This window comes from Taudactylus pleione, unplaced genomic scaffold (genome assembly GCF_031769625.1).
Source record: "Taudactylus pleione unplaced genomic scaffold, aTauple2 ptg000289l, whole genome shotgun sequence".
NCBI lineage: Eukaryota > Metazoa > Chordata > Amphibia > Anura > Myobatrachidae > Taudactylus > Taudactylus pleione.
In genome coordinates this window covers 6,007,260-6,078,128 of record NW_028284691.1, presented here as the reverse complement: position 1 = coordinate 6,078,128, position 70,869 = coordinate 6,007,260, and the positions used below count along the sequence as shown (strand labels likewise).

Here is a 70,869-nt window from a genome sequence, read left to right as displayed (position 1 = left end):
CCGGTCTGGCCGTCCACATGGATGCTATTGAAAATGTGTTTCGCAAAAAATGGCCACCACCTAAAAAAAGACACTTGTGCACATTAAGAACTATAATGTTACAAAAGGTCCCGCTGGTCCTCTAGTGTATACTGGCCATGTTCTGCCAGCAGGCACTACAGGACCAGCGGGATCTCTAGTAACAGGCACCATATGACATGCCCCCCCTGCCTGCTGTGTGTGAACTGTGAAGAACTAGAAGTGCCGAAGAGGAGCAGCAGCGATAATACAAGAGCAGAAGGAGACCCAATGCTACAGCTGCATCTCCAGGACCCTGAAGTGGAGAGAAGAGGGTGCACTACCAAACATCAGGTAAGTGAGTGCACTTTATTTTTCTTATAAATCTATTGCTATTTACCCTACTAACAGACAGCTTAATATGTGCAGGGAGTGCTAGTCTCCTGCAATTACAATATATACTCACTGTATCTACCCCTCAGTATCCCAGACCTCACCCTCCCTGTAACTCCCAGTCAGTGTCCCACCACTCACCTACTCTGTTACCCCCAATCAGTGTCCCAGCCCCCACCCTCCCTGTAACCCTCCTCAGTGCCCAGCGCCCACCCTCCCTATAAGCCCCCTCAGTGTACCTTCCCTCACCCTCCCTGTAACCCCAAATTAGTGTCCCAACCTCACCCCGCTGTAACCCCTAATCAGTCTCCCTGCCCTCACCCTCCCTGTGACCCCCAGTGTCCAAACCCCCACCCTCCCTGTGACCCCCTAATCAGTGTCCCTTCCCTCACCCTCCCTGTAACCCCCCTCAGTGTCCCTTCCCTCACCCTCCCTGTAACCCCAAATCAGTGTCCCTGCCCTTACCCTCCCTGTGACACCCCTCAGTGGCCCTCACTTTGCATGGATCTGGCTTTTACCCACACTCTATTCCCGTGTTATCATATATTAAGTGTAAATTTTATAGATATTTTTAATTGATATAAATATGTGATGTGTATTGTTTAGAGTGTTTTTTTATTTCTATGCTCTTGTAATGGGTATTTATGAGTATCAAGGATGTGATATATTTGGCATAGAGGGCTTTTAGGACTCATAATTTTTGGACTCATGCGTAATAGAGAACCATCTTACTGTTTTACATTTACTATTATACATTGCCATTAGTGACTTATCTAAGACGTTGTTTGTATATTGGAGTATTTGACCACATATGTAGTTTAAAGCCATTATCGGGGTGCTTGACGTATTGTAATGTTGCTAGGGTAATAGTTTGCTAGTCCCACTAACGGTTTTGTTGGGCCCCACCTACAGTTGATTTTTCTTGTCTACATGACACTTTCAGGAACTTTTTCAGGGGCCACTTTAATTTCCCAATCCACCTCTGCCTGGGGTGTTAATTGGTGCCCCATTTATCAATTATCGCAACTGCAGTGCGATCTGGGAATTACATTACTGCCCATGATCGCATTGCAAGATGCAAACCTATCACTGGAATGCATCATTCGGCACTCGCAGGGTCAGGGAGCCGGTCCCTTTGATGTGCTGGACAGCTGTCGGGGCTACTGCGCATGCACATGCACGGCCGCCATTGCAATGTGTAGGTTACAGCAATTAACACCATCTTCAGGTGGCCCCCAGGCCCTCGGCTATTCACCTCAACCAGGAGTCAGAAAGAATGACCTAATAATAGGGATAAAGCAGATCATACGTGACTAGACCAACTTACATCCAATCATCCAACTAGGGAAAATTTAGAAGCACAGAGAGGCCATTTCAGTGGTGTTCCTAGGATGTAACATGGGCATTACTGTGTGGGGCATAATACGGCTTAAAGGGTAATACTGTTTGGGGCATAGTATGGTGTAAGGGGCATTACTGTGTGGTGTAATGTGAATGAGGGGAGCTACTGTGTTGTGTACTGTGATGAAGGGGCACCACTGTGTGGCATAATTTGAATTGGTGGTACTATTTTGTGGTCATTCCCCTTCCCAGTGAGCTCATACCGTTGTTTTTTTTTCCGGTGCTCGTCTATGTAGTAACAGCTCTGCTTTGGTATACACAGATGTTTTCTTTTCTGTTTTCTCCACCCCCTGCCCTAAAAGAACCTACAGTGATCCCTATCTAATCCTCTACAACTGCTAAGGTAGTGCTTGGTCAATTGGGAAAATGCCTTACATTTTCTTTGGGCGTGATCTACTGTACACCAATGTAGCACCAGCTTTACCTAACCGAACCAACCAAATATCAAATGTCTGACTATGGCACATGTTTAAATCCCTTGCCAGATGTGCTCTGTTGTGTGTGTTTTAATACAGAGAATAATGTACACTTTTATGTTGTTCTAATATTAATTATATGTGTAAGAACAAAGATTAGGCAGTGGGAGGAGTCAGGAATAGTAAAGGGAGGAGTCTGTGCCAGGAACCAGATGCTGACACTGAGGTGGGCCTGTGTGCTTTAAAATGCCAGGGCCTATTTTTAGTTCCAGTCCGGCCCTGCTTCAGGGTACCATTAGGTCCAGTCACTCACTAGAGGATCAACAGAAAATTCCAGCACTACTCACAGTATATTACCCACAAATCCTTTTGCAGCTGTCAAGGCTTTGCTAAACCTTAAACAATTAGGGGCCTATTTATTAAATAATACTTGTGACATACTGTATACCTTGAATACACCCATTTTCTGACAGTACCAGGATATATTAAGCATACCTCTATTTCCGACAGCAGCCGCAGCCCTCACCCATAAGTTTTGTAAAGATGGCATTAGCCCTGTAGTCTATGGGCTACATTTCTCAAAACTTACAATGGCCACCACACATGCATGATCAGTAGACCGCACATACACAGTAGCGTGCAGGGGTCCCAAAATGGTAGTGAAGTGACTGCTAATGTGATCACTTAACTACCAACACATTACAGGGATGGGCTGCTTTTGGAGCCTCTGTCCCTGGATGCAGTGGTGGCTCCAGAGGTGGGGCTGCAGCACAGTTCAAAATTCAAATAGGGAAGACACACCAACTGCCACTCCAAACGCTGAAAAAACATCACCGGCCGGGACTCATTGCAAGTTGGTGTAGCTCCACTTGTATATGTGCCCAAAGATGAAGCATTCATTGGAGAAAAACAAACAAAATTGATAAGTTATGCGCTTCAAAACAGGTGCAGCAATAAACCGGATTGCCACCTAAAAAACATCCAGAAACATACCGTTAGAAAAATAATGCTTTGTGAGGGTATATGATCACACTTTTATGTAGTTACTATTCTCTGTCTCCCTCATGGTGATAGACAATCCACCGAAAACGTATGTAAAGGGTAACAAGAAATCTCAATAGTGAAACTCCATTTCATTCTTAGAAAAGTGGAAGAAGCATTAAAAAAGGACCCGAAGTTTGGGCAGTGTGCCAGATACTTAAATGTAAACAATACACCAACTACTCATGATAGTAACCAGGTACCTCCTGGGAACGGAAGTCCATCATAGATGTTCAGCAGGGCTGTAGCTAGGGTGGTTTGGTCAGTGCCACCGCACAGAGCGCAACAGTGCTGAGGGCAGAACACCGGCCGCCTACTACCAACGTCATTCTATCTTCTAGAATCTGGCACCGGGCAGCCGCTACTGCGTGGCCACGGCTCCCAGCACTAAGGAGTCGGACAGCTGCAACCTCCTTATGACATGATATGTGTATATATATATATATATATATAGACATATATATATATATATATATATGGGGGCACCAATGAACTTTCTCGCACAGGGCACCAAAATGTCTAGTTACGGCTCTGATGTTCAGATCTGGGTCTGCTGTACTCCTCCTGCTGCCTGCCGACACATTTCAGCTCCTTAGAGTCTTTTTCAAGGTGTGATGGGCTTGGTGGCTCAAGGTTTTATTTATCCCTCTCTACTGGTTATCTATTGGTGGACACATTCGGGGTAGTGACCTTCATAATTAGCCATAAAAACAGTCATATAATTTCAATATACACAGATTATCTCTAATAGGTTTTTTTAATAATAAAATAGTACTGCAAAGAATTCATAATCAAACGCCAATAATTGTTAAATCCTGGAAAACATCTTAATTGCATTCCACGGTGGTTGTAATAAGTCCAGCCATTTCAAGTTTATTTAGCCAGAAATACATCATGAGGACTTTACCCTTTTCCTTATTCTTATTTTGACTGATGTTGGTCCAAATCAGCTGGACACATGATATCCGGTGCGTCCTGCTTCTTGAAACGCATCAATATACTTGTTCCTTGATTCGGATTCCGGTTTTTGCGTTCCCCGCTAGGGGATATTACCTTTACAAGTGCCCTCGGTTTAGACAGGTGGTACATAACACATTGATATATACAGTGCTTTCAGTGCATAAACCATAATTTTTTAAACATGTATACTTTATAAATATATATAAAAACTTTGTACTACAATATGGGATAAAAAAATTTTAAAATTCCAAGTATTCTGAAGAGGAGAATGTAACAAGAATCTCATATGTATAAATAGTATTGCAAACAGTAATGCTAAAAAATTATTTAAAATATATATAAAAAATATATAAATATATGAGAGTGATATACACAAATACAAATTTTCACACAATTTTTATTTTTAAAGGAACCACTACAGTTCAAAATCGATATTTAAGCCATTGGGTGCCAGGGTTTCATCTCACACGCGCAGTGCCCCACCGTCGACCCGCTTGCGAGTGCATAGTGCTCGCGAGCGGGTCTGATTCAGGCCCTGAGTGTTTTTTTTATCCCTTTTTAATGTTCCTTAAATGTTCTAACCAGCTATCCTTGAGAGGTCTCGAAGTACGTCCAATATATTGTAACCCACATTGGCATTCTATCATATAAACACAATTCCTGCTGTTACATGTTATAAAATCAGTTATATTAAAATGCTGGCCAGTAGAGATAGAAGAGAATTGTTCTGTTTTACTCATTGTCCTTGGTGATTTCTACACATTAAACATATCCCACACCCGTGGAACCCTTTAGTTTTCATTCTTCCTTCTCTCTTGGGGGAACTCGTGCTTTTAACCAATCTGTTCTCACTTTAGTTATAATCAACCTTTACAAGTGTTCAATGTGGAAACTTCAAAGAGGGAATTTAATTGGGCATGATGTGCCACCAGGCACCACAGATATTGTACACTTATGGTAGTGCCAAATGTTTTCCCTCATACTTTTATGGGGAACGGTACACCGTATTGATATCTTGGAATTGAATTCCACCATTGAGGGTCAGATGTACTATGTCATTTTTCAAACACAGCCTGTGACATGACAGTTAGGAGCTGAGAGGCTGGTAGATTATCACTCTCCAATTTATCACTTTCCAGAGCTTAGTACATCTGGGCTAGAAAGTAATAGCCTTCAATTTTGCCAAAATTGCAGAAAGTCATCAGAAAGCCACCAATGATCCTTGAAAAAGGCCGCTCACGCCGGCCGAAACGCGTTGGAGACAGAACCACCAAGAACCACACACCGGGGACCTTCCGTGAAGACCTACCCTGAGAGACCATCAAGAAAGGATGAGATGGAGAACAGATTTGTTTGGCACATCCACCCTGGAAACTTGCCGCCACTAGCTAGCAGGAGCTAGTAGCTCAACCCCCAGCAGGGAGAGGCAGCACATCGGCCGATGAGTGAATTTACTTGGCACACCAACCACAAGCGGGTCACGGTCCCGCATTGCACACTGCCGGCAAGGTGGTAACCGGCCCCGGCAGTGTGCTGCGGACACACCTAACAACCTACTACGTGGACCTGCCCGGCAATCCGTGTACTGGCCATGGCTGGCTAGTAGTTGGTAAATCACCTACTGCTGCCATCGCTAACCACACGGTCCCGGTCCACTCACTCATGGCTGATAAGGCACCTTATCTGCCATAGAGGCCGTCTGATCAGTACACCTTCATAGCAGTGAAGCGAGCTCCGTACAGATCATGGCCACTGTAGGGCTGTGACCTGTACTATTAGCAGAGCAGGTCAATTACTGGGAGTACCCACACATATGCATAAACCAACCTGACTACAATGGATATGTGATAACCTTATGACAGTTTAAGTGATCACCAACGAGGTAACCTTGGATGCTGCAAGGAAAGACTTCATGGGATTACTCAGATTTAAAACTGTTTTTTGGACCCACCAATCAATTTCATAGTTTTTAACATATTTAGAACATTATAAGCAATTTTTTCTTATTCCCTGTTTTTTTGGGGATTTGGAAGAGTTTGCTGGACTATATTATAATAATTTTTTCCCCTCCCTTCATATATTTTAATTTCTTTTTGATTTCTATTCCTACCCTCACATGTCCACTCCCCTTTCCGTTTGGTGTGACAGTGCTATAATTTGCTGTTTAAATTCTAAATAAATGGACTTCCGGTGGTGGAGCATCGCGATGGCCGCATTTTACCCTTGCCTCCATCTCCCCTGGATCACATCTCTATCCCCAGCTAAAACTGTTTTCTCAGTGCTAGCAGCTGCAGAGTTGCGAAGAGGAAGACCAGCGCTACTCAACAGACTGGTCATCGGGCTGAATGGAAAAATAGTCGGCCTGCAAAATTTGAGGCCTACCAACACACTGGCGGTGTAGTGTGGCGTGGGACGCCAACGCCGCCTACATATTGACTGCCTGCATAGGAGATCCAGCTTTCCCTGCCTACATCAGGCGATAGATCGCATACTGCAGGACAAGTGCTGCTGTGCTCCCTAGAGGAGCTTGTGGAGGCAGATCAAGGTGGACGTTTGCTGCCATATCCTGGGCAGCGTGAGCTGGAGGCTTCACGGTGCTTTTTGAGACCTAGCGGCACACAGGACTCTGCTACCTCACTTACCTCAGCCTGTACCCTGGCCTAAGTGCTGTACCATGGGATAGAGTGCCCCGATCTCCGATGTGTGACTGACCCCTTGGAGTGGTGAAGACTCGGGTGCCGGGTGATGTCAGGGTGAAGGCTCTGAATCTGCTGTCCGCGGCCCGACCTGTTGCACACTGCCTGAGCCGTCTGTTGTCCTTGTGGAGGCGCCGGTGATTGCGGAGCCTGTTGGGGCTATTATTCGTGGAGCAGCATTGTCACCGTTCTGTCGCCAGCTGGGTCACACTTATCCTGGATGGTGGAAGCTTGACACATGCAACCAGCTGGGCAGCCCTTGCGGTGAAGTCATCTGGACTGACACAGCTCCCCTCTCTCTACAAGGAACTACTGCCATCAACACTGCAGCACTGCACTATCTGGGTGACAGTGGGTTTCTCTCCGGGTGACAGCGGGTCTCATACCCTCCTATTCTGGTACCTGCTATAATTGTGCTGCTAATCCTCCCATCCTAATCCCATGTATCGATCTATACAATTTAACCCTACCAATCCCATTTTCAATTTTCCACCTCCTTATGTACTAATATGATATTCATGCAAGTGTTTTGTTTACAATATATATGTGCCTTAATGTAGGTTTATTCTAACCTATAACATTTTTTCGTATCACTGTATACCATTGTTCTCATTGCCACTAGATGCCAATATTCACAATGTAAAATCTGTACAACAGCACCACCTCGAAGCATTTGTTAAACGACACACTATATATTTTTCTGAGTTAATTGTTTTTACCTGGGTCACAGTGAGTGTTCACAAGTTTTACAAGATCTGTTTGCCAGATTAGGGTGTGAATACATCTTGCCTTGTACTACCAATAATCAACACATCACAATTTGCTGCCAATTTTCTCTTTTGCTGTTGCCACCGGGTGAGGGTTCTTTAGCATATCACTGTCCAAAAATTAATAATAAAAAAAAATGAAAGGTAACTCACCTGCAATTCATATTAGATTAGATTTGAAAGTGAACCTACTCTCCCTTTCATCTTAGATCTCTGATCAAGGCATAGGCGATACTATTATATGTTACTTCACACCATGGGCTCTATTTATCAACATTATTTTTACTAAAATAATGTGAAATAGGGTGTTTTCACACCCTTTTCACATTATTTTAGTATCACCTATAGTTATTACAGGGCAATTGGAGTAGAATTCGTAAAATTCTACTCCAACCCCTAAGTATCACTTATTTTTAGTAAAGCAGATCGCATTTCCCATAATTGTAATGGGAAATGTGATCTGACCATAGTTACTAAAAATAAATGTGAAAAAAATATCGGGGGAAGCCCCGTGATAACGCCACCTGGAGGTGGCGTTATCCAGGGTCTCCCCCGGTTACCGGACTCCTGCTCTGCTCTAACGGGGAGAGCAGAGTCGGGAATCGGTCCCTGTAATCAGCTGTGTGGTCTAAACAGACCGCAAGCTGATTACTGTAAAAAAAAAAAGAAATACTTACCTGACTCCAGGGACCGGTGATCGGGCCTCCGGTGATGTCTCCCCTCCGGTCAGCTGGTCTCCCACAGTGCACTGCTGCCCAGTCATCAGCTGATCGGGCCCCAGTGCAGTATGGGAGATCACCTGACCGGAGGAATGGAGAACATCACCGGGGGCCCGGTGCATGCAGGTAAGTGTAAGTAAGGGAGAGGGGGGTCGCGGGGGGTCCGCGATCGCGGGTGCGGGGCTTAGCACCGGGGGGCGGGGCTTAGCACCGGGGGGTAGCAGCGGCAACCGGTCGGCGCATGCGCGGGCACTTAATCACGGTACCGTGATAAGGCTCCGAAGGGGATTAGCAGGGACAGAGCTTTATCGCAAGCTCTGTCCCTGCAAGGGATTTATAGTAAATCCCTGTGATTTTGCCTGAATTCGCAATGCGAATTCACCCGGTAATATCACACTACAATCTGCATTACCAATGCGGATTGTAGTAAATAGAGCCCATAGTGACATCTATCGTTACATATACATAATGTAACAGCTATGTAAATAGTTCACTCAAACGTCTTGACTTGATGTAACCACATTGCCTAGGAGGGGCTTCTGATCACAGGCTTGTCTAAGTACAACTATTTTCATACTCACTTCCTGCATCGTATGGAACAATTTCTAAAACAGGCTACACCGTTACCCCAGAGAATGGCTAACCACACCAAAGGTGGAAATAAATCTCACCAATATAAAACCCCTCTGGTTCACAACATGGAATCATCAAATGACTCCCAACCTCCTTTAACACAATTCAGATGCTTCTCAAGAAGACACGTCGATCTTTCACCAGATGGACAAAAAACTGGATAATATCCAGACATCCATGGATAAAAAACTTGACACCATTCAACTATCAATACAATTCTCAACAGACTAGAGTCTAACACTAAAAGGATAACTGACCTTGAACAATGCACCAGTGATAATGAGGATGCCTTACTTGCCCTACAAAATATTGTAGATTTAAAATCTAAGGCAATTGAAGATTTAACAGATAAACTAGATGATCAGGAAAACCGTAATAGATGCAACAACTTAAGATTTTTAGTTAGCTGAATCCATTAAAGGCTCTGATCTCAATCATCTCCTCAGCGTTGATCTCATTAGTGTACTCCAGGTCCCTACAAATGCAGGTACTGTAGCAATTGAGCGTTTCCATTGTATTGGCCCAGAACGTAACTCAAAAAATTATGCCCCCAGACAGGTGATAGCCAGATTTTAAGATTTCCATGACAAGGAAAATATTTTGAGGGCATACCGCAAAACTAATTCCCTTCAACTCCGCAACTTCACTGTTCTAATCTTTCAGGATTTTTCGGTCGCGATCACTCACAAGAGAAGGGAATTCAGTCCTGTTTGCAAATTTCTCTTTGAAAAAGAAAAATCAAGTTTGCCTTACTATACCCAGCAAAACTAAAGGTTATATTAGATGGTAAATCAACCATCTTTGACTCCCCGCAAGCAGCTAAATCTCATTTTGATATAAACCCACACTCTACTGCTGGGACAAATCAGTCCCCTCCTAACGGTTGACACATAGCCTCCTTCTAAGGTGATATGCTATGTATTTGTACAATACATTGAGTCTAAGGGGTAAATATATCCAAGGTCGATTTGCAGGTCGATTTGAGGAGTGATTTAGCTCTTCTCAAATCGACTCAAATCGAATTGAGTCAAAACCGTTTTTTCACTGCATTTACTATTATTTGATTTGTTTTGCGATTTGCAAAACAAATTCTATTTGAGTCGCTTTTGAACAGTGATTTGCTGTTCGATTTAACATGTTCATGTACAAATCGAACGGCAAATCACACTTCAAAACAAACTGCAAATCCCCGACAGCATAGAACTGCTTCATGCTTTCACTTTCAGCATGAACAGTTCATTCTCACACAGATACATGCAGATATCAGTGAGATGCCTGCATGTATCTGACTGTAAAAAGTAATTAAACAGTTAAAAGTTAAAAAAATTGACGTGAGGTCCCCCCCAAAAAAAACACAACCAGCCCCGGACTGTTCAAACCCAGATCTGGTTGACAAAGTACAGGGAAAAATTTACATAGGGTCTCCCTGTACTCTGTACAACCAGCACAGGGCTATGGGAAACAGGGCTGGTTCTGGAGTACAGGGAATAATTTGCGTAGGGTCTCCCTGTAATTCACAGAACCAGCCCTGGACCCTTTCTAATGGGGTACTGATGCAACAGCCAGGGGAGCCGTATCACTAGGCCCCCCAGCCACAGCATCAGCCCTGACTGCTAGTCAGCCCAGGCCAGGGATCCCTGGGGAGTTGGAGACCACTCCAATAAAGGGGTCTCCCTCTCCAGGGCACCCCTAGCCTAGGCTGATAGCCCAAGGCTATCCCCGCCACTCCTGGGCGGTGGGTGGCAGGTTGATTGTGTTAGTGTAGTGTAAAAATAGAAGAATATAAACATTGTCTTTACAGTAGAACTGCAGGTCCCAGAAAGCCTCCCACACATGCTGGTACTTGGAGAACCACAAGCACCAGCATGCGGGGCATTAAGGGCCCACTGGGACATGTAGTTCAGCTGTAAAGAAATGAGTAAAAAAACACTACACACACCGTGAAATAAAAGTTTTATTACACATATACATACACACACAGACTTACCTGCTGCCAGATGTTCATGGTTTCATATCATCTTACACCATGGGTGTTCCCTTGTCCTGGGTCCGCCGCATCCCCTTACCCTACTCCCCTTCCCTTCCCCTCACACTTTCCTGGCGATTTCTCCAATACCCTACCTCCCCCCCTTAATCTCCTTTTTTCCTGTCTTCCCTTCTTTCTTTTTCTCCTACAACGTTTCCTTATCTTCGAATAAGACACAAATAGTTGACTCTTTATGCTTATTCTTCTCTTTAATGATGAATCTTTGTGTATTTGTTATGTTTATCAATGAAAATTACAAAATGGAAGACACAGATTAATAATTGTTCATGTTGAACGTACTCATGAGGAACTTGCATTGCACCATGGACTTTTCTTTGCTTTTGTCTGATGCTATGAAGACATAAAGTAAAACAAGAGACAATCGAACCCAATTCTACTATTGTATATTGGTATTTTGGAATCATTATGATTATAGTTTCTGTAACTGTAATACTATGCTTAATCCATTTCCATACCCTATGTGATGTTTTGTCTCTCATAAGCCCTCATGATTGTACATTTTTCTTTGTCTCAATAAAAAAATATTGATAATAAAAAAAAAATTCTAAAATATAGTTACCAAGCAAAACTATTTTGCATACTCTTTATTACATTATCCAACACAGGCAAATTATTGATATCCCGGCTGGTGCATGGCCGGGAGTTCGAATCCCAGCAGCGGAAGCCTGACAGCACTGGAAATCCCGATCGTCCTAAGGTAAGTATCTACTAACCTAACCTAACCCCCCTAACCCTCCTTAGGGGTGCCTAACCCTAACCCCCCCTCTAAGTGCCTAACTCTAACCTCCCCCTTCCCCGCTGCCTAAACCTTAAGTCCCCTGGGGGGTGCCTAACCCTAACCTCCCCCCGGGGGTGCATATCCCTAACCCTCCCTCCCCCTAGCCTAACCTTAACCCTCCTGGTGGAGTGCCTAACCCTAAGTCCCCCCCGGGTGCCCTAAACCTAACCCTCTCCCCACGCGACTGTCCGCTCGCGGTGCCCAGCATCCCTTCGATCGGGATGCCTGTCTCCCGGCGTCGGGGAAATGTCAGGCGTCTAGATATAGACACCCGGCATTTCACCCTCGCCGGGATATGACAGTCGCAGCCGGCTTCCCGATTGTATACCATTTTAAACACCTCACAACAAAGCAGGGACACAATTTCTGATGCATAAACCTCTACTTTTAAGGAATATTGTTTAATTAAAATACACATATTAAGACAATTAATTTAACACCTTCAACATTAACTAGACTAATCAAAACAGACACACATTATTTTAAAGTAAAGTATATATTTTGATGATTGAGCACTTACAGGTAACATCATAGGTGTTGTTTTTATAGTATATTGTCTAAGGATAGTGGTATCCTTACCAGTGAGTAGCTCTCATTAATATCACAAATTGCTTTGATGTCAGAGCGCATTGGCCTATTTAGATTTTACTACCAACCAATCATTTTTCAAACACAGCCTGTGACATGGCAGTAAGGAGCTGAGTGGCTGGTAGATTATCACTCTCCAAAGCTTAGTACGTCTGTCCCTGACTCTGGCTAGAAAGTAATAGCCTCCAATTTTGCTAAAATTGCAGAAAATCATCAGAAAGCCACCAATATATGCTACTGCAAGTGCCCGTTTTGATTATTTTCAGTACTGAATAGAATTACTGGATGAGATTTGTACAGAGATCACAAGTTGCCAAAATAATATAAATACACGCAAACAATAGAGTTCCCTCTGGGCGGTGACATTTCTGCAATCACAGCTTTATTGTTTGTACCATTGAGGGAAATGAAAAAAATTACGTTAAAAAAAAGAATGTTCATCCACCCCTCCCGGCTATTAATTTTTCTTAGATTGATCTATAAATAAAAGGGGATACTTTCAGTACATGGGATGCCGGCACTTAGAATACTGGTGCCGATATCCTGACACCTGTCAGAATCCCGGTGCCGGCATCCCGAAGGTAAGTAGCGGGGTTAGGGGGAGGGTTAGGCACTAAGGGGGGAGGGTTAGGTTTAAGGTGCGGGGAGGGGGAGGTTAGGTTTAGGAATACTAGGATACATTCTGCGGAATCTGCCAACGGGCTTGAGAGGTGGAGAATCACGTTATAAGTGCCCATCTGTGGAGAGGCTTGAATACACACGGGTTGATGTCAGATGGAGTGGTTCCTTGGCTCAATCTAATTACCGCAATCAGTAATATTACTGCCGGCCAAAGATTGAGACCTGGTAAAGCATGTGGTCTCTGGACTAAGATATTTTAAATACAAGGGATTACACCTGGGATTGAGTTCTTGGGATAAAAATTTACTATGTATGCATGCTGTTTGAAACTAATTCTCCCTACCACCTAAGCCCAATAAATCCACAGCCCTGCCATTTCCAAGCTTGAAATACTAATCTATCTGTTTGGATCGCTCTTGTTGTAAGCTATCTAAATGCAGCTAGTCATTCCAGCGTACTAATCGTGATTGCGTGAAACATTTTAAGCCCAAGGACACTTTGTCACAAATATATTGAAACAATAGACATATTTTTCTCTACAAAAGGATACTAAATACTTTTTTTTAAACGGATTTATATCTGGGAAATTTGATGTTAGAAGTGTTCTAACTGTATGCCATAATTTTCTACTATGTAGAGTATATTGCTGCTAAATTTAAGCTCTGCTTAACTTGCTGACAACTGTATTACATGATCACTATATTTTAGTATTTTATTGTGCATATTGGATGAATAGTTTACACAGAACCATACAATCATATAATATATTTAGGACATAGTCAGGAGTTATCTTGGTGCAATATATTTGCTTTTTAGATTTTTTTTGTGTTTTTTATGATTGAGAGATATATATATATATATATACTTTTTATACTGTATGTGAATAATTTCTTTTTCTATGTCATTAAACATACCTTATTACTGATTAGCCCCTTACACTTCTTTTCATCCAGGTTTAGGAACTGGGGGGAGGTTAGGTCCAGGCATCGGGGAGGGAGAGGGGGAGTGTTAGGATACCTACCATCAGGTGTCTGTATCCTAACCCTTTCGGGATGCTGGCAGCACATCCATGTATAATACAGTCTTCATAAGACCCTTTTGTAGTGAGCTCTGGAGTAAGAGAATTTCTCTCTCGCTCCGGGGCTTGCGCATGCGCAGTGTGACCGCTGCGCGTGCGCAGGGCCTAAACATCGACACGGTTGTGAGCGCTCAGCGCTTGCAACCAGGTCTGAATGAGGGCCTTAGTGTTTTCCTTGGTGGCCGAAAAGTTACATTTTAGTCTCATCTGACCAGAGCACCTTCCTCCATACATTTGGGAAGTCGCCCACATGCCTTTTGGCAACTCAAATCGTGTCTTCTTATTTTTATCACTAAGTAATGGCTTTTTTCTGGCCACTCTTCCATAAAACCCAGCTCTATGGAGTGTATGGCTTATTGTGGTCACATGCACAGATACACCAGTCTCTGCTGTGGAACTCTGCAGCTCCTTCAGGGTTACCTTTGGTCTCTGTGCTGCCTCTCTGATTAATGTCCTCCTTGCCCGGTCTGTGAGTTTTGGTGGGCAACCCTCTCTTGGCAGGTTTGTTGTGGTACCATGTTCTTTCCATTTGATGATGATGGATTTGATGGTGCTCCGGAGGATCATCAAAGATTTGGATATTTTTTTAAAACCCAAACCAGAATTGTACTTCTCAACAACTTTGTCCCTGACTTGTTTGGAGAGCTCCTTGGTCTTCATGGTGTGATGCCTCATGCATAGTGGTGTTGCAGCCTCTGGAGCCTTTCAGAAAAGGTGTGTTTATACTGACAGATCATGTGACACTTAGATTTCACACAGGTGGACTTCATCTCACTAATTATGTGACTTCTGAAGGTGATTGGTTGCACCAGAACTTTTGAGGGGCTTCATAGCAAAGGGGGTAATTACATATGCACATGCCAATTTTCGGGATTTTATTTATAAAGTTTCTTTTTATATATATATTTTTCTAATTTCACTTCACCAAATTAGACTATTTTGTGTAGATCCATAACATAAAATTCATATTAAAAAAATAAATAAATTACAGGTTGTAATGTAACAAAAAAGGTAAAAAGCCAAGGGGCATGAATACTTTTGCAAGGCACTGTAGGTGACATGCATCATGCAGATGCTTCTATATAGCATCCCCATCTCCACTTGTAAATGTGCCCAGAGATGAAGCATTTAATGGAGCAGATAAGTCATGTCCAAGCAGACAAACCTTTACTCAAATCAATTTGTGACAGCATTCCCCCTTTTATGAGATACCAAAACACATTGTATGAGAGTTTCTGGGAAATTGCTTGTAACAATATTGTGAAAGTGTATTTTGAGTTATTCTGCATGTGCACCCTCTGCAAGATGTCATTCTTCTCAGCTGGTCTTGAACCGTACAGACAGTTGATGTCACAGAATGGGAGGAGCTATTTTAAAACATTCAAATGGACATGTGAGGTGATGGAGAGGCAGGGCCATAACTAGGGTGGTGTAGGGATGGACATCGGTAGCCTGGCACCGAATGGTTGCCAAGCTTTCGACATCAAATCATGCAACCTAGCCATCGCATCAAAAATATTGGATACTATAACCATCGCGATGATTATACTACTGTCAGAAAAGAGGGTGAAGCCTGCAGGAAAGAGTGCAGAGCCTCACGCCAACCCCCATCCACGTCACCTTTGGGGTGTTCCCAGCACTCTCTGAGATGCTGGGCAGCCCCCAGGCTCCCCATACATTGAGAATAGATGCCGAGCTCATGCGCACGGCATCTATTCTCCTGCTGCTCACCTGCTGCTCTGCTATGCGCTGTGAGCTCCCCCTCCATAGCCAACCATTTATTTAACATACACATTTTAAAATACTGTCATACCTGGCCCGGGGACTAAAACCCATCATCTCTCATATGGTAGTCAGACACCTTACAGATGGAGTGTCACAACCGGGTACTAGGAAAACCTCTGATGAGGTTAAGAACTGGGGGGTTTAGGATAGTTGTGGGAAAAGATGGGGATGATAGGCTAAGTCTCCTAATTGCGGCCAAACCCAGGTTTGACTAGACCTGCCCAGAGGCACGGAATCTAACTCACTTGGTGGTTTTCTCCAGTGACCCCTCCAATTGGGATTTGGTTTTACGCTGCACCAAGTGAGCAGGTCGCGGCCCTCTGGACAGGTACCTGGGAGTGACAGAAGACTGATATATATATATATATATATATATATAACACAGGGAACACTAAGAATACAGTAACACAGAGGAATGGCTAGTACTGAAACACTGGGACTGGATACTCTAAGATGTTCCGGAGACATACTGAATGAGCAGGGATGAGATTATACTGCTACAGTAACAAGGTACACGAAGATGCCACTTGGGGGTGCACTGGAGGTGTAGACGGAACTTGTATAGAATACAGGGACAAAGTACACAAGGATGCCACTTGGGGGGCGTACTGGAGGTGAAGACGGAACTTGTACCGAACACAGGGATGAAGTACACAAGGATGCCACTTGGGGGCGTACTGGAGGTGTAGTTGCAGACACTCAGGGTGAACTTGTATTGAAGTTGGAGACTGGATACACAGAGGTACGACTTGAGACACTCAGGATGAACTCGTACTGAAGCACAAGGATAAAGTACACAATGGTGCGTACTTTGTTCACTATGATGTGTATTTAGTACACAGAGGTGCGGCTTGAGACACTCGGAATGAACACGTACTGAAGCACGGGGATGAAGTACACAATGGTGCATACTTTGTACACTATGGTGTGTATTTAGTACACAAAGGTGCGACTCTGGACGCACCAGCAGATGATTTGAAAGTGTACACAGTGGTGTGTATTTTGTACACAAAGGTGAGACTCCGGATGCACCAGCAGAGGACTGGGAAGGATACACAGTGGGGCGACTTGAGACACATAGGATAAACTTGTACAAAACGCGGGGACTGAATGCACAAAGATGTGACTGGAGACACACAGGAAGCCAGGAACTTGTATGGAACACAGGGACTGCATACACAGAGTTGTGATTGAAGACAGATATGAAACCAGGAACACTGAAGAAAGAAATACGGCCTCTGGAACATGAGACGATTGTAACAGGGAAAGACTACGTGCAGTCATACAGCGATGTTGAACAGTAACTTCCTGTTGCAGGAGTCAGACCTAAATACCCCTAGGCAGCTGGTCATTGGATCATGAGATCAGCTGGGAGACTAGCAGGGCTGCCATTGGAGGAGACTGATCAGGTGAGATGAACCAACATGGCTGCGCCCACAGGAGTCAGTACGCAGGCATGGAAGTCCAAACGGACCCCAGGGAAAACCCTCAGCCATAACCCACCACTACCACTGGCGTCTGAACGCCTCAGAGCCTAAAGACACCAGTTCAGCAGTGAGTAATGGCCGATCTCAGACCGGATCCTGACAGTACCCCCCCTTTCAGGGTGGACTCCGAATACCAAAAACATGCACAATAATTCCTTCCAGAAAAAAAAAATTCCAGGAATGCAAGAGGGTTTTCCAAAAAACTAGAAAAAATCATCACCAGAAGCATTTTTCATAAACCTTGAATGATTTCTACAACTTTGAAAAACAATTTCCAAACTCAATATGAGGACTTTGTAGATTTACCAATCTTGAGCTGATATTTAGTATGAAATGATGTTCTCTTTTTCTGGACTGATTATTCCTGTACCATACTGTCTTGAAACGGGAGTAATGTGGTACATCTGAGTTTGATATCTGAAGGTGGTGAAAAAAGCTTTACCAGAAAAGGTAATCGAAGACGGATCCACAGGAGTAAATTCCTTAATTAGGGCTGTACTGAAAGCCATCACATCTTGTAGGATTGGATCTTTGGACTCAATAAGTTAGTTAGCCCACTCCAAAGCTCTTCCTCTGAAGTTCATGATGAGAAATTTTACGAGATTGGTGGAAGTGATACCACAAGATGGATCGGTTCTCATTAGTGTGTCATAATGTTTAAGCAGTGCGGAGTATTGGAGCACTTCTCCATCAAAGACTATAGGCACCAATGCATCTGACAAGTCCTGAGAAACAGAATTTTCCTTGGAGACAATATCACTTGGAGATTCAACTAAACCTGGTTGGAGCTCCTCAGTCAAATCAACAGAAGAACCAGAAAGGAATTCAGGAGAATTGGAGTTGATATTTATTAATTCAAAAAGGCTGTCTTCATCAATAATTTTGGTCCCTAAGCCCTTTGCTTTCTTTCACTTGGACTCTCCTCCGTCACGTCCCATGATCAGGTAATTGATCTTAATACTAATATTCTCAAAGACTTTACCTCCATATCCTTCTATTAATGTGTTCGCCTCAATTTTAGATCTGGACTCTAAAAATCCTGTAAACACAAAAGTTAGACCTTCCAGGCATCTATTTGTACCTAGGGAACTCTGCTTGGCATTGAAAGCTGTAGAATTAAATTTTGTTTTCGGGAGAAAGATCTGACGAAGTACAAAACATTTTCTTGGTTTTTAATTTAGAACTTTTTTCCTGGAAAAAGACACTTGAAGACCTTTCCTGAGATACCACACTCGAAAGCTCCGCCTGAGGTGTGAAACTAGAATCAGAGACCCCTTCGTGGGATACCGAAGCTGGAATCCCCTCTTGGAATGAGATATTTGAGACCCCCACCTGGGGTGTGAGACTTGAAACCCCCTCTTGGGGTGCGAGACTTGAAACCCCCTCCTGGGGTGAGAAACTTGAAACCCTCTCCTGGGGTGAGAGACTTAAAGCCCCCTCTTGGGGTGAGATTTTTGAGAACCCATCCTTTGGGTGAGAAATTAGAAGCCCCCTCTTGAGGGATACAACTTAAAAACCCCTTTTGGTGTAAGAGACTTAAGACCTCCTCCTGTGGTGAGAGACTTGAAACCCCTTCCTGAGGAACAAAATTTGAAACGCTCTTTTGGGGTGTAAAACTTAAAACAGGAACCACCTCATGGGTGAAACACCTATAAACCCCTCATGCAGTATGAAACTTGAAATGTAGGCCCCCTCCTGGGGCGTGAAACTCAAAACAAAGGACCCCTCCTGGGGTGTGAAACTCGAAATGTTTCCTTGGGGAGAGAAACTCAAAACCCTCTCTGGGGTTCGACACTTACAATTTCTCCCTGAGGAATGGAACTAGAATACTCATGCTGGTGTTCAAGACTTGAATTCCCCTCCTGGGGCTTGAAACTTTAAATAATATAAATAGGAACAGGTTGTTCTGAAGACCCTTCTTGAACCATACTAGGAACTAATTTTGGAGTATCGAAAGTTCTCCTAGAAATTTTAGTACAGTGTGCCCTTGTTGTACTAAAAACTCAGTCGAGGCACTGGTTTTTGGTGAGGCAAATTGCTCCTTTGAAGGTGGTAATACACCCACTTCTGGCGTGGTGACCTCAGACTCCCCCCCAGTGGGTAGCGACATAGTTGCTCCACCACAACCTACTAGATCACAAGGGTCCTTAGCATAGGGTTTGTTTAGGTGGAGACCGGATCTATTCTATACTTTTTTAATTGGCCAGAAAATTCTTGCAGTTGCTGACTTATGAGTTGCAGACTGATCTCATGAGCTTTAATTCGAGAAAGTAATTCCTGACAACTTGCTCAATCCTGAACCCGTCATGTTGGGGACTGTTCAAACTGTCACAACCGGGCTCTAGGAAAACCAGGACAGGTATATATATAAAACTAACACAGGGAACACTAAGAATACAGTAACACAGAGGAATGGCTAGTACTGAAACACTGGGACTGGATACTCTAAGATGGAAATTGTACTGAGACAGTAACAAGGTACACGAAGATGCCACTTGGGGGCGCACTGGAGGTGTAGACGTAACTTGTACAGAATACATGGACGAAGTACACAAGGATGCCACTTGGGGGTGTACTGGAGGTGAAGACGGAACTTGTACCGAACACAGGGACGAAATACACAAGGATGCCACTTGGGGGCATACTGGAGGTGTAGCTGGAGACACTCAGGGTGAACTTGTATTGAAGTTGGAGACTGGAGACACAGAGGTACGACTTGAGACACTCGGGATGAACTTGTACTGAAGCACAGGGATGAAGTGCACAATGGTGCATACTCTGGGCCTGATTCAGACCCGCTCGCTAGTGCACAGCTCTCGCAATCGGGTCGATGGTCCCCCACTGCGCATGCGCACGCCGGAGCCGGCATGCGCATGCCCTGGAGCGAGAAAGTCTCTCGCTCCGGGACTCACTACAAAAAGGGCGGCTGTCGATGTTGATCGATAGCTCGCCCTGTTTTGTAGGTGGGGCGGGGGGTGGCTACACAAACGGAGGCGTTCCCAAAGGCGGCCCAACTGACATCACTCGTGATGTTTGTAGGTGGACTTCCTGCTCTATTAGAACAGAATGTCCACTGGGGCTTATGGCCACGAGACCCTACCACAAGGGTCTCGTCGCAAGCCCGATGGTCGCGATGGTCTTGACCATCGCGACCATCACCTGGCCGCTCGCATAAGCTGTGGGTGGTCAAGAGGCCGTCTGTAAAAAAAAAAAAGGGACGCCCTGATTCAGAGAGAGCACTCTCAAAGAGCGTCCGGCTCTGAATCAGGCCCTTTGTACACTATCGTGTGTATTTAGTACACAAAGGTGCGGCTTGAGACATGGGATGAACTCGTACTGAAGCACAAGGATGAAGTACACAATGGTGTGTACTTTGTACACTATGGTGTGTATTTAGAACATACAGGGACGAAGTACACAAGGATGCCACTTGGGGGTGTACTGGAGGTGTAGCTGGAGACACTCAGGGTGAACTTGTATTGAAGTTGGAGACTGGAGACACAGAGGTACGACTTGAGACACTCGGGATGAACTCGTACTGAAGCACAGGGATACACATGGTGCTTACTTTGTACACTATGATGTGTATTTAGTACACAGATGTGCGGCTTGAGACACTCGGGATGAACTTGTACTGAAGCATAGGGATGAAGTACACAATGGTGCGTACTCTGGGCCTGATTCAGACCCGCTCGCGAGCGCACAGCTCTCGCAAGCGGGTCGATGGTCCCCCACTGCGCATGCGCACGCCAGAGCCGGCGTGCGCATGCCCCGGAGCGAGAGAGAAAGTCTCTCACTCCAGGACTCACTACAAAAGGGGCGGCTGTCAATGTTGATCAACAGCTCGCCCCGTTTTGTAGGCGGGGCGGGTGGTGGCTACACAAACGGAGGCGTTCCCAAAGGAACGCCTGCCGTTTGTGGGTGGCCTTACTGACATCACTCGTGATGTCTGTAGGTGGACTTCCTGCTCTATTAGAACAGGAAGCCCACTGGGGCTTGCAGCCACGAGACCCTACCACAAGGGTGTCATCGCAAGCCCGATGGTCGCGATGGTCTTGACCATTATGACCATCACCTGGCCGCTCGCATAAGCTGTGGGTGGTCACCCACAGCTATGCGAGCGGCCAGGAGGCCGTCTTTAAAAAAAAGGGACGCCCTGATTCAGAGTGAGCACTCTCAAAGAGCGTCCAGCTCTGAATCAGGCCCTTTTTACACTATCGTGTGTATTTAGTACACAAAGGTGCGGCTTGAGACACGGGATGAATTCGTACTGAAGCACAGGGATGAATTACACAATGGTGCATACTTTGTACATTATGGTGTGTATTTAGAACACAAAGGTGCGACTCCGGACGCACCAACAGATGACTTGAAAGTGTACACAGCGGTGTGTATTTTGTATACAAAGGTGCAACGGTTGTCACAGAGAAAGACTGCAGTCATACAGCCATGTTAAGCAGCAACTTCCTGTTGCAGGAGTCGGATCTAAATACCCCTAGGCAGCTGGTCATTGAATCATGAGATCAGCTGGGAGACTAGCAGTGCTGCCATTGGAGGAGACTGATCAGGTGAGATGAACCAACATGGCTGCGCCCATGCCTGCTAATACAGTAGTCAGGACGCATGCATGGAAGTCCAGATGGACCCTGGGGAAAACCCTCAGCCATAACCCTCCACTACCACTGACGTCTGAACGCCTCGGAGCCTAAAGACACCAGTTCAGCAGTGAGTAAAGGCCGAACCCAGGCCGGATCCTGACAGCTATCTGCTCCTGCAAAGGAAGCCATCTATCTTTATGAAATATAATATACTTTTGTAACAAATATTCAGCATTGCAGCTGAGCAGATCTATGTAGTGTTTGGCTGCAGGGATTGGATGTGTGGCAGCATACTACATACATCTGCCTACTTCATGTCTATCAATGTGAGAGGTTCTGAGTTCAAATCCTGGGTATGACTGCTAAGAAATGTGTGTTTTAAAATAAAGAATAAAGTAACTGAATGACAAGAAGCTCTCAAGTTATGTGCATGAATGTGGTATAAGAGGATTGGTGTCTAAATCCATTTTCTTGGGGGATTCTTAAGGTATAAGTGCTCTATAAATGTTACCATAATGGGTGCAGGCACACGGGCCCCTGGGTCCAGGGGGGCCCACACTGCACATCCTGCATCCATATTTTTAATACTTACCACTATGCTGCTGGAGTCCCACGTCAGTGGCGGTATCAGCGCTGTCAAAATTGCCTGGAAAATGGGTGCCGCAGTAATTTTCCAGCCGTTTTGCACATATGCAGTAGGGAAAACACTGGGAAAATGGTCGCAGTGCAATTTTCCTGGTGACCTGTGCATGCTTTAGACTCTGGGCGCCAGAGAGAGTAGGGGGCCCCGGACAGAGACTGCACATGGGCCCCCTCCTCTCCTAAAACATCACTAAATGTTACACATTGTTACAAGTCGCGGTCACTACTTGACACTTTCTGACAGTATGCCCAGACAGGACGGGGTTACGCCAGTTCTTCCTGTTGCTAGGAGATCGGCACACCTCAGGAAGTGATGTGTATTCCACAAGTGCAAACCTGATTGGGACTTCAGCATATTTATACTCACTGATCTATTGCACCTGTGCCGACTATAGAGTGTCTGTGAGTTCCCTTGGCCTGGCTGCAGAGTCAGGTTGTTCCTGTTCTCCTGCTCACTAAACTCCCACACGGCTTCCTAGCTGCATCTAGAAGCCCCTGTGCTGCTGTCTGCTCAGCAATCTCCAAACAGCTTGCTATCCACATCTAGCAGCTCCCGTGCTGCCAATGTTCACCATACGGCTTTCTAGCCGCTCCTAGTAGCTCCGTGCTACCACCAATCTCCAAACGGCTTCCTAGCTGCTCCAAGTAGCTCTGTGCCACCCCCAATCTCCAAATGACTTCCTAGCCGCATCTATCAGCTCCCGTGCTGCCAACATTTACCATATGGCTTCCTAGCCGCTCCAAGTAGCTCCGTGCTACCACCAATCTTCATTTGGCTTCTTAGCCGCTTCAAGAAGCTCCCGTGCCGCAACATCGGCACCATCGCTGCAACATCGGCACACTTGCCGCACCATCGGCTCTCAAAGCCATATTCATACCCTACACTGTTTATCTACAGCAATTGCAACAACATCGGCACCATTGCTGCAACGTCGGCACACCTGCCGCACCATCCGCTCGCAAAGCACTATTCATACCCTAGACTGTTTATCTACGGCAATTGCCACAACATCGGCACAATCACTGCAGCATCAGTACACTTGCCGCACCATCGGCTCTCAAAGCCATATTCATACCCTAGACTGTTTATCTACGGCAATTGCCACATCGGCACCATCGCTGCAACATCGACACACTTGCCGCACCATCAGCTCTCCAAGCCATTTGCCAACCCTAGACTGTTTATCTACAGCTATTGCCGCACCATTGGCATAATTGCTGCACCATTGGCATAATTGCCGCACCATCGGCACAGCTGCCACAACATCGGCTCCCAAACCATTGTCCTAAAACTAAACTGTACTCTCACAACATCCAAACCATCAATATCCTTATCATCATCAACTGTGTCAGTCCTAACTGTACATTCTTTACCTATAGAATTCCCCTGTATCTCCATGTGAGCCGCTACTACCTCGAGCATAAGTCCAGGCGGCCGCCTAAGTACCGGTGAACGTATCCTAGTTCTAAGGGAACAACGGGCAGTTGTTATTGGCAGAAGATCTCGCTAGCTGGGTTCTTGTGGTGTCACATGGGGTAGGCATTGGAATTAGTAAAACACTGGTGTATATATGGTATGCAATCAGGAAACTGGCTGCCTTAATACCGACAGCCGGCTTCCCGACTGTCATATCCCGGCGAGGGTTAAATGCCGGGCGTCTAGATGTAGACGGTTGACATTTCTCCGATGCCAGGAGACCGGTGCCCGGCATCCCGATCAAAGGGATGCCGGGCGCCGCGAACATACAGCCGCGGGGGGGAGGGTTAGGTTTAGGGCACCCGGGGGGGCTTAGGGTTAGGCACCCCCCCGGGAGGGTTAGGGGGGGGAGGGTTAGGCACCCCCGGGGGGGACTTAGGGTTAGGCACCCCCCCCGGGGGACTTAGGTTTAGGCAGCGGGAAGGGGGGGTCTAGGGTTAGGCACTTAGAGGGGGGATTAGGGTTAGGCACTTGGGGGGAGGTTAGGGTTAGGCACTCCTAAGGAGGTATTTCATACCGATTCCATATATATATATATGTGTGTTTGTGTGTCATGTGGGAAGAGGCATCATACTGTAGCATGTGCCTCCTCTAGGCCCCAGGGGTCAATGGAACTTTGCGTCCAACAGACCGGGGTGGGGGAGGATAAGGGGGGCCATGTCTGTTGCATGTATACTGGGACCCACAATTTCTGATGGCAGCCCTCAACACAGCCACCGATTCCGAACCCAGGTATTACCAACACGCCTTGAGTACCTTTGCTGGGGAGTTCAGCTGCTGGGCAGTGTATATACATGGACCACCCTGCCGCAAGTAGCACTCTTCCTATAAATTCAGATGGTGATCTACACTGCCGGCTCAAGGCTTGTGCATGGCTGTACTGATGTACAAATCCTGCTGCAGGTGAAGCTTTACAATTGCTCTCCTACATCTAGAACTGGTGAGTTATACTGCACAATTATTGTGGCACCTGGATAACAGTGGTACAATGGGATCGGTACCACTTCATCATCGAACAGGACAAATCAGATTTATCATGCCCCTTCCCCATGAGGCCATGCCCCTTTTTTGGGTGCACGTCTTATGACTCTTTATGAAAAATGGGGGAAGGAGGGGCGCCAATGCTCTTTCTGGCCCAGGGAATGAAAACGTCTACTTCTGGCTCTGAGAATAACTTTAGTGAGAATTTATCTCTAATGCTACTTAGGCTAAGCACTAGTTAGTGGGTCACACCTAATAATTGAGTGGATAGTACTACACCAATTAAAAAAAAATGTGCCTATTAAATCCTGAGAGCTTGGTGGTTCCTGTTCATGTGACTGGTCCAGTGGAAATAAGTCAATATACTCTGGTGGAGATCAATTAGGCAGACAGAGATTTAAGTAGTTTGACGGAAACAAGTTTTGGGCAGTCCGCTCAAGTAAGAGTCAAGTTCAAGCACAGTGCAATAGCTTTGATCTGGTCTGATAGCCAACCAGGGGTATGCTGAGCTGATGGCTGACTGTAAACATTCAGGGGCATATTCATCAAGGTGAATGGGTCCGTTATACATGCAGAAACAGTTATTTCCACTTGTTTTATGAAACAGACCAATTCACAATTAGTGCTCTGATGTGCCTGACATTCATTAATCAAACCCTGCAAACTGAAAGATCCACATACTGAATGCTTTTCGGAACAGTTGTCCCTGAACTGGTACATTGGTGTCCGCTACTGCAACTCGTGGCGAGTTTGATATATAATTTACATAGGGCCATCAGGTGCTAATAATGGGGTCCTCAGAGACAGCTGCATTTTAAAGCATGGGCAAACTGTTGGGTGGGAGACTAGCAATAGCCACGTTGTGTTGCAGAGATATTTTTTTCACCTCCTGAAGCCAGTAAAGGGGTATGGTGACACAATGTCTGGACTTCCCGGGAGAGACCTTGATACCTGCTCACTGATAGCTCGGGAGGTTTGGAGTAGGGAAGGGCGTGTGGAGCTCTTTCTCATTGATGAAGGATAGATATGATGTTATGCAGCAGAACAGTACTGGGAGAGAGGTGCACTGGAAATAGACACTTGGACTGGAACCGGAATGTAGCACTAACTGGGACCGTTTTTGGACCGTACTACAGCAAAAACTGGAGCCGGATTGGGACTGGAACGTAGCACAGGCTGGGGCCGGATTTCGACCAAACTGTAGCATAAACTGGAGCCGGATTGTGACCAGACTGTAGCACAAACTACAGCCAGCTTGGTACATGACTGTAGCACAAACTGGAGCCAGATTGGGACAGGAATGTAGCACAGGCTGGGGCTAGATTAGTACCGTACTGTAGCACAAACTGGAGTCATATTGGGACAGGACTGTAGCACAAACTGGAGTCTGATTGGGACAGTACTGTAGCACAAACTGGAGCTGGATTGGGACCAGACTGTAGCACAAACTGGAGATGGATTGGGACCAGACTGTAGCACAAACTGGAGCCGGATTCGGACCGGACTATAGCACACACTGGAGCCAGATTGGAACCGCAGCAGGAATTGGCAGGTGAACCGCAGACAGCTAGCTAAGAAGCTGGAGCTTTGGAAGTCTAGTAGCGACGAAACTCAGGCACAGAATGCTGTCAGAGAAGGATATTACTACCACGGGTCATGCAGTGATTGGCCAGTGCGGTCAGGTGGACATAACCTGGCTGCCATTGGGGAATAGCGGTCAGCTGACAGGGACCAACGTGGCGGCGCCCAGTATCCTGAGCCCACCCACTTCATTATGAAAGTTAGAGATACCAATGTCTAGAAAGGAATGGAATGAGACATTACAGTGGTGCATAAATAACCCAATACTGGGGAATCAGGGTAGCTTCTACTGAAGACAATTTTGGCTATCTACAACTGCCCTTTGGGAATCCCCAGAAATGAAAGAAATCCAGCAAGTATAGTTTGAAATAAAGCATGTGTCTTAAGGCTTTACATGTTGCCAATGTCTGGGCCTTCCCTTGGTACCTTTGCCATTTTCTCTCACTGATCCCCTTCCTCTTCCTTGGCTTTCTGTTGTTGAAGCCACCAGCATTCACTTGGACAACAGAGGAACAAGTATCAGCCTTAGCAAAGGGCCCCCTTTGTCTATATTTGTTCTTGGCCTGGCATTTTCCAGCTGGAGCTCAACATCTTCTGACGTCTTCTCCATCATCGTATTGGACAGGACCATATTGGTTTGCTGTGGCACCAACATTCACAAAGACACTCAAAAGCTCCAACTGGCTTGTTACCCTGGCCTCTCAATAAAATAGTTGACATTTTCACAGATTCAGGCTTTACAATGATGGTACACAGAGGAACATAACCAACCTGGGCTCAAGTGGTGATGGCTTCATGAACGTGTAATCCAATGACCTTCTCCTGGTGGACTCCACGAATGACTTCACGGTGAGTCCATCTTATTTCTGGGGCCTCCTCTTTGCTGCAACAGGTACTGTGCACACTTAAATCTCTCCCAGAATGCCAGAGAGGAACAACTTTTGGTGGATTCTCCTGAACTTCTGATACAGCGGCTGCCCAACCTCCCCCAAGGGGACAACTTTCTTCTTTAGGTGGGGACATCTTTGGTACTTGTGTATGTAAAGTACACAAGTACCATTTAAAACATTCATTGCGTTCTCTCTGCAATGAGTCCGTAAACTACACAAGTACCAAAAGAATTGTTAAGTTCAAGTGATCAGTATTTTAAAACAGAGACATTTCCAGAGACATCTTTAAAACTCTAGATCAGTCCTGAAAATTAGGGTGGGTGGGTTAGCAATAGTGACTGTTAGCAACTATGCACCCAGAGCAAGTAATTAATTAGATGTGTTACTATTTACCTATCCTTTGACATTGTACAGTGTGGTACTGTATATACTGTAGTGACTGTACTGTATCACCTTCTGGATAGCACGTTGTGCTGAGCGCGTTGTAGAAGTATAGGTGTCGGTGAACGCTGTGTTCACCGACGTATTATAGCCGCGACAGCAGGTGGCGCTGTGCACTGCACTATTATAGCCGCGACAGCAGGTGGCGCTGTGCACTGCACTATTATAGCCGGACAGCAGGTGGCACGGAGCGCTTGCATTATTATAGACAGACAGCAGGTGGCGCTGAGCGCTGCACTATTTACAGCCGGACAGCAGGTGGCGCGGAGCGCTTGCATTATTATAGACAGACAGCAGGTGGCGCATACTTAGTAATCGCGTGACGCTATAGTGGCTTTACGTCATTTCCTGTGCGCCCGGCGTGTGTACAGCAGGGAGAGCAGCGCCCGTTTTGTAGTCGTTGGCTATAGAACGTCAAATTACCGGCCATGGTGAGAGCTGGGCCCCGTTACACTGACACTGTGATGCTCAGTACAAGGAGAAAGTGTCTTACGTTATGTGTGTGATATGAGACGATCGCTAGTACTATCTACTGAAGGGGATCTAGCTTCTTCCCTAGTACTAGTCCCTATCCCCTTTGCATGGCTACTATGCAAGCAGTATGTTCCCAACTGTTGCAGGACCACAAGGCCCAGCGAGGCCCTGTCAATGCTGCTATAACAACTTGGAAACCACAGTTTGCTTATACTTCTATACATGACTTATGACTGTTTGGAGACATGTTATTCTGTGTAATAAATACTTGCTGTGTTTTGTTTCTCAATAACAGGCTCGTAACGCTGAGAAAGCCATGTAAGTATCTGTGTTTATTACAGGTGTTGGTATACCTGTCATGTTACTCAGTGAGTATTGTGCTGCTATTTACAGATAGCACTTGTATGTATTTACTGTATATGTTATGCACCATTGTTGCCAACAGCTAGATTTGTTTCATTCAGCATGTCTGTACAGTGGTACTTGTGGCACACGTTGCTGATCCGTCTATAATATACACATCTCATGTGAATAGTTAATTTACAAATAAGTCTTGCACTGCTTTGCATAGAACTACACCTTAACCTGGACATTGGTTGTCATCTATGTAAATGCATGGCAGTTTGTACAGTACATCTCCCTTTTTTTCAATTGTGCTGGCTTTGGAAAAGTACTGGAAGGGAGATCTGTTTTAGTTAAATTGTGGCTGAATGTTTTACACTCTAGAGATTAAAGCCTTTACTTATTTTTCATGTTAGTGTTCATGAAGTGATTGAATTAATGATGCTTTTATTTTTCTTAAGGACGGCTTTGGCGAGGTTCCGCCAGGCGCAGCTTGAGGAGGGAAAAGTAAAGGTATGTTGTCTCAAACTTATACTGTGACTTAACATCTGTGTGCAGGAGGCCTAATACCAGAAGCTTAGTCCCCAGAGGCTAATAAGCATATTGACAATCAAAAACTATTTCAAGCAAATGGACCTATAAACACAGTCTCTGTAAAGATTGAACTTACATTTTCAGCATTGCATGCAGTGTTCTTGAGCGTTGATGTTTTGTAAGATACAAGAGTTCTGCGGTAATGTACGTTATGTGCATAGCACACTGTCCTGCGAGCTAGCTTTGAGAACATACTTTGAACGCTCTTTTAAAAGCAAGGTTGGCTGCTTATTTACAAGATTTAAAGTACATGTTAAAATGAGTAGCTGTAACAGATATGATTAGTGCAGGTTAGTTTGGCGTCACTGTCATCCCTAAAAATAGGAGATACTTATCCAAAGTTACATGGACAGGACACATCCAATATACTGCAGCTGCTCACACCCTCTGCAGAACCTCCATGGCTTGTGGGATATCTGTAGTTATATAAGAAAAAGCAGCGTTGTAAAGTGCTGACTCTAATTGCTTTGAGACTTTCTGTACTTTCAAATAAAACTGTGCCTGGACTTGCTAAGGCTTTTTATACATGGACTGAAATAGAAACACACTGAAAAGTAGTTTGTGGGATTTGTCATACAGTAAGTTATTCTTTAACCTGTTTTCTTTTCTAACCAGGAGAGAAGACCGTTTCTTGCCTCTGAATGTAATGAATTGCCAAAAGCAGAAAAGTGGAGACGACAGGTAAAAAAAATCCTCTCTATTGCATTGTTTAGAAGATACTTTACAAATTGTGGTAGTTTTACTTTATGAATTATCTATCACTGCAAAGTTTTGTTTGTAAGGCCTTAGAAATCAGTTCCAAGTTGGACTCACAGGGGCTCATGCAAACCTGGACACAAAATGCATTTCTTCTTGGGACCTTGGAATACCACCCACCAACAACAAAGCTTTTCAATCCCAGGATGCTTCAGTCCTTTTCCCCTCCCCCCCCTATACCCCGCCCATAGCCTGAGGGCAACTCAGTTTTGTTGGTGTGCGGCAGGACCTGGGTCACCATTTTTAACAGTAGGGCTTTTTATTTCTAGTGTTTTAAACTGAGCAGCAGCAAAATACTGTCCCTTGGACGTCTGCGGTGCCGTGACACCAAGCCCCGGCTAGGTACTCCCGGTGGGGCTCTTGGGGAGGACTATCTAGCAATCTCCCCGTAATTCAGGGGACAAATAGGGCGGACCCCTGCTTGCGGGGACCCGCATCTTTAAGCAGTCTGTTGATCTGGACACGCCCACCCACGACTCCACTAGACACCAGGGCATTAATATACTGGCGCAGAGGCATATTTAGAGGCCAGGGGACCCGGTGGCTAACGTCAGCACAGGGAGAAGGTGCTCTCCCTGCAGCCCCTCCCCCAGCTCAGGGCTCCATTCCACTGCGGTCTAACAATTCCCTGAGTTGCTCCTCCCTCACCCTCCGCCCCCTCAGACATGCGGCAGTCATTTTCTGCTTCACAGGTCTCCGGGAACGCTGGGTCCAGTCTCCTTGTATACCTCCTCTCCCACGGGTCAGGTTATACAGCGCTATATCCTACCAGCCACTGCGGTCTGTGTAGTGTGATTGTAGTGCCAATTGTGTGGGTTTTTTTTTCTGCGTTTGTATGTGATTTGTGCTAGGGTTGATCTCTACTTTCTATACTGTCAGCTTATACTTTTCCCTTCATTCTAATTTACCCTGATATACTAAGGTATAGGACAGAGGTTCCCATATTCCGCCTTTACAGTCCACGTTTTAGGGATATCCATGCTTGAGCATAGGTGACTTAATTAGTACCTCAAACCATTTGATTTAACCATCTGGACTCAAGCTTGGATATCCCTAAAACATGGACTGTAATGGCAGACTTTGGGAACCTCTGGTATAGGAGGTTCATTGTACCTCACATCTCCTATATATTTGTGAGGGCTGTCACATACTATATAGCGTGGTTGCACGCTAAACTGTGCCATATTACACATACTGCAGGGTGTTCACTGCACTTTATAATTGTGTGGGTTTTATTATTCTTGTGGCTATGTATGGCAGAGGAAAGAATAACAAGCAAGCGGCTGCTGCTCCTACTCTTGTGTCTTGTAAGTCCTGCTCAGTGGGCTTAGCCCCAAAGGACCTCATACAGGATGGTCTTTGTACTAATTGTTACACAGCCTCAGGCCCCTCAGCCCTGGTGTCTCCTCCTCAGGACCCACCCTAGGCTGCCTTTTCTCAGGCGCTAGCAAAGATTGCGGACCATTTAGCAGTCCCCGTGGTAACCCCCTCTGGGATGGCCACAGCAGGTGCTCCCTGCAAATCCTTTGCCTCCCCCATGGGTAGACGTACTCTCTACCTAGTGTTCATCTGGCAGCAGGCAAGGCGCCGGACCTAGAGCTTAGGGCACTTCTGCGCGTGCCCGAATAGGGGGCGTGGCCAAATAAAAGGGGACGTGTCTTTATGATACGTCCCATTGTCGTCACTCCTGGGGGCGTGCCCGGCACTTACGGACATGCCGGGCAGCCCCCAAGCACTGCGGTCAGTGAATGGATGCCGGGCGGACTGGTGGTGACCACTGCGCCGCCGTTTTGAGAACCCACAGGCTGTCTCAGTGGGGCGCCGCGCTGGAGAGCAGGGTGCTTTCTGCCTTTCAGAAATAGGGCACGGCGCCCCGCTAAAACAGCCTAGCGGGAATGCTATCTACCTCAGTACTGATTGAAATAAAAGTCCCCCAGCAATAGATTCTCATGTAACACGTCTGGTTAAGAATGCCACCTTACACATCCATACTGTAACCACCTTGATGGAGACTACAGATATAGCAGTGTAGAAGCTTGTCACAAATCCATATACACTCCTACAGGAGCTATTACTCGTCCTGCTAGGGCCACAGCGTGGGTGGCAAAAACCATTGAGGGTTGGGCTGAGGCCTTAGAAGAGACATTCTCCCCCCTCCCCCCCCCCCCCCCCCCCTGATGCTTCAAGGGAACAACTATCCTACATATCTCACATTAGAGATGCGGCCTCCTACTTGGGAGAAGCAGCTATGGATACGGCTCTCCTGGCCTCCAGGATATCTGCCACTTCGGTAGTGGCTCGCTGTGTTGTTTGGCTCCGTTCCTGGAAAGCAGGCTCATGTTCAAAAAGAGCTTTGGAGATATCCTATTTGGTCCATAATTAGATAAAATTGTGGCTACTTTGGCAGCTTCCAAGATGGCGTTCCTGCCCTCTACATATAATACAAAGCCTTGAGAGCTGACTAACTTGAGTGTACTAGCAATGTAGTGGTTTCCATCTGTAATCCTTAAGTATCCCCAACAGCTCATGTTTTCAATATATCTTTAATCATGCACAGATGAGTTCATCTATTTTGCTTGGTAAGTAATTATTCCACAGACAGAAATCATGTTCTATTGGAGGTACTTGAGGATTGGAGTTGTAAACCCATGAAGTAGAGCAGAACTCATGGTGGACATAATTACTCTTGTGGGTAGTCTGCAGAACCCTTGACCAGTTCTCCCTGGAGCTTTGCTCCACAGGCCATGCTGTCCCACACTCATGTAATTTGTATCTGCAGATGGATCTCATATTATGTGGTTGCTGCGTTCAGAAACCAGGAGGGAGTGTGGGATTAGCCAATAATTTTAAACTACTATTTGCCGTTGGTATATATCTGATGGTAAGCATCAGTATGCTGAATAATATATATAAAAGACTGCATATTTTATATGTAAATTGCTGTTTCCATTTTCCCTTGCACTTCAGAGCTGCAGGGAAATGTTAGGGTAACTCTGTTTGATGCATTCATGGTTCATTTTGGAGTTTAGTGGTCCTCTATAGATCTTGTACAGTTTGTGGACGAAATACTTAAAATTCCTTAGGAGACATAGTTTCAGATTAGCTAGTCTTACATCTCCTTATTAAGTTGAAATGAGTGATTATAGGTGTTTTTTTTTGTTTTTTTTTTCATTATTTTTGGATTAAAAGTTCAGCTTCATACGGGTGTTGAGTTGTGTGTGTGGTGTTGGTTAAGAATTACATTTATTTTCCTCATTGACTATTTATGAACTTGTACACATGGGTGCTGGAAAAGGCTGAGTCCTTCAAATACCATTTGTAAAGTGTGTTCTCATCGTGAATGTAACAAGTGTCCCTATAAGAACTGTTATATTGTACTAAGCGTTGACCTTGTGGATGCTGTAGGTAACAATGAATGATGTGAACACTTGTCTGAATATGTGAGTATATCTCCATTCACTTATATTATTTATTGAACCTTTGAAGTTAAAGCGTATTTACTAACCTCTATGGATGTATATTGAACATGTCATGTTATTCCTATGTGCACGAGCCATGTGGTTTTTTTTAAGGTAACTTTGGAGGAAAAAAATTATTTTTCTGTTTTCTTCTTAAAACAGATTATTGGTGAAATATCAAAGAAAGTGGCACAGATTCAAAATGGTAAGTTATATTATAAAACAAAATTATATATATATATATATATATATATATATATATATATTATACCTTTTCTATATGCTCTTATCTGAATCCTTTCCACCTTTATTGTTTTTTTTTGTAAAATAGAATTTAGTGTGTGTTTTTCAAGGTATAACAAAGTAGGCGAAAAATGGGTATCAAAAAGGAGGAAAGGGAGGGGGACACCTCCAGCTTATGAGTAAAACACAGGATATTATAGACCAGAGGTTCCCAAACTCTGCCATTACAGTCCAGGTTTTAAGGATATCATGCTTGAGTCCAGATGGTTAAATCAAATTGCCTGAGGTGCTAATTAAGTCTAACGGAAAAGAAAGAAGAAACTCTGTTTGGCGAGCACTCTTGATCAAATACAGAAGGGAAATTGGAATAGGTCCAATCACGCCTCTAAAAAATAACTTTTAATGATGATTCTTAAAAATAAAAGGTTGCATAGTTAAGCGACTAAATAAGACCCAATAGACACTCAATTACTTACATACAAAGTTACCTACAACATATAACAAGTAAAAGACACTTGCATTGAGACAAATATTATCTTTTTTTTGAAAAATGAAGCAGCAAGTGTAATAGCCTCCTTGTTAGCGAAAAATATGAGATCTGATATATAACAATCAATCAGTTTAATACAAAATAACTGCTAATGGTCTATTAGTACCCATTAATAAATGGTTCAAAACATGTCTGAGTGTGGAATAAAATAGAAAAGGTCAGAGCATAGGACTGTTACTCCTCATTCTACTTCTCTTCACCTCTGCAAATAGCTATCTGTGAAGAGTGAGAGATTACTGGAGAGCAGGTTGCCCCTAGAAACAACAGTTAATCAGGGGTTTTACTCACATTTCGTTTCTGCTTTTGGGTGTCATACTTATCGCATTGGACACCCAATGAGAGAACTACTCTAATGAGATCGTCCGCAGTTAATAGAGCAATAGAACAGATAGTAAGAAGAGACCATAAATCACAAGTGAAAATACAAAAATTCTATGATTAAGGGAGCCTTATGTGAATAATTGGCTCATAAGTAGGCCTATTACAAGTGTGACATCACTTATTTTTCAAGAGATATGCAATATAACCATTGGAAAGATGGCAATAAATCCTTAAAGTGTGAAATTATAACAGCTATTAATATACATGATATTAATGAAAGTGCACAGGGCTATAAAACATAAAAATTCATATCCACACAAATCAAAAGTATATGTAGATACTGTGAATGAGTGATTTGCACAAAAGGAACCATTTATTCAATTACTGATAGACAATCCAAAATTGCTGTTCTTGTAGACATAGACTGTAAACTAAGTAGGTGACGTAAATGTGTTAGTCACTTATACAAACAAACAGATATAATGCCTGAGGTCAGGTATAAATTATTGGCACATAAAACACAGTAAGTGTAGTCTAAACTGTTTACAGCAGGTATAATCGATACAGTTACCGATACACATAGGAAAAAATGCAAATGAACAGGTATAGATCATATAACAAAGTAAGTAAAATCTATACTATTACTGATGCAAATAAACACCTGACAGAGAAAAACATTTATTCAATAAAGATCAAGGGCTCTTATGCAGACAATCAGATACAATGCCCAAAAACAGGTATAAGTTTTACAGCAAAGCAAGTGTAGTCTATGCTATTCACAGCAGGTATAATCCATGCTGTTACTCATGCAAATGATCAGGTGAAGTGCAAATGAACAGGTATGGACCGTATAATGTAATCAGTAATGGCTGCACTGTTACCGATACAAATGCACAGATATGGTGTTAGTAATTGTGTATGAATCATGCGCTGGTGAGCACAGCAAGTAAAGTCTATGCTGTGCTGTAACAATGGTCTCACTGCCGCTCACAAACCGTTACCTCCGGGTACCCATCGTCCTATGAGGTGAGTGGAGACAGAGTCCTGTTGGGCACTAGTAGGTGCTAATTAAGTCACCTGGGTTCAAGTCATGGATATCCTTAAAAAAAACCTGGTATAGACACTTCCATAAAGTATAGTTTAAGAACTGTGGTGCAGAGGGGCGTGGCTTGGCTGCTAAGTGAGGTGGACGCACTTTTAGCAGCTCCTCAGGATCCCCTTATAAGTTACCCCACTGGGACGATTATTGTGGTGTAAGTGGGTCCCTTCGTCCTCTCCTTACCTTCTGCTGCCCTGCTAGGTGCCTCTCTGAGCTCCGGGAACAATTCCCGGCTCTGGCGGTGCCGCGGCCTACACCAGCTCCGGAGGCCGGGGACTCAATTTTGGAGCCCAGCGGATTGGCGGCGCCGCGGCTGGACGTCATCGCGACCCCCCTGTCCGCCCTCTGGACCCTGCTGGTGGATTAAAGATCTGGGGAGAAGTACCCCATACCCCCGGGGGCCCGAAAAACGTAAAGGCAATCGCGGCCGGTGCCGCGAATCGCGAGAGCCACCATCTTGGAAGCAGGACTGGATAAGGCTGGGCTCCCTGCGGTGTAACCGGGCCACCCTCTCCCTGCTGTGCAGCCTCCCCACCCTGCTGGACCTGCTCCTCTGACTTGCCCTGAGCTGATAACCTGGGGCTGCCTAATCCAGCTCACCAGGCACAGCTTTCTGTTGGGCTGTACTGCTTCCCTCCTCTCTCCTGGGGCTGTAGCTGTCATCCTGCCAGACTCCTCACTCAGCCTGCTAGACAGGTATCATCATCCTGCCTCCCCCCAAACCCGTGGTTCATGCTTCACAGCTGGAGTGTTTTTTTTTTTTTTTTTTTTTTGTTGTAACAGGCACCATCATCATCACCTGTCAGCTTAATATATTGGAGACACTGCTGGTCAGGTCACTAATTTTGGAACACTCTCTTGTGTGATTGCCGTCCTCATATTGAACCACGCGGAATTCTAATTTTGCTGGACTTGGTTAAATATTATAAAGAATATGTTCTTTGATATAATGTGAATTACAAGCCATCTAGTGGTCGTGGTATCTATTGCAAGACAAAAGTGATTTGGAGATCCTCGGTTGTGATTTTGGCCCTTTAACACGTTATTCTGAAGAATGGATAAATACGTGGATTCAACACCCGCTCCTAAAAATCAGCGGGGTAAAAGTGGAGCCAAACGTGTGGACACCAACTTGCAGCGTACTGAAAACGCTCCTACGACTCCTGACTCTAATGCCACCCCTTCAGCTTCGGACTTTCTGGTATCTCCCGTTCCTTTATCGTATGCGGAGGTGGTCAGAGCCATTCAAGAAACTGTTGGAACGTTATTACAAACACAAGCTGACAAATAGTAGCGGACATAAAATCTCAATTGTCCTCTGTCTCATCAAATCTCTAAAAATGAAAATTGTATCGGGGCTAATTTTCATGACATTGCGGAGTTAAAACAGCAAGTGTCCTCACTTCTTACCACACAGCAACAGTTGCTCTCCAAGGTCGACAATCTTGAAAATAGGTCGCGACGTAATAATCTACGCCTGATAGGCCTGAGCGAATCTGTCAGGGGCCCGGACATTACTACATTTCTACTATCCGACCTTCCAGAGCTCCTTGGCATTTCAGGAGAATTACAGCCTATGGAGATTGAACGAGCACACCGTTTAGGCCTTTTCCGTGACTCTCATAACACCAGGCCATGTGCAGTCATCTTCAAGTGTCTAAATTTTCGCCATAAGGAACTCATTTGGTCTACAGCTAAAAAGAAGGGCCCTCTTTCCTGGGATGGCAAGCGTATCTCTATTTTCCAAGACTACTCTGCAGAGGTCTCTAGAGCTCGCAGAGAAATGTCTCCGGTTTGTTCTCAACTTATTCAAGCTGGTAAACTATTTGCTCTTCTTTATCCGGCTCGGCTACGAGTATTTACTTCACAAGGTCCTAGAGATTTCACCAATGTAGCTGATGCACAGGCTTATCTTCAGGAAGAGGATAGCGCCGCACCGTCCTCAGATATGGATCAAAATACTTGAGTATATTGTTACGTAATGTATATGCCTTGCTTTTATTGCCTAATATTTAAATGGTTGGTTGGCGTTCGATTCCTCATTTTTTTGGATGGTATTTTTTCTTTTTTTTTTCTTCTATAATACACAATTGAGGGTTTTTGGCTGACTGTACCTAGAATGCCTTCACAGATACGTCTGTCCACCTATAGGTATATGGTATACTTTTATTTATCAGCATTATTACTTTTACATTACGCAAATCTAACATATTGGTTTTGAATGTATTATTGATTGTAACATTTATCTTCTTTGGAAGTGTATTCTCTTTTTCATAAAATTGCTGTTCCGATTTAATATTGGTCTATTGGTTTTCAATATTTGTCATGTTCTATAACTATGTCCACTAGATGTTAACGATGCTTCTCTTTTTCAATTACATGTTTTCTATTTCTGTGTTTTTGTTTTTTTTTCTTTTTTGTCCGTGTTTATTTTTCTTAGTTTTTTTATTTCCCATTTTTTTTGTGTTTGTATTGAGGGCCCTGGTGCAGTGTATGGTCTATTTCTGCTCACTATTAGATGTGAAATATATATAATTTTTCAGATTTATATCCTGTCCAATTTGAATTATGTCGGAACTTAAATTGTGTTCCTGGAATGTGGGGGGGGGGTTAATTCTCCTGTGAAACAGAAGAAAATACTTTTGTATCTTAAAAAAATGAAAATGGATATAGCATTACTGCAGGAGACGCACCTGACAGGTAGCGAGGTTGTTAAATTGTCTTCACTGGGTTTTACATTGGTGGCGCATGCCTCTTACAACTCCAAAGCCAGAGGGGTAGCGATACTGGTCAGGAAAGATTTATCTCCCCAGGTTCAATCTAATATAGTCGACCCTGAAGGCCGATATGTTATTAGCAATTTATCTATTTTGTCTGAGACTCTGGTGCTTTGTAACATTTATGCTCCCACAGTTTATTCTAAAGTTTTCTTCCGGGGATTGTTGGCAAAGCTATACCCATTCACTGATTCGCAGTTATTGGTGGGCGGGGATTTTAATTTAACGGTACTACCTGCTATGGATAAATCTCATAACCCTAAACGGATTCCCACTCCTCCGAAATTAGGTTTACAATTTTTTTTATTTCTCAATTGGGTTTAGTGGATAGTTGGAGAATGCATCATCCTACTGATAGGGATTTCACGTGCATGTCAGCAGCACATGGTACCTTGTCCCGTATCGACTATATTCTGCCGACCAAATTTTTATTTTCTAAAGTATTAGATACAGGGATTGCACCTATATGTTTATCTGATCATGCACTTCTATGGTGCACTATTGCAACATCAGTAGATGTGGGATCTTGTCACCAGTGGCGCTTCCCATCATACCTTTCTTCCTCCATAAAATTCCGGAATATGATAGAAGCCAAGTGGCAGGAATATGTTCATGATAACCGGGAACATGTTTCTGACCCTTTATTATTTTGGCAGACGGCGAAGTCTGTTTTGCGTGAAGAAATAATTTCTTATGTTTCCAAATTTAGGAAAGATATTTCAGCTTTATATCTGCAATCCCAGGAAAGATTAACTGCCGCTTATGTAAATTTTAAATCTTCCCCATCCCCTAGTAATAAAGACTTATATACAGGCAAAGATTCAGTATGTCGACTCGACATACCTTCTCTACTAATTTTCAATTTTATAAGCATGGGACCAAATCTGGTCGACTTTTGTCTAATTTAGTAAGGACCACACGATCTTCCACTGTAATCTCTGCTTTAAAAAAGCCGGATGGTACTCTAATTTATAAAGGGAAAGATATAAATGAAGCTTTTAGAGACTTCTATGCCTCTTTATTCACAAGGTCCTATTGATGAACTCCAAAAAGCTACTTTTTGGACAGATATTTCCACTCCTCGTATTTCTGAAGAACAGGCTGAGTCCTTGCTTGCCCCTATTACTAAGGAAGAAATTCTTAAGACTATTGTGGGATTGAAACCTCTTAAGGCCCCGGGGCCGGACGGTCTTTCCGGGGAATTCTACAAATTATTAGCTAATAGAGTAAGTGACACATTGTGTTTGGTCTTCAATGCCATCTTGAAAGAGCGCAGATTACCCTTATATTTTAACTCTGCAGTTGTCAGAGTTCTGCCCAAACCCAATCGAGATCCGGAGGATCCGGGATCATATCGCCCAATCGTCCAACACTGCTGGATGTCGACTACAAATTGTTAACTAAAATCTTGTCGGATCATTTGAAATACATTTTACCCACTATTGTTTCCAATGACCAGACAGGATTTATCATGGGTCGCCATTCGGTAGTTAATATTCGGAAAGTGCTGGCAGCCGTACAAGCTCTTCGATTCTCAGGTGGTCCTAGGTCTCAGGCTATAATATCTATGGATGCCGAAAAGGCTTTTGACCTTGTCACTTGGGACCACCTGTTTGAAACATTGAAGAGATTTGGATTCCCTGATGAGTTTGTGTCAATATTACAAACTTTGTATCGTGACCCACTCACGCAGGTTTCTACAAATGGTTACTTGTCTACCCGTTTTTGAAGTTCAGAAAGGCACTCGACAAGGTTGTCCTCTCACCCCTGTTATTTGCACTGGCCCTGGAGCCTCTTGTGATAGCCCTTCGCCAGCATGAGTGATTTAGAGGGATTTCTATTGGAAACGTAATGCTGAAGGTGTGTCTTTTTGCGGATGACATGCTCTTGTTTGTGTCCGATCTCACAAACTCTGTTCCAGTTATTCTGGAATTACTGTTGCGATTTGGTTCTTTTGCTGGGTATAAGATTAACCTACATAAATCGGAGCTCCTTTTATATGCATGATTCAGGATCCCAGCCTTTGTCTCTTTCTGCTATATGCTTAGATCATTTCCGACTGGCTCAGCAAGCTATTAAGTATCTTGGAATCTATATCCCAGCTAATATCTCTAAGTTGTATACGGTTAATTTCACCCCAGTGATAGCTGACATAACTAAACTATTGGACATTTGGCGACGCCTTCCATTATCTCTCCTGGGCAGAGTTGCATTGTTGAAATCTGTCATATTTCCTAAACTGGCCTATCCTATACAAATGTTGCCAATACGATTAACCCGTTTTGAAATTACTCGCCTATTTTTTACATTTTTATGGAGGGGTGGGAAACCACGTATATCTAGAGCTAAAATGTATTTGGGGAAAATCAGAAGGTGGATTAGCTGTTCTGCATGTCTCTGCATTCACTAATGCAGTATTTTTTCGATATATACGCGATTGGTTGACGGGTTGTGAAACATATACCCATAAATCCCTGGAGGAAGAAATGGCTTCTCCCTATTCTTTGTCTGCTCTACTTCATACTCCCAAATCACGTCTCCCACCATTGATGCGAAATAATATTCTATTTTTTGACACTTACCTAGTTTGGGTACAAATAAACCGAAAGCTTCACAGGCGCCACACTGTATCTCAGTATAATACGTTCTGGGGTAATCCTATGTTTATTCCTGGCCTAAAATACGCTGAATACCTGGTCTGGAGGATGAGGGGTATCGCTGCCATTCGTGATGTGTTTGATCCAGGGGGTCAAATGTATTCTTATCAAGATTTGAAGTCTAAATTTTTTCTTACTAATAGAGACTTTTTTATGTTTCTGCAACTTCGTCACTTTATACAATCTTTACCCCCTCCTATGTTGAGGGAGGAAGATGATATTTTACGGCCCTTATTTAATTTATCCAATACTGGGTATTATAAGACACGGTTGTTCTATCCCTACTTGCTTCCTGCGACAGCTGAGGCTCTGTGGGAGAGTTGCATCCAACATTGGTCCTCAGAAATAATACAAGTAGACTCCCCCAATGTTTTATTAAAGCATACAGAGAAGACTTTAAGAATTCTCCATTCAGCTATTTGGCAGGAAGTGCATATTAGGACCATTCATAGGGTATATATGTCCCAGAGTCAGAGGAGGCATGTTGTTGAGGAGGAGTCGGGCTGCTGCCCGAAGTGTAAATTCACACGAGCTACTTTCTTCCATAATATGTGGGAAAATTAGAAAATTTTGGGATAAGATTATGGTATTTCTAAACAATATATGCGCCCTACATCTTATGAAGGACCCATTGGCTATGTTATGCGCTAATTTTATAAATTGGGACCTGCAAGGTCATAAGATGGAATTATTGCCCTTTCTTACGGTAGTGGTAACTGTGGCGAAGAAAGCTATCCTCCGTAACTGGACAGTTTCCAAAGCACCATCTCTTCAAGCAGTTAAAACCATATTGCTACAAATACTTTATTTTGATAGAAGAGCAACTATACCTGATGTTGAGAAGGGGGTGGTTCGCTTTTATGCTAAATGGGGTGTATATATCGACTCCCTGGATTCTGATGTTAGAACTCATATAATGAGATTATTTGAGACTACGAATTGGTCTCTACTTCGTAATTTGGAGTGATGTTGTATATTTAGATCTTTAAATCCTATATTTACGGGTCAGGGGATAAGATTCTTTGTCTCCTGTAGAGGAACAATGTTATTTCCTCCAGTGTAGGAGTATCCGATTAATGGAGAGAGAATAAACTGCACCAGGGTTCAGGGGGGAGGGGGGTGGGTGTGTATGTGTTTGTTTTATTTTACTTTATACATATATAATTTGTTTTTGTTATTATGGTTCTATTTGAATTATATATTCTATCTCTGTGTCTGTTTAACAGTAATTTTTGACTAGATATATTCTACAGATAAGATGTATTTGTTTGACATTGCACTTGAATTGTATTTGTTTACACAGATTGCAGTTCTGTATATATGTGTATATGGATTTATGTAATATATCTGTATGTTTGTATAGATATACATGTATGTTTGCACTTGTGAGTAAATAAAACAAAAATGAAAAAATTGTTTTTGAAAAAAAAAAAAAAACTGTGGTGCAGAGGATCTGGTCTTGGGGGCTAATTCAGCAGTGCATACTGAATGCACACGGAATCTGTGCAGGGCCCAGTCTGAGAGTGTGCAGAATGGGTCCTGCTAACAAGTACGCTAGCTGACTGACAGGCAGAGGCATTTAAGGCGTTGTGCGGGGGCGGCCGGGGACTGGGTGTGTCCGCCTCCTTTATCCAGGAGTTTCCAGCCCAGCGACTGCATGGAGTCAACTGAGGCTTACTCAGAGCGTCAACCACTGATGGTTGCAATCACTGCGACCTCCAATGCAGCAGGGGGTGTCATACACCTCCCTGCTGCATTTGCATGATTGCAAGGATCGCATTGCAAAGCTGCCTGCATGCGGCTTTTTAATTGCGCTCTTTGTTGAATCGGGCGCTTAATTTGCATTAGAGTACTGGTTCTCAACTTCATGTATCCCAACAGGCTATGGTCTATAGATTTGTCTGTGGAAGCAGGTGATCTAATTACTGCCCGAGAAAAATAGATTAACTTGTCTGTGTATGTTTAAAGAAATCTCCAAAACATGACCTGGGGACTAGAGTTGAGAACACAGACCTCCCCCCCCTCCCCTCTTCCCCATACACAATTATTACATGTTGTTTTTTGTCTGTTCTTTAGTCTTTGTTTTGTGATCAAAATAAAGATATTGGACTATCCCACGCCCATATTGCAATGTTTGAACTTGCATTTCAAAATCTCTCCCTGGACTTTTCTGGGTCCCACTTGATCTTGCTCCTCTTCCTCCTCCTCCCTCTTTTTTTTTTTTTTCTCTTTCATAGTTGTCTGTTACCTCGGCTCCTCCTCCCCACGGGGAGAACTGAAAACATGACTTTGTTGCCCTAATGAAGCTTGTTGATAACCTGCTCTACACATTGAGTATCTGTCTCTCTCTTTAGCTGGCCTTGGTGAATTCAGGATCAGAGACTTAAATGATGAAATAAACAAATTAATCAGAGAGAAAGGTCACTGGGAGGTCCGTATAAGAGAGTTGGGCGGTCCTGACTATGGTGTAAGTGAAACTTTTTATTTATTTTTATTTAGCACTTTTTTTTGTTTAGAAAGTTTTGCAGAATTCCTCTCAGCCCCCAGTCTACATCACCTGCTTTTGCACCTTACAGAAATTCATGATTCCTAATGGTTTCCTCACTCCCTAATACTTTTCAGTGCACTTACAGATGTGCTCTCCTACATCTATCCTCAATATTCATCATGGCGCGACTTGCCTGGCGTGAGAACATCACCAGGTCCTGTGCAACTTTGCCAGCATTAGACGTCCCTTTTTTTTGCCAAAAATGCATCTGAGTTGCAATGCTCACTACATGGTGTAACAGTGGTTGCCATGATAGTCCAATAACACCAGTACACTGCTTGGCTTCCTGCTTCGTTTTGAATGCAGATTTAATTAGTCAATAAGTCCCTATAACCATGCAGGTCTCTTGAGAAGAATGCAGAATTCACTGTAATGTGCTATATTACACAGCATGTATACTGTCATTACGGAATCTGTATGAAATACCGACAGTCGGGATCCTGGTGGTCAGAATCCCGACGCCGGGATCCCGACAGGGTTAACATACCGACACTTGTTGGTCGGTATACTAACCCTCTCCCTTCCCTAACCCTCCCTCTTTGGTGCCTACAACTAACTTCCCCCCACCCCCCTAGTGCCTGAACCTAACCCTCCCCCTAGTGCCTAACCAGATCCCCGTCACCTCAGGATTCTGACCGGCGTCTGTTCTCTGGCACCGATAATGTAAGCGTTGGTATCCCGACCGCTGGGATGCCGAACGCATGTTTGTTGGTTCAGATGTAAATAGTGCAGTGTCTAGTAATGAGGAAAGTCCCTTGCACAGTAATCAGTGGAGTTTCCATACAGCTGTTATATCTGAGATTTGTTTTGCAATTACCTTTAGAAAGTTAGGTTTCTCCTAATTAACAAGGCTTAATCATTTTAGCGCATAGGACCCAAGATGCTGGACCATGAAGGGAAGGAAGTCCCAGGAAACCGGGGTTACAAATACTTCGGCGCTGCCAAAGATTTGCCAGGTGTTCGTGAACTATTTGAAAAAGAACGTAAGTTTCGGATTATTATACGACTGTTTCGGATTATTATACGACTGTTTCTCAGCTCTTCACTCGACTCTATTAAAATCTGTCATCTCCACTGTCAAACATGGCTTCACTAGTATACAAGTAAAGTAGCACTTATTCTGCTGCACTATACAACCGGCAAATATATTTAATGCAATTGGAACATATATTGAGATAAGTTGCATCTTTGTTAGAACTTACCATATCGGAAGTACATTAAGGAAAAATTAGAACTTTTACATTGGTGACATCTGCCTAGAAATGTTTTTTCAGTTCAGAATTTCTTCTCTTCTTGAATTATATTTTCAATTTTATTTGTCTCCAGCTGGAAAAAGTGACTATTATAGCTTTTTTTTGTGGAAGTTAAGAGAGTACTCAAAAAGGTCATACTTATTAAAGTGAGTACATATCTAATATCACTAAAGGCAGTATTTCTTATAATTTAGTTTTAAACCTAAACTTGATTATTATATTTAAACCCCCTATTAAATATACTTCAGTGTTTAATCATGTCATGGCAAGAATAACAGTGTTTCTCTTTATGAAAGCTAAAGATCAAAATGAAATTAAATAAATGTGATGTGATTTAATTTACCACTTAACGTGGTTAAACTTAGCCTGGTAATGTATTTGGCTATATCCGCTGGGTAAAACCGCCATAGAGGAATGTGTAATTTGAGTCATATTGAGGAAACTAGGACTTGTATGAACTGCTCATTCATGTTTCTGTATCACGCTGAATGTATTTAGTTGTTAGAGAATACACGAGCTCATTCACATGCCAAGTTCTACAATTACTTTTACTTCATTGTCAAACTTTTTTTTTTTTATTAAACTCCCAGAGATCCCCCGCCTGCAGCACTTTCTTGCAACGCTTCCATCTTACATGAATGAAATGGCCAAGCATTAATACAGTATTACAATGTGAGACTGTGCTGTATTATAGCTATGCTCTATATAACAAAATCAGAGAATGTTAGTTCCCTATATAACAATACATGTTAAGCAACCTAACTCGCACCAGTCTTCAGTCCTTGTCAGCCCTACACTGCATACAAATATGAATATACATTTCTGTGCAATAAATATAAATAAATAATGCTGACTTGGCACAGAAACCTTAAAAACAAATCTACTACATAAATACCTACAGTAAAATTTGAGTGCAAAATAGTGACCACTTTATATTAGCAAATTAAATCGCATTATTCTTCCTTATTGTTTCCCATTATTTAAAGTGTAATAACATAACCAGATCTGCTCCCTCCCCGCCCCCCCATCATTTAAAATAAGATCCCATTTTTGTCCAAACCCATCTCCCTTATTAAAAAGTATACCTAAAATCTGACCACATTCTTCCTCATCAAAAATCATACCCTGGATCTGACCCTCCACCCTCTCCCAAATCTGCAAACTCTCCCTCCTAAAGATCATTGTGCAACACCTCCCTGCTTCCTTTTTAAAAAAATATTATAACACATCTCACCCTCCTCCTCCTTTCTCCCTCTTTAAGGGGCTTATTTACCACAATCCACATCCTAAAATATGATGTAATTTGTAATGCGGTAATGTTCTATAAATTGCCACTTGCGTTCACCATTCTAGAGGTGCCGGGACAGAGCTGTCCCTGCTATTGGTTAGAAGCAAAGTGATAGCTACTGCTATCTCTTTGCTTACAGCCATTGACCTGACAAGCAGTCGCCCGTAGCTATCGGTTACAAGCGCTAAGCGTCAGATGGCCCAGAGGCAGGCAGAAGATGCTGCCTGGCCACTCTGATTGTATTTATAAAGACAATTGGTGTGACTGGGGAGCGCCCTATGTCTGCATCCCGTCCGCCAGCAATATGTTCACAAAATTGTATCCACCTGAGGCCCCCAACCCCCCCCCCCCCCCCCTGCCAATATTCCAGAGCATAGAGTAGCTTTAATATAGTGTTAGCTTTAATATAGTGTACAGTTTGAAATAATAAAAATATCTGAGTTCTGGGGATCCTAAGAGAGAGATGGATGGATAGATATATTTAGAGAGAGATATCTATCTCTTACCATAGTAGAGTAATAGTCCAATCTATAGCTAATCAATGTTTGTATAGTATCTTATTACATGCTTATATACTTTAGCTTATGCTAAACTTTGTTTTTTTTTTAATTGACATTCTGTATTAAGTATGAGTGTTTTATGGATAGTGTAGTTTATAATTATGCCTTTTCATCACAAGTATGGTGCCGTTTTGTAGGAATTAAGTTTAAGGAATTTAGCAATCTTCTCAATGGCTGCTGAGGTTTATATATTGTACGGTTTTATATAGTTTCTGTTCAGTGATGCTAGAATCAATTGTGTGAGTGATGCCGCTCATTGAAAGTGAATTGATAGGCCGACTGCTCAAGTTTTAGTAATGGCAGAGTTGACGATGGGTTCACTTTAAAGTTTGCTTGTTGTGAAGCCTTGAAAATGGGTTGGGTATGTTTTGCTGGCGGTCAGGATGCCGCTGGTCAGAATACCGACAGTGGCATCCCAACAGTCAGTGTCCCGTCACCCATGGTAAGTATACTAGCACTAACCCTCCCTCCCCGGTGCCTAAACCTAACACCCCACCCCACGCCTAAATCTAACCTCCCCCATTTCCCGCACCCTAAACCTAACCCTCCCCCCTTAGTGCCTAACCCTCCCCTAACTGCTGATACTTTCCTTCGGGATGGCGGCGATCAGAATACTGGTGCAGGGATCCCGCCGCTGTCGAGATTTAGACAGTCTGCAACTCGCACGCTGGGATGCTGAGAACATTCCCTAGTACAGCATGTTTGCTCTAATACTTTCTGAATAAAGATTAATTGCACTATGCAGCTAGTAATCATAATTGGGACTAACCAACTGAAATTTTGTAACTGAGTAATCTTAACGTGCAAATGTGTAACCGTTAAACTTTAGCTTTGTAATTTGGAAGAAAGAAATTTCATATGCAAGTTCTTATTTATGCAGATTACGGCACAACTACAGTTAGTAGCATGTTTACATTAAATGTACTATATTACCAGCGCTCACTTTCCACAGTAAAATCTAGGTTTGGGAAGTAATTCTCTCTGTAGAATTGCTAATTTGTCTGATTTACTTGGATGAATTTTTTTATCCTAGCTGTTCCTCCACCACGAAAGACCCGTGCTGAGCTGATGAAAGAGATTGATGCTGAATATTATGGATACAGGGATGAAGATGATGGTGTATTAGTACCATTGGAGCAGGAGGAAGAGAAAAGAGGTAAGTGTCCTATGAATTCCTATTGATCTTTATACCCTAATGTCGCTATTTAGCGTTGCGTACGCACAAGAAATAATTGCTTTCCAGACTGATTGTGGTTCCAAAGCACAAAAAGATGATATTCACATAAAAGCATATAGTTACACGTCTTGATCTATAACACAATTAGCGCAAAGGTTATACAAAATACAAGGTACAGTCGATACATACGCATGCGGTCTGGATCCAGATTTCCCGGCATCAACTATGAAACTTCCGCCAACAGGAAGAAAGATGACTAACTACCAGATCTAGAGTGCTTGCATATGTACCCTTGCAGAGATAGGCAATATAGTAGAACAAGTTGGCATGATCCCATTGGTTCTTCTTCCTGGTTCTTCTGTTACTATACAGTTCATAGATCAGTTTGTATTGTAATAGTTCAACCCTCCAACAGCACTTTGTGTGCGTTTTCCCGCCAAAGAACAAGTCTAAACTGGCTAATAAACATTACATTACAGAGTACATTTCATTGCAAGTTATGGATCATAGAGAGATAGGCAAACGCATGTTGCGATTTCCTTGCCGATGGAACCGGGAGTCTGCAAATAAACAGTGGTTTAGAATGACACCAAACATGGTCTGCTTATCATGTACTGAACCTTAGATACCAAATATATGTATTTCACAATAGACTTGATAACGTATAAAACCTCTAATATTAACCTTAATGCTTAGGGAACCTTTTTATAAGTTTTGGTATGTGTAAGGATATTGCGTGTAGTCGCTAATATGCGTGGTGCGTTTTATGTGCAGAGTGTTTTAATAAACAGCGCAACTGTGCGCTGTGCATCTTGTATATTATATGTATGATTTAATGTGCGTATGGGGTATGGTAGGACTTTTAACACTATGCGGTAGCAATGCAGTCGCACGATGCTAATAGCATATTAGCGTCGCACACAATGGTTTCATGCTGACGACGCAAGATGGCGTCAGGGGCAACATAAAATGGCGTCGCCCGATATTAACTTGAGATCTGGTCTCAGCCAATCATCCGGCTTCGACAGTCCAGTCACTTCAAGCACCTAATGTGTCATTTATAATGGCTGTATATTGTTGATGTCCACATTTCCTTTTCACCACAAGTGTTTGTCTCCTGTTGTCGGAGCACTGTGCTCGCTTTGCCTAGTCAGAAAATAATCCGTATAAAGCTTGCAAGGCCAATTCGAAATAAGCAATAAAGGGCCTGATTCAGAGCCGTTCGCTATTTGCGGTCGTTCGTTCAAAAACAAGGGGTGGCTATTCAAATGATCCGTTCGCAAAATGCAGTCTGTTCACACCTCTAAGTCTGAACGAGCGAGCAAAACATACGCTCGTTTATTTGTTAAAAGCGCCCCCTGGCACCATACGTCATGTCCGCTATTTATTAGATTAATCGAGTACATCGTACAGTGTATGAACTGCTCGCTATTCTTGTGGTTGGTTTTTTCAACCGCTAGCAGTTCTGAGTTAAAAAAAACCAAGTGACGTGGTCAATGACGCTGCTGTATTAATTATGCACTCCCTTAAAACGCCCGTTTTGACCTTTAAGCACGCCTGCGTTCGAATTCCACTCCCCCGTTTACAAGCACCTTCCCCTGTTACCACCCACATACGCCTCATTCTGTCACTCAAAATAGCAGGCACTCGCTATATAGCGTACAAACGATTTTCGGCCGCACTGACTGGTTCGCGCATGCGTACTAAAAACCGTACGCATGCGCAGATGTGCGAACATCGCTCTGAACGAGCGTACGGCCGCTAGCGAGCGGCTCTGAATGAGGGCCAAAGTCAGGTGTATTACTTATCTTTGATTAGAAAATGTGAACTACAACGCCAAATGTATGGTGCGCTTTCTTGTACCCCCACATTCAACCTAGCTCAGAGCGACTCCTCAAGGAGGATCTTGTTTGTGTTTTGCAGCCATTAGCAAAGAGGATGGAATACTGCATGAAGGGGTACAGTATAAAGTGTAATTTCTACTTCAGGGTCCATAGGGTATCCACAGGATACCTTGGGGTATAGGTGTGACGTCAGTCGCAGGGCACCAAAGAGTTAAGCTTTCAGCCTCCCAGGATGCACTAGGTCCCCCTCCTATACCCCGCCCCCGGGCCAAGGCACCTCAGTTTAGTTTGGTGCCCGGCCGGAGTCGGGTGCACCTGTTGGAGTGGGGGCTAGAAGAGCCCCTGAAGCTTATTCTTCATGCAGCTGTGGCTGCACAACTGGATGAACAGCATGGACAGTCAGTCATGACGTCCATGCTGTCTTCCCTACACCCCGCCGGTACCAGAACGCCGGTACTGATCCGGGGATGCTGGTGGGCGTCTGGGGTCACAGCTAGCGGTGACCCCAGATGCTCCGGACCATGGCCGGATTCAAGGGGGACAGAGGTAAGCAGCGGGGTCCCGCGGTGGGTCCCCGCTGATCACATGGTCCTAAGTCCCCAGGCAGGGGGCTCCCTGGGGACTGGCTGCAGCGTGGAGCCAGGCGACCAACCTGCGCTTCCACTACCCCCTGGGACAGCGGACCGCAGCAGAGCGGTAGCGCTGCGGCGTCCCAGGGGTTAAATGCATGCCAGGGGAGCGCGCCTTCCCTGTCTCACAGCCGGCGCCTCCCCCGCTGCACACAGCCCTCTCTGCACTGTGCTGACTGGTCCTGTGTCAGCGCTCCTCCCCCAGGCCAGCCTCCTCTCTGCTCCTCGGCGGCCATCTTCTCCAGAACGCATGGTGAACGCTGCTGGAAGCGCTGGACGGAAGCATCGTGGTCTGGGTCCCCCCGCATACCTCTCCTCCGCTGTGGTCAGGTCTGTGTATGCAGCGCTGTGTCCTACCAGGCCCTGTGTCTGTGTAGTTGAGTGAATAGCGCTGTTAGTGCAGGAATTGTTATTTTTCTGCATTGTATGTGACTGTGCTAGCGCTGCTGCCTGTAATCTTTTCTTCTCTAAACTGTCAGCTTTATTACTGTCCCTGTTCTTTCTGCTAAAGCCCTTGCGGTGCGGTGCGGTGCTGCAGGGTGGTCTCTCGCCTATTTAATACTTAATTGGTGAGAGAGGTCACATACGTGGTGCCATCATGTCTGAAAGTGATTTTCCCCTCCGGCTACAGTGTACCACGTGCAAAGTACCGTTAGCGGAGGGGGAGGGTAGCGCGGAGGGCCTTTGCCGGCAGTGTTTGTCCATGGCGCGGCCTATTACGGTTACAGCACCGGTACAGGAGCCGCCCTGGGCTTGTTTCGCTCAGGCGTTAACAGCTTTAGTGGGCCAGTTAGCTCCGCAGCCCGCGTTTACTCTGATGGGTTTGTCCCAGCAGTCTGTGGTGTCGTCACCCATGCAGGGGTTCCCACGACAATTGGTGGTACCCCACAGTCTCCCTATTTCCCCGCTCCCGGGTTCTCAGGAGCCAGTGTGGGTTAACTCCCTGACGAGTTCTGTACAGCACTTGTCGGATGTGTTGCAAGGGGAGTCTGTGATGCGGTCTCATAAAAGGCCGGTGGCGTCTCTGTCCGCTCCTTATGAGGATGACGAAGGGACGTCTGATGATGGGGAGATTCTAGATCCTTACGATCAGGAACCTCTCCATACTAAGGACGCTGATGCTAAGTCCAAAGTATATATTCCTGGACTTATTCGGGCGGTCCGCACAGCCTTGGTGATTGAGGACGAAGTTCCCCCAGCGGCTAAATCTAAGTATGCCTTTTTCAAAGATGTGAAGGGCGATGCCACAGTCTTTCCTCTTTCGGGTCAGTTGGTGGACCATTTAGAGGAGGCGTGGAAACAACCTGGCAAAAGATACCAGCCGCAGAGACGCCTGGCGGTGGCTTATCCGTTCGCGGATAATTATTTTGCGAAGTGGGAATCCCCTCCACAGGTGGATTCTCACATGACCCGTCTTGTCCGTAGTGCCACATTGCCGATGCCATCCATGTCCTCCCTTAAGGATGCTACGGACCGCAAGGTAGAAATCTGCCTGAAGTCCGCTTATTCCCTTGCAGGGGGGGCAGCACGGCCGGCTATGGCCATTTGCTGGGTTGCCAGAGCGATGGAGCGCTGGGCGGATTCATTAGAGGCTTCTTTTGAATCCGACTGTCCGGCCGATCAGGCGGAGTTGATTGGCAATCTCCGTGATTCGGCCACCTACATCAACGAGGCGGCTCTAGACATTAGTACTCTGGTGTCTAGAATTTCTTCAGCAGCGGTAGCTGCTCGTCGCACCTTGTGGCTGCGATCCTGGAAGGCGGACGCAGATTCCAAGAAAGGTCTGGAAGCGTTGCCGTTTACCGGAGAAGTTCTCTTCGGTCCGGATCTGGATAAGATTGTGGCCACGCTGGCGGCAGCCAAATCTACCTGTCTCCCGTCGGCCGCTGCTCCTTCTGGTTCGGGACCATCGTCCTTTCGGTCATCTAGGGCCCAGGGCAGGCCCAAACCACAGTCGTTTCCTCGACAGGCTGGCCCTAAGAAATCGGTCAAGCCCCGGAAGCAGGCATGGAGTACCAGACGTCCGGCCCCCAAGCCAGATGACAAGCCTGCGGCCTGACGGTCCGGGCCTCCCTTTGGGGGATCCCAGGGTGGGAGGCCGCCTGCTACAGTTCGCCCAGTGTTGGTCGACCACTACGACAGACACTTGGGTTCTGGAGGTGGTTTCCCTCGGATACGCCCTCTCCTTCCGGCACAGACCCCCGGCTCGCTTCTTCACCACGGGTCTCCCATCAGACCGGAACAAGGCTACGGAGCTGCGGAAGGTATTGCACACTATGCTCCAGGCTGGAGTTATAGTGGCGGTTCCATTCTCCCAGAGGGGCCAGGGTTTCTATTCAAATCTATTTTTGGTACAGAAACCCAATGGGTCATATCGTCCGATTCTCAACCTCAAAGCACTCAACAAGTCTTTGCGGGTCCCGAAGTTTCGGATGGAGACCCTACGGTCCATCATTCTGGCGCTGGAACCTGGGGACTACTTGGTGTCATTGGACATACAGGACGCTTACCTGCATGTCCCTATTCTTTGGCGCCATCAACAGTTCCTCAGGTTTGCAATCAGCAGCGACCACTTCCAGTTTCGGGCGTTACCTTTTGGCCTGGCAACAGCACCACGTGTTTTCACCAAGGTGATGGCGGTCATGGCGGCTTCTCTGCGGCTGCAGGGAGTCCGCATGTTGCCGTATTTGGACGACCTGTTATTGGTGGCAGGATCTCCAGAGCTCCTGTTACGCCACTTGGACCTGACCATTGCACTGCTGCAACGGCACGGCTGGCTAATCAACTGGCAGAAGTCCGCTCTAATCCCGTCTCGGAGGATTCTGCATCTTGGAGCCTTATTGGACTCGGGACAGCAAAGGATCTTCGTGACGGAGGACAAGATCTCTGCTTTACAGTCAAGGGTGCGCAGTTGTCTGCACAGCCGCCGGGTGTCCTTACACTCGGCGATGAGGTTACTGGGCTCCATGGTGTCGGTGTTCGACATGGTGGAATACGCCCAGTTTCACTCCAGACCTCTGCAGCACCTGATCCTGTCCAAGTGGAACGGGCTGACTCAGTCTCTGAAGTCCCAGACGATTGTGCTCACCCAGGAGGTTCGCCTGTCCCTTACGTGGTGGTTACAGACGACCCACCTCAACAAGGGACGTCCGTTCTGGGTTCCAAATTGGGTCCTGTTGACAACGGACGCCAGTCTTCGGGGCTGGGGAGCAGTTTCGGGTCCACACTTGTTCCAGGGCAGGTGGACGCCGACAGAAGCGGAGCTTCCAATAAATATCTTGGAACTCCGTGCGGTCTTCAATGCTCTCCAGCAGGCACAGCGGTTTCTCCAGGGTCGCCCGGTGCAGGTCCAGTCGGACAACGCTACCACCGTGGCCTACATAAACAGGCAAGGAGGAACTCGCAGTCGGGCGGCTCTCGTAGAGGTCTCTCGGATCCTGGTTTGGGCGGAGCGCAATCTTCCGGCCATATCAGCGGTCTTCATCCCGGGAGTGCTCAATTGGGAGGCGGACTTTCTAAGTCGCCAGGACGTTCATCCGGGGGAATGGTCCCTGCACCCGGACGTTTTTCAACTACTGGTGGACAGGTGGGGTCTTCCAGAAATCGACCTCATGGCGTCCCGGCACAACAACAAGTTGCCGGTGTACGGGTCTCGCACAAGAGACGAAGGGGCGTCTCTGGTGGATGCTCTGTCCGTCCGGTGGACGTTCCGGTTCGCATACCTGTTCCCTCCGGTCTCCCTTCTTCCACGGGTAATCCGGAAATTCAAACAGGAAGGAGGGACGCTCCTGTTGATAGCTCCCGCGTGGCCCAGACGGCACTGGTTCTCAGACCTTCAGGGTCTGTCCGTGGACATTCCTCTGCGGTTGCCGCTACGACCGGACCTTCTGTCTCAGGGTCCTTGCCTTCACCCGGACCTGACTCGGCTGTCTTTGACGGCGTGGCTGTTGAGACGGCCATGCTGAGGTCCCGGGGGTTTTCCAGCTCTGTGGTGCGTACCATGTTACGAGCTCGGAAACCGTCTTCCGCGAGGATATACCATCGCGTGTGGCATACGTTCTTCCAGTGGTGTCGACCGAGAGGTTATGCACCGCGGGAGTTTCGTCTGTCTCGGATTCTCGCCTTCCTGCAAGCGGGACTAGATCATGGGCTTCGCCTTGCTTCTTTGAAGGTACAAGTTTCGGCCCTATCTGTCTGGTTTCACCGTAGGATTGCTACAATCCCGGATGTGCGCACCTTTATGCAGGGTGTTCTCCGCATTCAGCCGCCCTTTGTTCCACCTGTGGCGCCTTGGGATTTGGCTGTGGTCCTGAGGGCTCTCCAAGGACCGCCGTTTGAACCACTGGGCTCAGTGGATCTTAAATGGCTAACAGCTAAGACTGTTTTCCTTCTGGCCATTGCTTCGGCCAGACGTGTTTCTGAGTTAGGGGCTCTTTCTTGTAGACCCCCTTTCTTGGTTTTTTATGGGAACAGGGCAGTGCTCCGCACTCGGCCCGAGTTTCTTCCCAAAGTTGTTTCCCAGTTTCATATTAACGAGGAAATAGTTGTTCCGGCCTTTAACTCACCGGGTCTTTCCGTGGGTGAGGCCTCTTTGGATGTTGTGCGGGCCTTAAGGACTTATGTTGACCGCACTTCTTCGTTTAGGAAGTCGGACGCTTTGTTTGTCCTCTTTGGCTTCCGTAAAAAGGGTTGGCCTGCTTCAAAGCAAACTTTGGCAGCCTGGATCCGTATGGCTATTTCTGAAGCTTATCTTCATGAAGGCCTACCGGTCCCTCCTTCTCTGAAGGCTCATTCCACTAGGTCTGTGGGTCCTTCGTGGGCAGCTCGACGTGGTGCCTCGGCAGTTCAGATCTGCAAGGCTGCTACGTGGTCTTCTGTCCATACCTTCGTGAGGTATTACAGGTTTGACACCTTCGCCTCTCAGGATGCTTCCTTCGGGCGGCGGATTCTCCTTTCTGCACAGGAGCGTCCCCACCCTTAAAGGATACTGCTTTGGGACATCCCCAAGGTATCCTGTGGATACCCTATGGACCCTGAAGTAGAAAATATGAGATATGGTAAGAACTTACCCTTGTTATCTCTATTTCTACGAAGTCCATAGGGTTCCACAGGACTCCCGCCCTGTCGCACCTGTGCTGCAGATGGGCTTTGCTCTGGTCACCGGTTTTCCGTCTCCCTCTGGTGAGAATGTGATTCTTGTATGTGTCCAGATCTTTGTTCTCTCTCTTCCTTCTCCTCCTCCGGCCTATGGCTTGGTAACTAACTGAGGTGCCTTGGCCCGGGGGCGGGGTATAGGAGGGGGACCTAGTGCATCCTGGGAGGCTGAAAGCTTAACTCTTTGGTGCCCTGCGACTGACGTCACACCTATACCCCAAGGTATCCTGTGGAACCCTATGGACTTCGTAGAAATAGAGATAACAAGGGTAAGTTCTTACCATATCTCATATTTTTATAAATGTAATTATTACCCTGAGGCTCACTACACGGACTGCGTAGAAATATTGCAGGTCAGGGATCACTGATCCCGGTACTGACATATGTCTGCTGTTCACACCTTAAGCAAGTTTTTAGGCTATATTTGTAAGTTTTTAGGTCTGATCTGCTACATGTGAATACCGACAGCATGACAAGAGGTCAAGGTGCACAGCCAGGAGGATCTGGGTAATCCATACAGGGCGTTGCTCAAGATATCACCCTCTGCGAGAGCCCTTATCTGTCTCGGAATATCATTAAGGGTACATTCATTGACTCATGTGTCTTCTTTCCAGCAATTGCTGAGGCCATAGAGAAGTGGAAAACTGAGAAAGAAGCACAACTGGCAGCTGGAGGGAAGAATGAGGAGGAGGAAGAAGTGAATATCTATGCAGTGGCTGCTGATGAGGTAGGAGCAGTTTCTGAATAGGTGCAGAAATGATAACTAATTACAGCAGTATTCCTTTATGGTTATAGTGCAGATAAACCACACCTATTCAGAAGGGCAGATTTCTGGTAAGGTAACATGGCACCAAAGTGTGACATCGGCAAAAGCTATATAGTCTTCTGATGTAGCAGATGCCTAAGTCTGTTGTCTGTCTTGGTCCATGGCAGCCCTTGGCCTCTAGTATCGAGGTTCTGTTGGAAATTCTCACGCTAATGTAATACTAGCAAAATAAGTGAGACTCTCTTACAATAATGACCTCTTATGTGTGCTTAAGACGGACAGACAGACAGGGTCACACACAAACCTACACATCAGTGATCGTGCTGAGCCAAAAAAAATGTGGGTCCCAGGGACCTCAGTTTAAAAAAATTGGGGTCCAACCTGACCTTTTCTGGGTCCCATCTAAATTAAGGTTTTCTGTAAATCTAACAATTTAGCAGCTATATCCCATGAAGCATGTAGCAGATGACATTGGTCCTGGTAAGAAAAAAATAAACACATTGGCCCCCTCTTGAAGAAAAACACACACATTGGCCCCCCCACATGAAAAAAACCCCACACACATTGGCCCCCCCACATGAAAAAAACCCCACACACATTGGCCACCCCACATGAAAAAAACCCCACACACATTGGCCCCCCCACATGAAAAAAACCCCACATACATTGGCCCCCCCACATGAAAAAAACCCCACATACATTGGCCCCCCCACATGAAAAAAACCCCACACACATTGGCCCCCCCACATGAAAAAAACCCCACACACATTGGCCACCCCACATGAAAAACCCCCCACATACATTGGCCCCCCACATGAAAAAAAACCCACATACATTGGCCCCCCCACATGAAAAAAACCCCACACACATTGGCCCCCCCACATGAAAAAAAACGCACACACTTTGGATGCCCCACATGAAAAAAACACACACATTGGCCCTCCCACATGAAGAAAAACACAGACATTGGTTCAAATTCATTGCACTGCAGCGTGCCCTGCTGTGTCACTGCATCACAGGAACAGGAGGCGGCATGTAGCAGGGGCTGGGGCAGAGTCCCCCATGGGGGCTTGTAGTAATAATAATAAATTTATATATTAAAGAAAAAAAATTGTGGGCAGTGCTATACTGTTTACCAGTGCCCGGCAGCAGTGACCTCAGTTTGGCTACCTGTCATTACAGTGCGCCAGCTGCGGGGAGCTCTATCGGCTCTGCAGTACTTAGTACATCGGTGTGATGAGCAGTCTCTGGACCTTTCCTGCTCACCACACTGAGCTCCGCACGGCCACCACGCTGTAATGACAGGCAGCCAATCTGATGTCACTGCTAGGCTGCCTGTCACAAATGACACTCCATGCTGCCAGGCCGGCAAGTATGGACAGCCGCCCAGCAGCCGTTGGGTAAATCCCCCTCCCCTGGTGCAAACATGATAAGCAGGCCTCCCAAACCCTCCCGGCGGACGCACAGCGTGTACTTAAGCACCCTTGTACAGCCGCTCTACCTCTAGCCGGCCCAGAGCACCAGTCACCCGCTCATAATTAAGTCGCTGCCCGCCCGCTTACATTTACCAGGGGATGTCTTCACTCCGGGTGCAGGGGCAATCGTTGTCACGCTAGTCCCTGTGGTGCAGCAGCATAACACGAAGGGCGCTAAAGAGGTCCGTCTGATTGGCTGCCGGCAATAAAAAGCAATCATTTAAGGGGGAGGCAGGGATTGGCTGCTGCGGAGCACATCCTTGGGGACCCACCCATTCCATTCCTCGATACCGGGTAAAATACGATCACTCCACATGTATCCATACAGGCAGGGTCAAACGCAGACAATCCTCTTTACGGGCAGGGTCACACATACACACACACAGACAGGCAGGGTCACTCATAGATGCATGCATACAGGCAGGCAGTGTCACACATAGACACTAGACACACATATATATACACACAGGCAGGGTCTTACATACAGACAAGGGAGGGTCATACCTGCAGACAGAGGTTCTCACATAGGCACAGCCTGACAGACGGACTGAGGTACCTCCTTACGTTGATGTGGAACCAGCAGCTCCTTCCTCCATGCTGCCAGGGCATGCTGCTGTAGTACCACCCTCTGCTGGGGTCAGGGGAGCATGTGCTGAGCTCCACCAATCAGGGGTCAGCATAGTTCTATAGTGAGACTCCTCTGACCTCAGAGTCTCACCATTGAACAGCAGGATGGAAGGACTGTAGCTGCTGCTCTGTATCTCTCAACATCACCTGTCCCTTCACTAATGGAGTTCTCCCAAAATCTGCATGGCCCCAGAGACTAGGCTAGCTCTCTACAGCCTGATAAGTTTTGATAAACTGGTCTATGGTACAGAAAATCATGCTTCATTGTGACTGATACAAAGCAGGGTGTTCAGTCTTGCAAATATGGTTTTTAAAACCTAAATACATCAATTAAGGATATAGCTATAGCCATGGCCAAAAGTTTTGAGAATGTATTTGTTTTCACAAAGTCTGCTGCTTCAGTTTTTATGATGGCAATTTGCATATACTCCAGAATGTCATGAAGAGTGATCAGATGAATTGCAAAGTCCCTCTTTGCCATGACAATGAACTTAATCTCAAAAACATTTCCACTGCATTTTAGCCCTGCCACAACATGTCAGTGACTCTAATTAACACAGATGAGTGTTGATGAGGAAAAGTAACAGACTGGAAGCTTTAAAAGGAGGATGGAGCTAGAGATCATTGTTCTTCCTCTGTTAACCATGGTGGAACACGTGCAGTCATTGTTGCTTTGCACAAAATGGGCTTCACAGGCAAGGATATTGCTGCTAGTAAGATTGCGCCTTATCAACCATTTATCGGATCATCAAGAACTTCAAGGAGAGAGGTTCATTAGTTGTGAAGAAGGCTTCAGGGCGCCCAAGAACGTCCAGCAAGTGCAAGGATTGTCTCCTAAAGTTGATTCAGCTGCGGGATCGTTCACCACCAGTGCAGAGCTTGCCCAGGAATGGCAGCAGTCAGGTGTGAGTGCATCCTCACACACAGTGAGGCGAAGACTTTTGGAGGATGGCCAAAGGGGCAGTAAAGAAGCCACTTCTCTCCAGGAAAAACATCAGGGACAGACTGATATTCTGCAAAAGGTACAGTAAAGAAGCCACTTCTCTCCAGGAAAAACATCAGGGACAGACTGATATTCTGCAAAAGGTACAGGGATTGGACAGCTGAGGACTGGGCTAAAGTTATTTTTTCTGATGAATCCCCTTTCAGATTGTTTGGGGCATCTGGAAAAAAGCTTCTTCGGAGAAGATAAGGTGAGTGCTACCATCAGTCCTGTGTCATGCCAACAGTAAAGTATCCTGAGACCATTCATGTGTGAGGTTGCTTCTCAGCCAAGAGAGTGGGCTCACTCACAATTTTGCCTAACACAGCCATGAATAAAGAATGGTACCAAAATCTCCGCCAAGAGCAACTTCTCCCAACCATCCAAGAACAGTTTGGTGACAAACAATGCGTTTTCCAGCATGATGGAGCACCTTGCCATAAGGCAAAAGTGATAACTAAGTGGCTCGGGAACAGAACATCAAAATTTTGGCCAGGAAACTCCCCAGACCTTCATCCCGTTGAGAACTTGTGCTCAATCCCCAAGAGGCAGGTGGATAAACAAAAATCCACAAATTCTGACAAACTCCAAGCATTGATTAGGCAAGAATGGGTGGCCATCAGTCAGTATGTGGCCCAGAATTTGATTGACAGCATGCCAGGGCGAATTGCAGAGGTCTTGAAAAAGAAGGGTCAACACTGCAAATATTGACTCTGCATAAACTTAATGTAATTGTCAATAAAAGCCTTTGACACTTATGAAATGCTTGTAATGTTACTTCAGTATACCATAGTAACATCTGACAAAAAGGTCTAAAAACACTGAAGCTGCAAACTTTGTGAAAACCAATATTTGTGTCATTCTCAACTTTTGGCCATGGCTGTATATTAATATAATAAGAACATTGTGTCTTGTCTGTTTGTACCAAGTTGGCGCAAAAACTACTGAACTGATTTTCATGACAACCACATAATTTTGTAGTGGAAACTCCTAGAAATAACCTACACTTTTTCATCTTGATCAGTGAAGTTAAAGCTGAGAAATGACTGAAACATTTATTGACATCATCAATGCAAGAGATAGGAGTGGCACCATGAGCTCGGCCAGTAAGGGGAGGGGGAAAGGTGCTTTGGGCCCGCATTCACGTGAATAAGAGAGGCTACATAGCAGTCTGTGCACAGGGCACACAGTAACATTGGTATGAGTGGTGGGTGAAGGCACTGCTGCCACCAGTCTGTATAGCGCTGCTGGTCACGGGGGCAACTCCTGCGACACGGTCTCTATGCAAAGCAATGTAACTAGAACGCCTCAAATAAAATAAAGTTGTCAGAAGTGATTTCATTGTGGGCGAAACAGCGGCAACAGCTAGTTATTTAATAAATGCATATTTAATATACAAGCCCTCTTAAATTGTTAATAATGTTAGAATTCTTTTGCATTGCGTGAGAGGATGGATTGAGGCTACCTCCGACCATTTTCTCACAATCTACTCATACTAGTTATCTACACAAAGAGGACAGCTAGTTTTACTATCTCTCTGGCTGAAATAACATTTACCCCATCAATAAAGTAGTAGTAATAATGTGGAATGAAGAACAAAAAATTTTTAATCTCATGGCTGCCTCCTCCATGTGTTGGTGATACGTCCACTTTAAATGTTTTATTCAAATGAAGAAGAGAAAAGTGGTTAAATATAGACTCTCATTTATCAATTAAACTGTTTAGCTGAAGGGCTAGCCAGACGGTCTGAAGCAGCTGCAGGGGCGGTAATACAATTATGTAGCGCATGACAGGCAGCTGGCTGCTTTTTATATGTAATTAAGCATTAGGACATACAGGATATAATTTCTCCTATAGTAACTTTTTGCTTTTATGATGTGAGAATATAAGATGTAGCTGAAGAACCAATAATTGTTAGGGACCATAATGATACAGGCCTAATCTATAACTATGCCAGCCCTAACATACTGATGACATGGCTTATCACAACTGTCTATTTTGCTTATATACATCACCCACTGTAAATATGCAACTTACCTTATATCTGTGAAACAATCAGGTCACTCTAATGGGGGGGGGAACGACACATTTTATGTAAACTGATGCAAAGGTAATGACAACATAGCAAAAAATAAACTCTAACTCACAGCGACCAGACATTTTTCCGTTATATAAACTGCACTAGAATATTGGATTACTACCCTCAGACCACCCACCTGCCCGTCCACTTGCCCTACAGAGTCCCCTGCTCACAAGTATAGTTTTCTTAAATATCGACTGTTTGGGCACTTTATACTCCTTGTTATAATTGTATAAAACTGTATTTGCATGAAACCTCTGTCCAGCCAGAGGATACATTTCCCCAAGTGCAGATTACCCTGTTAATTGTATTCATTGACAGGTAGCCCAGAGATTTCATGTATTGTGAGCATGATACAGGTCTTATGACCTGGGTATTGTGTGATACAGGTCACGTGACAAGGGCAGAATGAGACTTGATTGTATGCTTGGAACAAGACGTACTAAGACCAACACAATTGTCATCAAAATGCTGCATGTTCTCATTCAATGTTTATACTCCCTGTTTGTTGGTCTGAGTTGTGCAATATCTAACTTTCATATATGTCCAATAGTTTTATTTTGGGAAACTGGTACAGTTCTATTTTTTTTTTTTTTTTTTTTTGTGTGTGTACTAGAACACTGATTTCTATTTAAAGAACAATTAATGTTACTCTTTAGAACGGATTTACCACTTTACAATAACTAAAGTCCCTTCCATAGGGCTCCCACAGTTAACTGATAACTCTTGTCAGTCTGTTGGGTTTTTAATGTTTAGGGATTAAGCACCTGCACCCTAATATATGGGACCTATCCACTAGGCGACCTGAAAGACTGAACATCTAGCGTTCAGACCTTCAGGTCGCCAAGGTGCGGTGCCCGCACTGAACGTCATTCAGTGAAGGAGCCCGACCTCCTATCTCTGAGCATGCCAAACCTGACGAGCGTCATCAGGTTGGCGGGAATGTTCAGTAGATAGTCGGGGACGGCAAGGTCCCAGCGTGCACGTGCATCACTGGTCCTTGCCGGCTATCCATTACCCGACTTTTTGAACAATGCAACCAAAACCTCCTGGTTTTGGTCGGATTGTTCACAAAGTCGGGTAATGGATAAGTCCCTTAACTATTTGGGGAATTCAAGCCAGCCAATTGGTGGTGGTTGGATCCTGTTGAAGGGGATCTGTATTTCTCTTCTCCTTTCAAGGCAGCAAAGTAGATGAAGTGCTTTCTGGTGCAGGTTCCCTCAATTGAAGTCTATATTTCTTATAAAAAAAAAAACTTAGCCCGTTTCCTGTCAGGAGTTCAAATAAGGAAAAAGTGCTTGGCACTCTGCAAGGTATAAAATGTGCTATTTTTACCCCAAGATTTGGGATTTCAATCATCAGAAACATTTTAGGCATAAACTGTCTGAAGAAGCGAGCAGCTGTCCCATGAAACGCTAACAAAAGTTTATGCAGAATTGATGTATTATGAATCGCATGGTTCTCAGGACCCCACACAATTCACATTTTCTAGGTCACGTAGCAGCTGTGCTCAGGTGCATTCGTTACTCACTGACACATTTTAAGAGATCTATATGTAGAACTAATTATTTAACTTGTGATTCTTTGAGGAGACCTGGAAGACATGCACTGTGTGGGGTCCTGACTAATGGTGGCCATACACGCTACAGTTATCGGGGCGATCTGCCTGATATCAGCGGATCGCCCCGATAATTGTAGCGTGCGGGGGGGGGCGAACGAGGGTTAAATATTGCTCGGTCGGGCATGCCGGATTGTCCAGCATGCCCGTCCGATGCGATATTTACCGGTAAACTGTCGGCTGCATCGGGCAGTGTATGCCCAGCCGCGGCCGACAGACAGACATTTCCTGTGTTCCTTCCTACGGAAGGAACAGGGAAATGTCTCCTCCCCCGAGGGCAGAGCGCGGATGTCTGGCTGATACACTGTGAGAGAAATCTCAGTGTATGCCGGCGACATCTGCGGCTGGCAGGCTGCCAGATAAAATGTCTGTCGGTCTGACAGACATTTTATCTGGCCGTGTATGCCCAGCATAAGTTTGAAAACTGTACTGTATCAGATTGTCACCTTTTTAAGACACAGATATGATTGAATTTATGATCCATGATGAATCCTTAATAAATACTATTTTGTTTTTTAAAAAATATCATAAACTCTTCAATTGGGGGGGACCTGCAGCAGAGAGGACTTTGTACATTGTATGGTTTTCAAGCCTTGGCAGGATCTGGGTTGTTGCTTTTAAGGACGTGTACACCAGATATCTCTCCATATTGTGGTGAGAAGGGCCACAGATGAATCTCTGGAAGCCAATGTGTAGCCTTCAAGAGAACTAAAAACTGTAGTTTTAAGTTTTGTTGCAAATAATTGGTCTTCCTATATTGTATTAAGGCTTGCACTAATTCTAGTGCAAGTTGTCATTTCTGGAAAACTTTAAACCATTTTGTACCCAATAATGACCAGTATGGCATTTTGTACCTTCCAGTCTGGAGAAGACAGTGACAGTGAGAAGGAAAGAGAAGAGGGACAGCAGAAATTTATTGCCCATGTTCCGGTACCTTCACAAAAAGAGGTAATGCATAGTCAAAAAGTGCAAGATAACCACGTTACCTGAGAAATAATGTAAAAGCTATTACCTCCTCCACCATGAAAGATAAGTTTGCCTGCCCCTCTGTATGGGTACGAAAGAACTAAGGGGAGCAATGCTATAGGTATAAATCCAATGTAAAATGTGTGTATTTGAGAATTGCTGTAGGTAAATATCCTTGATAAAAACTTCAAACATAAATCAATGTTAGAAACATCCATCTTCCCAAAAGTAATAGCACTTTATAAAGAGGACCTGTAAGAATCCTATACTGAGAATATCTTAGTAGCAGATGTTTTTCGAACAATAGTAATATACATCATATGCTCCCAGTATGCCCTATTTGTATAATATAGCTTAACACAGCAAATCGAAGTCCTATTCAGAAGTATATCAAGTCTTTTTTAGGAGTAATGGTGCATATACACGGTCAGATTTTCCTTCAGATCTGTACAATAACTATTTTAAAAATCGTTCATATCTGAAGGAAAATCTGACATGTTTGTCAGATGAACGATGAACGTTCCCGTTTGTTAGATAACGATATCTGACATCTGATGTGTTTGCAATCAGATCTGGACGATTCCGTTAATTTTAATAGTCAAAAATCGTTCAGTCATTCATCTGACATATGGTGCATACACACGGTCAGATTCTTCTTCAGATCTGAACGATACCGATTTTAAAAATCGTTCATATCTCAAGGAAAATCTGACGTGTGGAACGATGCGCGTTCCCGTTTGTCAGATAACGGTGTCTGACATCTGATGTGTTTGCAGTCAGTTTTGGACGATTTCCATTCATTTTAATAGTGTAAAAAATCGTTCAATCGTTCATCTGACTGTGTGTATGCACCTTCAGTGCGAACTGATGAATACGTATACCAGACCAATTTAACAAAAATGTTCTGGGATAGTTACAAGATCTTTATACAGATGTAGTTGCGCTAAAAAGCCCCTCTTGCTGCGCCAGGTCCCGTGAGACTCTGCCAGCGCTGGGCTTCTTATTAGTCAAAATGCGTCTGTCGCGATGCATCTAGGATGCAGTGCCAGACTGCTGATTTGATATGCGACAATCTGAATAAAAAAAGCCACCATTGTAGCATTTCGTATACAAAGTTCCGTTGTGCTTCATATCAAATTGATCAGCACAATCTGCTGGTACATCCTAGTCGCATCACATTGCGACTTAGGGGCATATTCAATTAGGTGCGAAAAGTCCTGTACTTTTCGCATGCCGGACTTTTTGCCAGCATCGCTGGTTTTCCATGCGAAAAAGTATCGCGCTAATCCCCGTATTCAATTAGAAATCGACGAAAATGGGACCCGGCATATTCGGACCTGGCAAAGTGCTGTCAGATTTGGGGAAATCCGCCTGACACCCCCCCAAAAGATGCACTGACATTGGGGATCACTATAGATACCCCCAAATAGGCCTGCTGAAGGTATTTGGGGTGCTTAAATGGTCTCAATAGCTGCTAATTAGCGTCTTTGCACAAGTGGTGAAGAATAGCATTTTGAAGGGTTTTGGTGAAAATAATACCCCTTTTACACCGGAGCTAAAACCCGGGTTTTTGAAGGGTTAACCCGGGCAGCTCCCTGGTGTAAAAGGGGAGAGAGTTGGATCGCCGGGTCGAGTGACCCGGCAATCCAACCCAGGTAACTAGCAGGGCTTAACACGGGCGTAACCCGTGAAACCCTGCTGTGAGAACAGCGCACTCCGGGTCACGATGACCTGGAGTGCGCTGCTAGCCAGCCGATTGGTCCGGCTACAGTGGCGCTTGGAGATGACGTCATCTCCAAGCGACCACTTTCACTCTGCAAAAGCCGGGTCTATGTAGACCCAACTGCGGTGTGAGCGGCGCTGATTCGGGAATATCCCGAGTCGGCGCCGGCAAAATTCCGGGTCTGATCCGCATAGGAACTTTGTTCCAACTCCGGGTCAGACCCGGAATTTAGGTGGAAAAGGGGAATAAGTTGTCCCAGCAAATTTGGGGTACATGAAAATGGGTGCTAGCATATTTTAAAAAACTTTAAAAAATCCACCTGCTAACTTAAAAACACTTGGGGCGTACTTGGGGACCCCCCTGGAGTCTCTTTCGCTAGTTTTTAAGTTTGTCCCCCAACGTTGTACTTTTTCGCCCCCCTTTTTTCAGTCATTTTTTGGAGTGTTAAATGTTTTGTTAAAAGTTTACCTTTTGGGGGGCTGTCCCAAGGGTGCAGGGTGGTTCCCGCAAGTTTGCGCCCCAATTCTGCACTTTGTTTCGACAGCTTTCATAGGCAAATCTTTTTCGCCTATTCCAATGCATTGACTTTCCACACCGGCGAAAAGTCTTTGGAATTGAATACGGGGATAAGTTTTCACCTGGCGAAATGAAGTCACCGGTGATACTTTTCCGCTGAAACTGCCTTTCCACATTTAATTGAATACGGCCCTTAGCTGCATTTTCGTCAAGACACCTGATTTCTACCAGAGTAGCATGGGACTTAGCGGCTCACTCACGTCAGGCAAGTCGCGCTGCGCAACTTATTGAGGCTAGATGTATGAGGACACATCTCTAACGAAGAACGATATATAGCAGACCAAGTCAGCCAGATGCTGACAAGGAGCCTATAACTGTGCCAATAAATAAGGGATTCACATTGATAATGAAAATGTCATGCTGCTGTTCAGGAACCAGTGATACAGCGAAGAAACCCACTAGCATGCCCCCCGCATGCACTTTGCTCCTGATCCCAGTGTGTTGTCATTGGAAGAAGTATGGGCAGCAGAATGCAAGTCTACCGATATATCCTGGCATTACGATTACAGTGAAGTGGGTTCAATAAGGGAGGTCTAAGCTGCAATGTGACAAGGATACATGCTGTGGCCTACAGCAGCATGTACATCCTCCTTGCAGCAATTTGTGGATATGTCATAGCCTCATGTTGAAATTGGACATTTCATGAAATAGCTAGTTAAACCGGGAACACACTGGAGCAATGTCTGTCCAACATGCCGTTTCATAACTACAACATGCCGTTTCATAACTACATATTGCCTGCCTCACTCAGTGTGTACCGGCTATTGCGCGTGGTAGCTAGCACCTGTAGCCAGGTTTGATGTGCTGCACATCAAACCTAGTGATATAGCTAGCGTCCAGTGCATTGTTACTGAATGACGTACCTGTGATTGTTACATCGTTCATTGAAGTCTTCCAGTGTGGATGCACAGTCACTGTTCAGGGCAATCGTAATGATGTCGGTACGAATGCCCGTCGCTCCAGTGTGTACCCAGCCTTAGTCCATAAAATGTCTAACTGCAGCATAAGGCTACAACCGATTCCAACACCAAATACCATAAACAAAAAATATTCTTGAACAAATGTAGGTGTCTATAGCACTGTCCTACGTTGTTCTTTTTCTTTGTGCGTAATAAGTGGGATGATAGCAGTCTTCCCAGACAACTGCTGAGGCTCTGTACACCATAAGTGCCTTATTTATAGGGGTTTGTTTATTTGTGTAGACCTTTTGTCCTCTTTAGTCTGTTTAATCTGCATGCGAATTGGAGATTGTTTTGTGAATTGATAGTGTTTTTCTATTTAGACAGTGGAAACATTTAGTTTTTTGTTTTTTTTGTCCTAAACGTTGCTCAGGCTTTTATTTTCAGGAGCTCTGCTGATAACCTTGTTCTTTATCATTTTTTTTTTTATTTTTTTTTTACATAAAGGATTTAATGGATAATCTGCACACTTTTTTTTATTGCATTATTTTTGGCAGTTCATTAGTGATTTGCTATGTAAATATTTGCTCTGTTAATACTTTGCTTTAGGAAAATATATTACTAAACCGAATTTGTTTTGTAGCAAACTGATCCCACCATATTTTTTAACCCTTTACTTGGGCATATGTTTTTATTCACTTTTTTTTCCTCCCATTTTTTATGATTTCTTTTTTTTTTTTAAAGAAATTAACATTGTTCAACTGCTAATGCATCCCCGGGGCTATCCAATTAGCCCTGAAAGCTAGCCTGGCGCCAGCACTTATCGGGGGCTTTTTTGGGGGGGACCTGATATGTCCCAAAAATTAATGCCTGAAAAGTAGTGTTTTTTTTTTTTTTCGCCACTGCGATGACAAAAACACATAGGTCCGTGAACTTATCACGGAACCTCTGTGTTTTCGGATGAAAAATCCTATTTGTTCGGCCGAACAAATAGGATACAGGAATTATTTAAAAAGACAGAAGTTGTCGGCGAAAAATATATTGGGGCTAATTGGATATCGGCCTTAGGCGGTGGTGTATGACTTATTTGTGTGTGTGGTTTTTTTTTTTTATCGTTTTTTTTAAATACCATTTAATCCTTAATATATAATTAAAATGGATGAGGAATTTGGTGGAGTTATGTGATTTTTATTTATTTAATTTTTGGACAATTTATCAGATATTAGGCCAAATTAACATAACTAGTGTGTGTAGAGCTCCACCTACCACAATTGGTGACCCAAAAATATTGAAATCCATTAACAATTGCAGTTGAACACTGTCAGTTGCAACTGACAATGGTGTGTCCGTGGTCATTGAGTGAATGCAATAATGGAGCCCAAAGAGAGTTGGGTTAAGTCAGTGCTGAATGGTTCGGTCTGTCCATTTTGTCCACCAATTTGTAGCCACATTGGCTACACATTCAGCAATTTAGTGATCAGCCTGAATGCCCAGATCTGAACAGCCATTTAAAGCTGGGTACATACTTGTGATATATCGTTCATCGATCAAATGATATATCGACAAGTGCGTCAGCAGTTGTGTACACCCTTATATGCATGTGAGCACAGCCGATGCAGATATATCTGTATGTCTGGCTGTGTGTATGGACAACCTGCCAATCACCCGTACACTGGCTGCAGGGTCGGCCAACACTGACATTACAACTGGGCGGGCAAATTTAACGAGCAGCTGATTGGTAAGTGTGTGTAGCTTACAAATTGGTGACAATCTAAGTGTATACACAGCATTAATCCTGTAGGCACAATAGAAGTACAGTAGCAATCAGTTAGGATTTTGACGTTACAGCTGTTTTTTTTTTCACATTTTCTTTTGTTTTTTTTTCTCATTGCCAGATTTATTTTATATTGTTTTTGGACTATATTTGAGGCTATACAACTGCGTTATGTTGTTTTCTAACAATCTCTGGTTTCCTTGTTTGTGACACTTATCCACTTCTTTCCTTTTATACAGATTGAAGAAGCTCTAATACGACGAAAAAAAATGGAACTGCTCCAGAAATATGCCAGCGAGGCACTGATGGCTCAAAGTGAAGATGCTAAACGCCTGTTAGGCATATAGAACTGTAAATAGATGCAACAACCTGCAGGTCCTTGTAAATTGTTTTTATACATTTTGTACATAAATTCAATAGACAAATATAGATTGATTTTGTATTACTTAGTGTTGCCGTTTTTTCTCTATAGCAACCTCATATAAAAAAAAAATATATATTTTGGCATGATTGTCAGGTCACATGACTTTGGGGATTTCATGGTTTTAGTTGCACAGCATATTATGAACTATATGCAAATGTAGTGTGGCACTGCTGTATATGAGCTAAAAAAGTAAGTGACAAGTTCATGTGTGAAAAGTAGCCATGCATAACCTTCTTCCCTAGTCATACAGCTCCTTTCCCTCACCCCAGCAACATCTTGTTGCAGTAAGAAGCATTCACCCTCCGCTGTAGCCCCGTGTCCAGATACCATCGCTACATTTCACGGTAGCCTTCATGATTATCTCAGGAGTAGCTGGTTTTCCTTTCAACATCCCTTAGCTGCTGACTGCTCCCATAGCCAATCACTGACCGACCCCTTGTCTTCTGCATTTCCCCCTGCAATCTCCACCACTAAACCATCAGTTCTTCAAGGACCTGTCTAAAACCCCTCTGCCACACAGCTTCATTAGTTTATACAATCAGGTGCTGCCTTCATGATGTTGAAGTGAATTATCCTGCCCAGCTCTGGTGACTTGCCAAATTTCCTCCCACACCTGCTAGCTGTTGGTGTTGCTTTGGACTGCAGGCACCAGTAAGTCTTTTCCACAGTCCTCTGCTAATCCAGTACCTACAACCTATGCAGCTAGATCACGGGTGCAGACAGGTGGGGAAAGTCACAGGAGATGAGCAGCATACATGCGTTAAGGTGGTGCACCGTGGTAATATGTAATAAAGTTTGTGTAATGGGGTGTTAGGTCAGTGAAAAAAAACACTTGTAGGTTGATTGGGTGAGGTGAGCTACTGTAGGATAGGGAAGGATGGGGGGGGGGGGGGCAAACATGGAGGAAATTACTGTGCGTGTGGGGTATTTTAAATGGAAAGTGAAGATATGTGTTTGAAGTACTTCTGTTTATTACTAAACAACCGAGTTATTTTCATAAGAAGGAAACTAAATTTGGCAAAGGAATGCTTGAGTAACCTCTTTAGCATAAACAGAAGTGCGCACCGACAATAAAAGGACTGTTCCAATGTTACCGGGTGGGCCTTGTTTGTCTAATCAGTGCTTTAGGCTCTTAGGGTATTAGCATGTGATAAAAGAGGGAGATACGCCAATAAACAACATCTTTTGAAGGGTTGATGTAATGGTGGCTTCTGGGAT

General features: G+C 44.7%; 1 protein-coding gene across 1 annotated transcript; it reads left to right on the top strand.

Moving 5' to 3' along the window:
* Positions 1-28,306: 28,306 nt before the first annotated feature.
* On the top strand, positions 28,307-69,672 carry ISY1 (ISY1 spliceosome associated protein). The gene is made up of 11 exons (XM_088482489.1): positions 28,307-28,448; positions 28,787-28,809; positions 29,295-29,346; positions 30,043-30,108; positions 33,804-33,846; positions 43,643-43,755; positions 44,702-44,819; positions 47,971-48,093; positions 56,356-56,468; positions 64,151-64,237; positions 69,467-69,672. Exons 1-11 carry the CDS (start codon positions 28,446-28,448, stop codon positions 69,572-69,574), a joined length of 849 nt encoding a protein of 282 aa, XP_088338615.1. The 5' UTR covers positions 28,307-28,445; the 3' UTR covers positions 69,575-69,672.
* The last annotated feature ends 1,197 nt before the right edge of the window (positions 69,673-70,869 follow it).

Bases quoted from the DNA above. Each gene is read 5' to 3' on its own strand.
- ISY1 (XM_088482489.1), top strand. The intron at 56,469-64,150 runs GTAGGAGCAGTT...TGTACCTTCCAG, and splicing joins ATGCAGTGGCTGCTGATGAG to TCTGGAGAAGACAGTGACAG. The intron at 64,238-69,466 runs GTAATGCATAGT...CCTTTTATACAG, and splicing joins CGGTACCTTCACAAAAAGAG to ATTGAAGAAGCTCTAATACG.